The 53801-nt window shown below is 45.8% G+C and overlaps 2 protein-coding genes across 2 annotated transcripts; one reads left to right on the forward strand and one right to left on the reverse strand.

Annotated features, from left to right (window-relative positions):
- Nucleotides 1-14081: 14081 nt before the first annotated feature.
- Nucleotides 14082-43006, reverse strand: CIDEA (cell death inducing DFFA like effector a). Its single transcript, XM_029064346.2, has 5 exons — nt 42889-43006; nt 32318-32462; nt 31073-31219; nt 22509-22690; nt 14082-14589 (listed from the first exon to the last, which is right to left on the reverse strand). Exons 1-5 carry the CDS (start codon nt 42924-42926, stop codon nt 14460-14462), a joined length of 642 nt encoding a protein of 213 aa, XP_028920179.1. The 5' UTR covers nt 42927-43006; the 3' UTR covers nt 14082-14459.
- Nucleotides 42925-44145, forward strand: LOC114812197 (extensin-like). The gene is made up of 2 exons (XM_029065986.1): nt 42925-43351; nt 43730-44145. The coding sequence occupies exons 1-2, from the start codon at nt 42925-42927 to the stop codon at nt 44143-44145; spliced, it is 843 nt and encodes a 280-aa protein (XP_028921819.1).
- Nucleotides 44146-53801: the final 9656 nt, after the last annotated feature.

Below are 53801 nucleotides of genomic sequence, written 5' to 3' on the forward strand. Positions count from 1 at the left end.
CCTAGGTCTGCATTGTCAAATTTCTTTTACAGAAGGTGGGAAAAGGCTAGAGACATCCCGTAGAGAAACCCTTTCTACACAACATCCTGAGCTGCGGACATTTTGGAACCATCTTGGTCTGCACACGGTAAGTGCTCAATAAATACATCTGACGGAATGTGAGGGTCTCAAACTCTGTTGGGATTAGGGGTGAGGGGACTTGGAGGAGGATGGTGAGGATGGGAAAGAGAGAGGGAGGATGTGGCTTGCCATTCACACGTTGAAACCCTGAAAACTATCCCTGTTCTCTTAAAACATACTTTAGTTGGTGTTTCAACTCCCCGTATTACTTATTGACTCTAAGTAAATACTTGTTTTATCTGTTTCAGTGGTGCTTGAGCCCTTTTGGGGGCTGCGGTGGTAAAGGAAGGTAAGAGAGGATTCTTTTGGACCTGAAAATGCTCTGCTCTGGACTGAGCCTTGGATGCCTTCTGCTTTTAGTTTAAAGACCAACCTGAATCAGTGGCTGATTCAATCAAGCACTGAAAAGTCTTGTCTGTTTGAGGGGCTGTCCTACTGCCATCCTTCTGGGAGTCTTCCCCAGCAGGCCAGGAGCCTTCAGAGTTGACCTTCTCCTGTCAGAACTGTGGGGCCCAAGATTAGCTGGAGCCCCAGAAGTTCTCCCCCGCCCCCAAATAGTCTATTGCTGTTTATTTTAGACTTAGCCTGTGGGCCCCGTATGGAACAGAGACTCTGCCTGACCTGATTATTTTGTATCTTCTCCAGTGCTTAGTACAGTGCCTGGCATCTAGTAAGTCCTTGACAAATAACACAGTTTTTATTATTATCCCTTCCCATGTTGTTCCAAGAGGATCCAGGATCTAAGAGTAACAGGCTGGAGATCTTGGCCATCCCTCCTGTTTTAAGATCTGCAGAAGCCCTCGCCTCCAGAGCAAATAGTGAGTACATCTCCACATCAATCAATCAATCAATCCATCAACAATCAATGGGATATTTTGAGCACTTACTCTGTGCCGAGTACTGTACTAAGTGGTTGGGAGCGTCATGATAATAATGCTCATTGTGGTTTTTATTAAGCACTATGTGCTCAGCACTCTTCCAAACACTGGGGAAGGTACAAGATAATCAGGACAGACACAATCCCTGACCCATATGGGGCACAAATTCTAAAGGGAAGGGAAAACAGGTATTTTATTCCCATTTTACAGATGAGGAAACTGAGGTCCAGAGAAGTTAAGTGACTTGCCCAAGTCACACAGCTGGGTTTAAGGTCTAGATCCTCTGCCATGCTGCTTCCCATCATGAAGGAAAAGTACTTTCCAGCCATGAAGATGTGGCTAGTAGAGTGTAGTCAAATAATAATAATTATGATGGTATTTAAGTGCTTACTATGTGCCAAGCACTGTTCTAAGCACTGGGGTAGACACAAGGTACTCAAGTTGTTCCACATGGGATTCACAGTCTTAATCCCCATTTTCCAGATGAGGTAACTGAGGCACAGAGAAGATAAGTGACTTGCCCAAAGTCACAGAGCTAAGTGGCGGAGCCGGGATTAGAACCCACATCCTCTGACTCCCAAGCCTGTGCTCTTTCCATTAAGCCATGCTGCTCTAATGATCATAGTCCCTCTAGACTGTAAGTTCTTTAAATGTCACTGTTTACTGTATTGTACTTTCCCAAGGGCTTAGATGGTAGCTCTGCTCACAGCAAGCAGGCAATAAATATGAATGTTTGAATGAATGAATGAATGAATGAATGAATGAATGAATGAATGAATGGAGTAGCAGCAACCAAGGAAGGAGGATTAGGCTGTGAGTGGCCATCAAAGGGTTTGCTTCTTTCTTGTTCTGACATCCTGGGCTGAAGGATGATTGGTTCCCTCAGGCGGTCCTTCTCAGTCATGAGATCTCATTATAATTTGCTTCTCTTTTTTTTTTTAAAAAAAAAAGAACTGCCTGGAAGCACTCTTACATGCTGGGGCATTCTGCACCAGTTGGGGCCAGGCTCTGAAGCAGACGGGCAGGCATGATTCTGGGGATGACTAGGTGCTTAGAAATCACGTGGGTCAAGGAGCTGGGGGACTCAGGCTATGCCAGTCAGATGACTGGGCTGTGATGATTGCTTTTCACCCTGCCCCTTAAACTTCATAAAGTCACTCCTTTGATGACTCAGTCAGCCGATCGTGTTTATTGAGCGCTAACTGTATGCAGAGCACTGAGCAGAGAGAACAATAGAACAATGTAACAGACATATTCCCTGCCCCCCGTGAACTTACAGTCTAGAGAGACTATGGTTATTATTTGATTTTCACTGAATGCTCATTCTACCCTATTCAAATAGTATAAAAATTAGGCCCAGTCCCCTCATTCTATCCTGCCTAGATTACCGCATCAGCCTCCTTGCTGACCTCAAGTTCCCTGTCTCTCCTCACTCCAGTCCATACTTCATGCAGCTGACCGGATCAACTTTCTACAAAAACGTTTAGGGCGTGTCACCACCCTCACTCCTCAAAAATCTCCATTGGTTGCCCATCCACCTCCGAATCAGACAAAAATTCCTTACCATTGGCTTTAAAGCAGTCCCATCACCTTGCCTCCTCCTACCTCACCTCGCTTCTCTCCTTCTACAACCCAACCTGCGTACTTCACTCCTCTAGTGCTAACCTTCTCACTGTGCCTCAATCTCTCCTGTCTTGCAACTGACCCTGGCCCCTATCCTGCCTATGGCCTGGAATGCCCTCCCTCCTCAAACCTGACAATTACTCTCTTCCCCTTCAAAGCCTTACAGAAGGCACATCTCCTCCAAGAGGCCTTTCCAGACTAATCTCCATTTTTCCTTCTCTCCCACTGCCTTCTGTGTTGCCCTGACTTGCTCCCTTTGCTCTCCCCCTGACCCCAACAGCCCCACAGAACTCATGAATATATCTGTAATCTTATTTAATTGTATTGATGTCTGTCTCTCCCCCTCTAGACTGTGAGCTTGTTGTGGGCAAAGAATGTCATTGTTTATTGTTGTATTGTACTTTCCCAAGCGCTTAGTACAGTGTTCTGCACACAGTAAGCGCTTAATAAATATGATTGAATGAAAGAATGAATGCCCTCAAGGAACTTCCGTTCCCAAAAAGCCATAACCATTCTCCCTTCCACCTAATGATAATAATAATAATAGTACTTGTTAAATGCTTACTATGTGCCAAGCACTGTTCTAAGCACTGGGATAGATACAAGTTAATCAGGTTGAACAAAGCCCCTGTCCCACATGGGGCTGACACTCTTAAACCCCATTTTACAGGTGAGGTAACTGAGGCCCAGAGAAGTGAAGTGACTTGTCCGAGGTCACACAGGAGACATGTGGCAGAGCCGGGATTAGAACCCAGGTTCTTCTGACTCTCAGGCCCGTGTTCTTTCCACTAGGCCACATTGCTATTAAGAAGACTGGAATCCTCTGGTACTCTTATCCTTAGCTTCTCCCAGTGGTCCAGGACGCCTGGCAGCAGAGAGTTTCTTCAGAGCCTGCTACTTCTTTCCAATTCCTCTCACACCCAGGACCCTCCTCCCATTGGCCCTTGGCGGGGGTCTCCAGGGAAGTACCTTACCATGGTTTTTCTAGGTGGGACTCACTCCTGGTCTGATATAATAATAATAATGTTGGTATTTGTTAAGCACTTACTAGGTGCCGAGCACTGTTCTAAGCGCTGGGGTTGATACAGGGTCATCAGGTTGTCCCACGTGAGGCTCACAGTCTTCATCCCCATTTTACAGATGAGAGAACTGAGGCACCGAGAAGTGAAGTGACTTGCCCAAAGTCACACAGGTGACAGGTGGCGGAGCTGGGAGTAGAACTCATGACCTCCGACTCCTAAAACCGTGCTCTTCCGACTGAGCCACGCTATCTGGTTGGCCCTAGCCTCACTGAATGGGTGAGGCCCACACATGCACGCTCTGATTCGCAAACATGGCTTTCCTTATGGACTGCTCGGATTATGGGCTACAAGTCCCAGCAGCCTCTAGGCACTTCTGGGAAAGTCCAATTCTTCCCCAGCGTGGAGTGACATCCCAGCTGCCATGCTTATTTCAGGTTGCAGTCACACCAGCCCACGGGGCCCTGAAACAGCAAGGCCCAAGTCCAACCCACCTTTTAACAATTCGGACCCCATGCAGGACTCCAAATTCTACCGCAAGGACTATCGGTCAATGTGTGTAGAGAGTGCCGAAGCCTCCGAGATGGTGTTAGCCAAATTTTTCAGGAGAGAAAAGTTCTCCCAGTTTTGTTTCGTGATGGCAAAAATCGCTCCTGTTTAGTGACATATATCCCAGATAAAAATATGAATATGTTCAAACACAAGCTGCTGTAGGGTGTACTCTGGCTAGGCAACTAATGGAAGATTAAGCCCGCAGCGTAAATGAACTTCTGGCCCACGCTAAGCAGATCATAAGAGTTTTGAGTAGCATATTCAGCTGTTTCAAGCCTCTGCCCCCCTCAGCGTTCGTAGTGTCTGGGGAGAGGAGGGAAGTGGGATTTGTTGGCGGGGGGTGGGGACTTCTTTAGAAGCTTTCAGAAACCAAGCCATTAGGAGCAACTGAAGAACACCAACTGCCTTTTTAAAAGCTACCAGATTAGAACCAACTATTACTCTCCTATCTGCCCAGGTACCTCTGACATTCAACCCACTGAAGTCAGTCAGTTAATATGGATCAAATGCAAGCACAAGTGAAGGAATATAAATTCGTATCAGGGCCAGTCCTGAGAGAGGCAGATGTTGGCCTACAAAGCAGTTTAGTCTTCTTCCACAGAAGCGGCCAAAATCCTTTCCAGCATTTCCAGTGACCTCTTTGCTTGACTTCATTTTGGGGATCTTATTCCGAAAGGAATTTGAGAAGGAGGTGGAGAACAAGAAAAACATTAGGCAGAGAGGCTCAGTGATGATTAAAGACCTGGAAAATAAGACCAGAGGAAAAGCTAAAGACTGGCGGCTGCCTTTAAACTAGTCTTTGAATGTTCCCGCTGATCAGCTGTTTCCTTCCTCCACTAAAGCCGGAACAAGAGGGAATGTTCTTAACCTGCAAAGTGAGGGATGTAGGTTAGACAATGAGAGTGATTGAATAATGGAATTAGTTTCAGAGGGAGGAATTTTGTTCCTTCCATGGAGATCTTTAAAAGCCAAATAGAGTCTCAACTGCAAGGGCTGGTTTAGGAATAATCACAAAGCCTGGAGGTCACGAGCTGGATTGATGACCTCTCTGGATCCCTTTTTCTGCTTCTTGCTCTGAGATTCTGGGTAATGTGAGTCAGTGACGCCTCACGCTGTCCTTTCAGGTTGGCCGGGGGCTCTGCCTCTATACAGGGGAGGAAGTGAAGGCTGAGAGAGATGCAGGGCTTTGCCTGAAACCTTGAAGTGACTCAGCGGTAGTCAGAGGATGAGGGATATCTGTTTCTGCAAAACTCACATGCCCCTTCAAACTGTCCCCGCCTCCTCTTAGAAATGCAAAGAATTCTGATCAGATCTGTTGGAAATGTCTGATTGGAATGTACTGAATTCTTATTTTATGTAGCCAGCCAATTTCCTTAGCGGAGGAAAAATTCTTATCAGAAATACAGGTTGCAATATGGTTTATTTTGCATTGAAATGAATCATGGATTGGATTTTCAACCTTACCCTTAAACACTGAAGCACTGTTCTTGGATAGAACAAGCAAGCCCTTCACCAAAAAAAGCAAACACTCCATGAGAGCAAATCCTGAAAGTACTACTGTATTGCAAGGTCAGCTTTAGGATGGGAACACTGTGGTGCATCATAGTCCCTCCCAAATGATGCCAGAGCATAGGCCTTTGGGGATTGAAAGCTAGTGCTCTTCTACAAGAAAAATCCAGAAGGCAAGGATAGGAAGTACAGCAGTTGTGTAATCCTTACCAAAACAAATCGTTACCAAAACCACCAATCTTAGTGCCTTTTAGGGATTAACTGCAGATTTGGAGTAAGTACCCTTTCTAAAGGGTAAGAATGACACAAAGATGGGGCAGTGAGATGTCTCTGGATTTGCTTGCTGGTTTGTTGGCAAGCAGTCTTTCCTCACAAGATTTTTTGCCAATACTACCAACTCAGAGCGGTTTGCGGAGACCAAAGCGAGGGCCCGAAACTCTCTCTGACTTTTCTCAACTGCTTGGCTGATGAATCCGTGGTAGCCAGATTCTCGGCCATTTCCTTGATTTCTCTGCTGGCTCTCGATTCAGAGTTTCTTCGATCCTGGATTCCTTATTTCTTCATGTGAATACTGGACTTCTTCAGTCAGTAAACCCCTCTCCCCTAATCTTCTCCACACTATGAGATGGTTCTAACAATTTTTCCTACTACTGGCCTTTCATTCTTCAGTGAGTCAATCAAGGGTATTTATTGAGCACTTACTGTGTGTACAGCACTGCATTAAACATGTGAGAGAGAACGATACAACAGAGTTGGTAGACATGATCCCTGCCCACAAGAGCTTTCAATCTAGCAGAGTTCTTCAACTTGTCAGGTTTGTCCTGGGCCTGACTAGATTAAATTTTTTTTTTAATAGTATTTGTTAAGGGCTTGCTATGTGCCAGGCACTGTACTAAGCACTGGGTTAGATCCGAGATCATCAGGTTGGACACAGTCCTTATGCCACACGGGACTCACAGCTTTAATCTCCATTTTACAGATGAGGTAACTGAGGTCCAGAGGAGTGAAGTGACTTGCCCGAGGTCACAGAGCAGACCTGTGGCAGAGTCTGGATTAGAACTCGGGTCCTCTGACTCCCAGATCGGTGCTCTTTCCACAAGGCCACAATAAGAGTTACCAGGGTTCTGATGGACTCAGGACTAGATCCAAAGTCAGGAAACTTGGAGGTTTGAGTTCTGGCTCTGTTCCGAGACCATCCGGCTGGGTGCGGAAAACTGCCGCTGCCATCAAGGGTCAGCGTCAGATGTCAATCATAGGGGGATGTGGCACCATGATGGGTCCATCGTTTAACCCCTTCGATTTGGGATTGGAAGAACTGATAAGGACACCCAGCCAAATCTGTAACCCGACCAAACACCGCTGATTCCATTTGCACCCCTATCACGGACCTGTTGTAGATACTAAAAAAACTATGTTTTAAAATGATTGGAACAAGGAATTCCTAACACCCGGGCACAGATAAAGTAGGCTAATCTTCCTGTGCTCCTTCTTATGAGACAAACTTGCAAGTATCCTCCAAAATGTTATTCCAACTGCTATCTCTTTCGGCCAAGAGTGCCTGCACTTCAAGTTTAATAGAACCACAGGATTAGAAATCACTCATCGAAACTTTGAGATGTGGAACACTTACAAAAGAGAAAAACGTACTTTAACCCAACTTTAAAAAGTTTCCTCTATCCTCAAGGAGTGGATTTTAGATTATTTTCTCCTTTGTCTCTTCCAGAGTTTTTAAACATTTACATGGTCGGGGGGTAGGGGTGAGGTCGGATTACGCTCTCTCCTCTGATCGTTGCCTTTTACCTTCTATCTTTCCTGAAGTATCCGCTCATAACACAGCACCTATTGAGTGGGCATTCACATGTGTTCTAAACATCTGAGGTTGCTGCTTCCAAGGCATCCTGACAAATGATTATCTCAAGTTTCAGGGCCAGAGAACAGCCTTGCTCCTCCCACTCATCTGCTTTTAGCACAAAGAGCGCTGCTACAGCAGAAGTGGCAAGTCAGAGGCTCCCGACCTATTTTTATATGACCATCTGAATTGCAGTTTGGGGCACGGTGGCCATTGCGGGTGGAATGCCATGCCGGATGGATTATCCTTCAGCAGCTGAGGATCGCCCTCTCTTCGGCTTCTGGAACTCTTCCCAACCCTAGGAGATTTGGGGTGAGGATGGCAAAAATCAAATATGAGCTGGCTTTGTGATGTCCTCTCCTCTCTGAGCCTTTGAGAAGTGTTGGGGCTTGCTGACCACCATCCCTGATACTGCGAGCATGGTGCGTTCTGGGCCGCCATGAGCACTAAGATCAGGAGAGGTCAGAGTGGCGTCCATTCGGAGCTCATCCCACCACTGGCCTACTCTGAATCACCTCTTTTGCAGGCCGCGTGCTAAACACTGTAGCCAGCTCTTTGAAAGATGCGGGATTAAGGCTGCCTGCCGTCAGACAACAGACTGCACTGCTGTGAAACAGAAAAGAAATAATTTGTAGACGCACATACTTTGCTTTTATACAAATACATTGCGTGGCACGGTTCCCTTCCAAAGTGACCAGCGTCTGGTCCAAAACTCCTCACTTTCTCCAGCTCGAGGCCTGACCTAGTGCCCAAAGATCTCAGATTCCACTGTGCCCAATACAGTACCTAATGAATGCAATCCTTTCATTCAGTTAGCACGAAGAGAGGCATGAAGTTATGTATTCTTTCTCGGCCGCAAACGAAGCTGGTGGGTGAAAAGAATTTTAAAAGCGCTTAACACAAAGTCCTATTTTCTGTAGAAAAAGGATTTGCATAACTTTCTTCCATTCAGAGAAACAAAGTGAAATAAGCTAGTCAGAAACCGATTTAACAGACCACAGCGATGACAATCGTATTGCCATCTTGGATTTACAGAGCACCTTCCATCTTCCCCGTAAAGGATTCGAAGTTTAAATTTTAATAAGCTGTGGTGGCTTACACGTTACAGTCAAATGTTAACAAATCTAGTCTGCCCATTTTCATGGGACACTGATCCAGAGAAAATGGACAAAATCAAGGCTGGTGAGATTTTGCTTGGCCATATGAAACAATTTGACTGTCGAAGTGATAAAATACTAGATCAGGCATATAGGGAGGTTCTGGAGTTTCTATCAAACAGTCATCTTCCCTGGATGGTTTAGGACAAGTTTTCAAGTGAACTGATATTAGTTGATCTGTTTCAAAGGTAGTTTGTATCCTTTCATCTTTCACATGGTACAATTCAGAGAAAATACTTCCAGAGATTCTTTTGCATTTTTGGCCACTCAAAGGTAAAGAAACCTGTTTATGTGCGTATGCCCAATGTAACTTTTAAATGACTCTATATGTGTGGGTAAATATAGCAACCAAGTGGGTCAATTGTGATTCGTTGCTTCAATATCAACCCACAAACCCCACAATGATTTTATATATAAGTTGCTTTGACTATGAGCTCCAAGTTTGGAAATATATTCTTGGTGTGCATCAGGCTTCTAAATTTTAGGGCTTTCTTTTTTAGGTGAAAACCCTACTTATTTTAATCAGTGATATTTATTGAGTGCTTACTGTGGGCAGAACACTGTACAGTGAAATAAAGTTGGCAGATTTGATCCCTGTCTACTAGGAGTTTATGGTCTATATTGTTATTTTGTATTATTCAATGTGAACTGTATATTTAACATTTACATATATATACACATACATATATATGTATCTTCTCCCACTTAGACTATATGCATAATGTGGGACAGAGATTGTGTCTGAATGCTTCACCTTATATTTTAGAAAAAGTAAGCATGATACTTAGATAAGAAAGACCTTTAACTGAGTACGTCTTGCCTGAGACTCCAGAGAAGAGAGAGGGATTCAATGTACCAAAGGAGACGACTAAGATGGCAGCCGGGAAGGTAGAAGAGAGAGCCCCAGGGTCAGTGAAGGAAAGTTCTGAGGGTCTGGAAAGTCTGTCAACTAGCAGGGAAAACAGCTGGAGAGAAACAAAAAACAAAGTGAACAGATGGTCATCTTAGGTTCCCCACAAATTCTTTGTGGGATGAGCTAGTATTCAATGAAAAAAGCTGACGAGACTGAGTGAAGAAGTTCACTTAACTTTTAATTTTCCCCATTTTATTCACTCCCCACTTGATTCCTCAACCCCCGACTCGCCAATATGGAAAAAGTGACCTTTGGTTTGGGAGCCCCCCAAACCAATGGCCCTTTTCTTAGGAAAAACAAACAACAATACAAATATATCAGCCTTGATTCAAAGATAAGCGGCTTGAAAACTCAGTTAGATGAGCATTTGTTTGTCTTTGGAGTTGGTGGCATTCTCAGCAGGGATAGGGCCGGGCCTGAACAGCTCTATTTTGCCTGCAGAATGAGAGCAGAGGCTGAGTCAACAGGATCAAGCACTTCAGTGAAAATTCCTTTTTTGGAAACTAGGCAGGCTGACTTTCCAGGAGCGCTGAATTGTTGGAAAGTGACGCAACTGTACAACAAGCAAGAAGCCAAAGCACGACAGAGGCCAAAGAAGAAACTCTTGGAATCAAGAGACCTAAAGAATCCCAAAGGCAATAGGAGGCTTTTGTATTCTTAACTGTCTGAGCTAAAAAATCAAACAGATGGACAACATTTCCCTTTAGCAACAAGATGATTTTCCCTTCACTTTTATGGATAAGCACAGAGTAAAATTGCAGGGAGGAAAGAGAGCAGAGGAAGAGAAAGAAAGTTGCCATCCTTAGGACTTATGATGTGCTGAACACTGCAAATGAACCTATGCATTCTTCTTATTCACTTATTTATTCCTCCATCCATCTTTGTTTTACAAGAGAAACTGCATAGTCCAGTTTTATCTTTATCTTTTCTCCAGTTGTGCCTGGATGTCTTCCCCCTTAGATTCAATAGTATTTATTGAGCGCTTACTATGTGCTCTGTACTCTGTGTGCTCTTAGCACTGTACTAAGCACTTGGAATGAACAAGTCGGCAACAGATAGAGACAGTCCCTGCCGTTTGACAGGCTTACGGTCTAATTGGGGGAGACGGACAGACGAGAACGATGGCGATAAATAGAGTCAAGGGGAAGAACATCTCGTAAAAACAATGGCAACTAAATAGAATCAAGGCGCTGTACAATTCATTAACAAAATAAATAGGGTAATGGAAATATATACAGTTGAGCGGACGAGTACAGTGCTGTGGGGATGGGAAGGGAGAGGTGGAGGAGCAGAGGGAAAGGGAGAAAAGAGGGTTTAGCTGCGGAGAGGTAAAGGGGGGTGGTGGTAGAGGGAGTAGAGGGAGAAGAGGAGCTCAGTCTGGGAAGGCCTCTTGGAGGAGGTGAGTTTTAAGTAGGGTTTTGAAGAGGGGAAGAGAATCAGTTTGGCGGAGGTGAGGAGGGAGGGCGTTCCGGGACCGCGGGAGGACGTGGCCCGGGGCTCGACGGCGGGATAGGCGAGACCGAGGGACGGTGAGGAGGTGGGCGGCGGAGGAGCGGAGCGTGAGGGGTGGGCGGTAGAAAGAGAGAAGGGAGGAGAGGTAGGAAGGGGCAAGGTGATGGAGAGCCTCGAAGCCTAGAGTGAGGAGTTTTTGTTTGGAGCGGAGGTCGATAGGCAACCACTGGAGTTAAGAAGGGGAGTGACATGCCCAGATCGTTTCTGCAGGAAGATGAGCCGGGCAGCGGAGTGAAGAATAGACTGGAGCGGGGCGAGAGAGAGGAAGGGAGGTCAGAGAGAAGGCCAACACAGTAGTCTAGCCGGGATATAACGAGAGCCCGTAGCGGTAAGGTAGCCGTTTGGGTGGAGAGGAAAGGGCGGATCTTGGCGATATTGTAAAGGTGACACCGGCAGGTCTCGGTAATGGATAGGATGTGTGGGGTGAACGAGAGAGACGAGTCAAGGATGACACCGAGATTGCGGGCCCGAGAGACGGGAAGGATGGTCGTGCCATCCACGGTGATAGAGAAGTCTGGGAGAGGACCGGGTTTGGGAGGGAAGATGAGGAGCTCAGTCTCGCTCATGTTGAGTTTTAGGTGGCGGGCCGACATTCAGGTGGAGACGTCCCGGAGGCGGGAGGAGATGCGAGCCCGAAGGGAGGGGGAGAGGACAGGGGCGGAGATGTAGATCTGCGTGTCATCTGCGTAGAGATGGTAGTCGAAGCCGTGAGAGCGAATGAGTTCACCAAGGGAGTGAGTGTAAATGGAGAACAGAAGAGGGCGGAGAACTGACCCTTGAGGAACTCCAACAGTTAAAGGATGGGAGGGGGAGAAGGCACCAGCGAAGGAGACCGAGAATGACCGGCCAGAGAGGTAAGAGGAGAACCAGGAGAGGACGGAGTCTGTGAAGCCAAGGTGAGATAAGGTATGGAGGAGGAGGGGATGGTCGACAGTGTCAAAGGCAGCAGAGAGGTCAAGGAGGATTAGAATGTATACCTAATAGATTGTAGGTCCCTTCAAGGCAGGCAATCCTTTATTTTACCTCCATTGTGCTTTTCAGAGCTTAGTATGGTACTCAGCATGGTAGACTCTCAAATGCTATAGAATGATCAGCATTACTTTTAAGCTGCTGTGGCAGATTCATATTCTCTCTCTCCACCCTTTAGATCATTATGTAAGGGGGAAGGAGAGATACTCAGAGAGAGATACAGAGACAGAGAGAGGCACCTCCTTCATTCAGTCATATTTACTGAGCACTTACTGTATGCAAAGCACTGTACTAAGCACTTGGGAGAGTACAACAGTAATAATAATTGTGGTATTTAAGTGCTTACTAAGTGCCAGGCACTGTACTAAGCGTTGGGGGTGGTTATGAGCAAATCAGGCTGGACACAGTCCCTGTCCCACGTGGGGCTCACAATCTCAATCCCCATCTTACCGATGAGGGAACCGAGGCACAGAGAAGTGAAGTGACTTGTCCAAGGTCATACAACAGACCAATGGTGGAGTTGGGATTAGAACCCATGACCTTCTGATTCTCAGGCACATTCCCTGCCCATAATGAGTTTACATACACACACACACGGTAGTGTCTTTTTCAAATATAGACGATTTCCAATAATTCTTTCTGACCCTTAAATACCTGATCAGGGGAGTTTTTGAGGGGTTTATATTCAACCACCCTCTCCGATACACCAAAACAAAGAGCCCAGCTAGTGGTGAAAGTCAGGACTTCGAGCTATAGGCTTGATATCCTTCACTGAACATTAAACTGGCTCTCTCCAACCCTGCTGAATTGGAAAGATTCATCAGATCGGTTTTTAACCCAACCTCATTTTAAGAACAAGTGTGGATACGAGTCATTAGAGGAAGAAAATGAAACAAAAACTGACCATCTTTGGAAATCTTTATTTTTCAGACTTCCTTAGCAGTGGTTACGGTTTCAGTCAGCGTGGCTCAGTGCAAGGAGCACAGGCTTGGGAGTCAGAGGTCATGGGTTTGAATACCAGCTCTGCCACTTGTCAGCTGTGTAACTTTGGGCAAGTCACAACTTCTCTGGGCCTCAGTTACCTCATCTGTAAAATGGGAATTAAGACTGTGAGCCTCACGTGGGACAACCTGATTACCCTGCAAATCTACCCCAGCGTTTAGAACAGTGCTGTGTACATAGTAAGTGCTTAACAAATACCGACATTATTATTATATTTTTATTACCCTATTTATTTTGTTAATGAGGTGTACATCCCCTTGATTCTATTTATCGTGATTATGTTGTCTTGTTTTTGTCCATCTGTCTCCCCCTATTAGACTGTAAGCCCATCATTGGGTAGGGATTGTCTCTATCTGTTGCCAAATTGTACATTCCAAGTGCTTAGTACAGTGCTCTGTACATAGTAAGCGCTCAATAAATACTATTGAATGAATGACCTGAGAATGGGTTTTCAAAGTCAGTTTTTTATAGGTGAATAGAACATAAGCTGTGGCAACAGGAGAGAAAAAAATTTAACAGGTGGATTGGGTGAGCTCATGAATGAGAGAACAATTAATAGGCTATTTGAAGGAAATAAAAGATTAGGGATATTAGCAATAAGATCAGGGATATTGAGGCAGGGCATCAAGGATAGCACTCATCACAATATTTGCCATGTAGCTTGTCGCCATGATAAATAAAAGTGAGCGTTGGATATTTTGGAGGATGAAGTTAGTACAATATGCTGGACTTTTTATTTTAATTTCCGTATGTTCATCCTCTTTCACCCTAAGGAAAAGGACAGCAGTTGACCCTTAAAATTTGAAGCAAACAAAGAACTCCTTGGAAAGATTTCATGGCATCAAAATAAAAGACTTTTTAAAACTTTTTTTTTACAAATTTACACAGTTTTCTAGCCGTGCCATCGACAATTCGGATTCATGTGGAAACTAAGGCCGGAGAGAGTCATGAGGGTTTACCAAAAATGCAAGAAGAATGTAATTTTTTTTGAAATAGTTTATTCGTGCCTATTTCAGTGTGTGAGGAATCAACCCAGTCTAATATGTTCAGTGTGCTGCACCACAGGGTTCATCTGCTTTTTGGTTTCCATGGCTCGAAAGTGGTATGTCAAATGTATTTTTTCTTTCACTACAGAAGACTTCTAAACGTCACCCCTGTTGTAGGCATAACCCTCAAAAAATACCCACACACCTGCACAAGAGCACAAAATTACCTGGAAATGACCTGTATAAGAACAAAAGCAACCCACTAAAAAAAAAAAAAAAAAAGTTAAACATTTGGACAGAAGAGAGGTCTACCAGATTCCTCTCACCTAATGTTAAAATATCCACTTCTGTTGTCTACATCCTCCACCCTTTAGTGTTTGTTCTTTAAGAAGAGACGATCATCCTCGCTTTCACCCAGCACGTGCAGCACATAAGACCCAGTGTAGATCAGGAATTGTCCAGTTGCTTGAGCCATGTAGGACAGGAACCGAAGCAGTCGCCTAGAACAGATTGGGAACAGCAACAAAGTAGTTAAGAGATGGATAACCCACCTATATTTTATACTTCAGGACAATTTTCCTGTCCACTTGAGTGAAGGGAGGTGCCAAAGTTATATTTCAACCTTAATTTATATTGGTTGCACTTTGACAAATTCATTTTCCAAACTCCAATTCTGGTTGCACACCTAAATCAACTATATTTATTGAGTGCATACTATGTGAAGAGCTCGGGAGTGTATAACATGACCTACTTGGTAGACATGTTTCCTGCCCACAAGGAACCTATGGTCTAGAGGGGAAGACAGACATTAAAATTATGGATATATATGTGAGTGCTGTGGAGCCTAATCAATATTAACTGGACTACCCACCCAAAATATATTATACTTGAGAATATAAATTGGAGAAAGGATTAAACCCTTGAAGGAAGGGTCATAGTATTCAAGATAATAGTAACCCCACAAGGAGGCTGCTTTGCTTATCTTCCCGGCTCTGCCTCTTGTCTGCTGTGTGACCTTGGGCAAGTCACTTAATTACTGCATTCTGCACACAGTAAGTGCTCAATAAATACGATTGAATGAATGAATGAACTTCTCTGCACCTCAATTTTCTCATCTATAATATGGAGATTAAGACTGTGAGCCTCATGTGGACCAAGGAGTGTGTCCAACCTGATTATCTTCTGTCTACCCCAGCATTTAGTACAGTGCCGGCACCTAGTAAACACTTAACAGAGACTAGGAAAAATATATATGAGAAGAAGAAGAAGAGTATGTTTGGATCATGCTGGCTATGTTGACTCACAGAGATTTGCTAGAGGTGAACTTTGAGGGGAGACTGTAATCCATCAGTTGACAACACCCCATCCTCCCTGTTTCTGAAGCCCATGACCTTGGTATTATCCTTTTTTTAATGGTATTTGTAAAGCACTGTTCTAAGCACTGGGGTAGAATATGTCAGCAGGTTGTCCCACGTGGGACTCACTGTCCTAATCCCCATTTTACAGGTGAGGTAACTGAGGCACAGAGAAGGTAAGTGACTTGCCCAAAATCACAAGGCTGACAAGTGGCGGAGTGGGATTAGAATTTACGACTTCAGACTCCCAAACCTGTGTTCTTTCCACTAAGCCACGCTGCTTCTCACGAAACTGAGATAAAGAGAAGTTAGTGACTTGACCAATCACAGAGCTGGCAAGTGGTAAAACTGGGATTAGAACCAAGGTCTCCTGTACCAGACCCACGCATAGTACAGTGTTTTACACAAAGCAAGCACTCAATACATATGACTGAATGAATCGTAAATCTCCAATGGTTACCCATTCCCCACTGGAGCAAGCAGAAACTCTTTGACTACTGGATTTACAACACTCCTTCAGTTCTTTCTTTCCACATCCCAGCTGGTCTCATCTCTCTGGGCCTTGTTTGCCTCTTCTTCCTCTGACTCACTAGCTCATGCTCTTCTTCCAGCCTGAAATCCCTTCTCCCTTCAAATCCACTACGCCACAGTTCTCGCCACTTTCAAAGCCCAGTCAAACTTGCCTCGCAATTAGGCGCTCACCTTAGAGTGGAACACATTATTATTACTATTATTATTTTTATGGTATTTGTTAAGCACTTATTATGTGCCAGGCACTGTACTAAACACTGGAGTAGGTACAAGTTAATCAGGTTGGACACAGTCCCTGTTCCACATGGGGCTCACAGTCTTAATCACCATTTTACAGATGAGGGAACTGAGGCACAGAAAAGTGAAGTGACTTGCCCAGTGACACCCAGCAGATGAGTGGTAGAGCTGGGATTAGAACCCGGGTCCTTCTGACTCCCAAGCCCATGCTCTATCCAGTAGGCTATGTGGCTTCTGTATTATTCTGCATTACTGGATTTATTATGTGCTTACTATCTGTCAAGCACTGTTCCAAGCGCTTGGGTAGATGCAAGTTAATCAGGTTGGACACAGTCCCCGCCCAAAATGGGGCTCACAGTCTAAGCAGAGGGAGAACAGGTATTGAATCCCCATTTTACACTTGAGGAAACTGAGGCACTTAACAGGTTAAGTGACTCGCCTCAGATCACAAAACAGGCGAGTGGCAGAGCTGATATTAGAACTCAGGTCCCTCTCACTCCCAGGCCCATGCTCTTTCCACTCCGCCATGCTGCTTCTATACAGCTCGTCTATCGTCATATCCATTTTTACATCCTCTTTGCTTCAAATCTATATTTACTTTGTGTCTGCCTCCTTTGCTTGATGGTAAACTCCAGGAGGATAGGAATTGTGTTTAACTATTATTCTTGCCCAGTACAGTGCTCTGAATATAGTAGGTACTCAATAAGTGATTTGATTTTCTGGGTGGAACAGGAGAGGAGATTTTTCCACATATATTCATTCAATCATATTTATTGAGTGCTTACTTTGTGTAAAACACTGTACTAAGCACTTGGGAGAGTACAATGTAACAATAAACAGACACATTTCCTGCCCATGATGACCTTACAGTCTAGACGAAGAGATGATCATGGATTCTATTCTTGGCTCCGCCACTTGTCTGCTCTGTGACCTTGGGCAAGTCACTTCACTTCTCTGGGCTTCAATTACCTCATCTGTAAAATGGGGATTGAGATGGTGAGCCCCACATGGGACAGGGACTGTGTCCAACCTGATCAGCTTGTAACCACCCCAGTGCTTAGTAGAGTGCCTGGCACATAGTAAGTGTTTAACAAATACCACAATTATTATTGTTATATAGAAGAGCTTGAAAGCCAGGTTTATCTATTTCTAATACTCCCTGCTAGGAGTATTATTTCTGTTCACAAATCAATCAACCGATTGCTTTTATTCAGTGCTTACTTCTGGAAGAGTACTGTTCTAAATAGTTGCGAGAGTACAATATAATAAGAGTTCAGTAGATATGTTCCGTACCCACAACAATCTTACAATCTAAGGGAGAGTCAAACATTAATATAAAGAAATTACAGATATGTAAATTAGTGCTGTGGGGCTGAGGGAGGACGAATCAAGGGGGCAAACCCAAGTGCAAAGGCGACCCGAAGGGAGTGGGAGAAGAGGAAACGAGGGCTTAGTCAAGGAAGGCCTCTTGGAGGAGAGGTGCTTTAAATAAGTCTTTGAGGATGGGGAGGGTGATCTTTCGTTGACTACGAAGAGGGAAGGAGTTCCAGACCAGAGGCAGGAAATGGGAAGGAGATTGGCGGTAGGAGAGACGGGATCGAGGTACACAGAGTAGGTTGACAGAGGAACCAAGTGGGTGGGCTGGGTTATAGTAGAAAATCAGGGAGGTAAGGTAGAAGGGAACAAGGTGACTGAGTGCTTTCAAGCCTTAGGGTAAGGAATTTGTTTCTGCAGAGTTGGATGAAAAAACACTGAAGTTTTTGAGGAGTGGAGAAACACTGACTGAACAGTTCTGTAGAAAAAATGATCTGGGCAGCAGACTGAAGTGTGGATTGGAGTGGGGAGAGACAGGAGGCAGGGAGGTCAGCAAGGCGACTGATGCAGTAATCAAGGTGGGTTAGGATAAGCGCTTGGATTAATAATAACAACAACAATAATGGTATTTGTTAAGTGCTTACTATGTGCAAAGCACTGTTCTAAGCACTGGGGGGGGGGGGAATAAGGTGATCAGGTTGTCCCACCTGGGGCTCACAATCTTAATCCCCATTTTACAGATGAGGGAACTGAGGCCCAGAGAAGTCAAGTGACTTGCCCAAAGTCACACAGCTGACAAGCGGCTGAGCCGGCATTAGAACCCATGACTTCTGACTTCCAAGCCTGTGCTCTTTCCACTGTGCCACGCTGCTTCTTGATTAACGTGGTAATGGTGTGGATGGAGAGGAAAGGATGACTTCAAGCGATGTTGTGAGGGTTGAACCAACAGGATTTTGTGACAGACTGAAAATGTGCATTGAGTGAAAGCGATGATTCAAGGCCAACACCAAGGTTACAGGTCAAACAACAGTGTCATTGGCAAATGCTCTTGGTTCAGGTTAAGGGGGAGGCCCCCTGTTTTTTCACTCCAAAAAGCCCTGCTTATTATCATTAAAAGCACCATTATGCTGATTCTAATTTTTTAAAAGCTTTTCCTCTATTTGGCTAGAGTTAATAATAATACTTGAGGTATTTGTTAGGCAGAAGCAGCAGCATGTAGAAGCAGCATGATGTAGTATCACTAACATAATTAGTGGCCTTACCCCATTAGAGAGACAAGATACCTCAGGGGCCCAGGGACTGTGTATTTAACTCCAGGATTCTGGTCCTCCTTCCCATTTAAGGAAATTTAACGAGATGGAACGAAATCTAGTATTTTACTGAACTACTGTTGTATCGATCAAATCAATGTTATTGCATGTTTACTCTTTGCAGACCACTGCATTAAACAGTTGGGAGAATTAAGTGGTGTTAGTATATACGATCCCTGCTCTCAAGGATCTTACTGGCTAATGGGGAAGACAGACACTATAATTAAAGATAGGGGAATGTAACAACATGTTCATAAGCACTGAGGGGAGGGAAGGACTGGGTGAATATTTAAGTGCTTAGGAGGGTGAAGATTCTCGTGTATAGGTGATCAGAGAGAGTAATAATCCTTCAATGGGTAGAAGTGGTGTGGCCTAGTAGAAAGAGCATGGGCTTGCGAGTCAGATGACCTGGGTTCTAATCAATGATATTTATTGAGCATTCGCTATGAGCAGAGCACCGTACTAAGCATATAGTAATAATAATAATAATGGCATTTCTTAAGCAATACCATGAGCAAAGCACTGTTCTAAGTGCACCTGGGAGAGTACGCTGCAACAGAATTAGCAGAAGCGTTCCCTACCCATAATGAGTTTACAGCCTAATCCTACTGAGAGCTCACCTCCTCCAAGAGCCCTTCCCAGACTGAGCTTCCCCTTTTCCCTCTGCTCCCTCTGCTGCCTCTCTGCCCCCCTCTTCACTTCTCCTCAGCTAAGCCCCTTGTCCCCCCTTTCCCTCTGCTCCTCCCCTCTCCCTTCCCTCCTCTCAGCACTTTGCTCATTTGTATATATTTTTATTACCCTATTTATTTTGTTAATGAGGTGTACATCCCCTTGATTCTATTTATTGCTATTGTTTTTGTCCATCTGTCTCCCCCGATTAAACTGTAAGCCCGTCAATGGGCAGGGATGGTCTCTATCTGTTGCCAAATTGTATATTCCAAGCGCTTAGTACAGTACTCTGCACATAGTAAGCGCTATAAATACTATTGAATGAATGCATGAATAATCCCAGCTCTGCCATGTGCCTGCTGTGGGTCCTTGGACAAGTCACTTAACCTCAGTGCTTAGAACACTGCTTGGCACATAGTAAGCGCTTAACAAATACCATCATTAACTTCTCTGCATTTTGGGGACTTCATCTGTAGATGGGGATTCAATACCTGTTCTCCTTCCTTCTTAGATTGTGAGCCTTATTTGTCTGATGTGATTATCTTGTCTTCTCCCCAGTGCCTGACACATAGTAATCACTTAACAAAAACCACAATTATTATTTAATATTATCGGGTAGAAAAAACTCTTTCACAAGCACGATTTCCTACCCTCATCCAGTCCCAAAGCCAATAGAGCTTCTGAAGAAGTAGTCTCACCTGCTCTGCCCTCCTGCAACGAATACCAAAAACCCTAAATTACCAAGTAAAGAGTAGCCTTGTGTGACTGCAAATGGTGATCTTGGCTTCATCTATGTAAAAGCTCTCCTCTGTGGTTGAGGGGGCCTCAGGAAGAGGCATGACCCTCCCTATGCCAGGTGCAGTTTTCTTAGGGGCCTTAGCTCACAACAGCTGCACAATACAGACAACTGCACTTGGGCAACGCTTTTAGCAGCGGTGGAGATTTAGGAAATACTTGTTCAGGCAGGGAGGGTCATTCGATCCCTCAGTTGATGAGAACTAGTCAGAAGAAATCCCCGAATAACTGCCGGCAAAGATTTTCTTGAAAGATAGATTGCAGCAAAATGTTAGCTGTCATTTTCTGAGGCCTTCAAGTCAGCAGCTTTCTTTGACTGACCCACTTGAGCCTTCTAGAGCAGAGCAGGAAGACACTGATGCCTCAGCCATTTGGAATAGTAATAATAATAATGCTGATGGTTTCTGTTAAGCATTTACTATGTGCCAGGCACTGCTGTGGTGGATACGAGCAAATCGAGTTGGACATGGTCCCTGTCCCATGTGGGGCTCACAGTCTCAATCCCCCTTTTACAGATGAGGTAACTGAGGCAGAGAAAAGTGATTTGCCCAAGCTCACATAGCAGACAAACGGTGGAGCTGGGATTGTAATCCCCCAGAGAAGTCTGCACTGCCTTTTTTTCTGGGCACTCAGGCCTTCATTAGTTATGAAGAAGCACCTCTTTCTCCCCACCAAACCACTCATTTGAATGACTAGTGGTTGTAGAAACACTACACAGAATGGTGAGTCCTTTCAGACAGGAACAGGGTCTTCATCGTGGTAATGTCACTAGTAATCGTCGTGTTTATTGAGCACCTATGAATCCAATGCACTGAACTAAGCACAGGACACCTTCCTTGCTCACAAGGACGGAGGGGAAGCAGTGGCTCTTCTAGGGCCATAGGTCATTCCGTGTGCTTGGAAGAGGTCTTGTTGCTCTCCTCTCCCTGCTTTCCTACTCCTCACTGACACTACACAAGTCACCCCTGTCATCCCTAGCCAAACCTCAAATCAGTAGCCCAAGGATATCTTCTGTTACCTTTCAGAAAGTATTCTTTCTGATCTAAAGACAAGTTCCCAGTAAAGTCTGCTGTGTCCCATCTTAGGCTATAATAATAATAATGTTGGTATTTGTTAAGCACTTACTACGTGCAAAGCACTGCTCTAAGCGCTGGGGTAGATACAGGGTAATTAGGTTGTCCCACATGGGGCTCACAGTCTTCATCCCCATTTTACAGATGAGGTAACAGACACAGAGAAGTTGTGACTTGCCCACAGTCACACAGCTAACAAGTGGCAGAGCGGGGATTCGAACCCATGACTTCTGACTCCAAAGCCTGTGCTCTTTCCACTGAGCCACGCTGCTTGTCTATAACAGACATGTCTATAACAGACAGGCATCGAGGGCAGATCTGCTAGCGTTATCACATCGCTTGAATTTAAGGGTAAATGCAATAATATGAGGCTATTCAACTTGTGGGTGATTGTTCGCTACAACATCAAGGAACAAGGGGTCAGCGGTTCATTCCTTTGAATCATACCCCACCCTGGGAACTACAGAAAGAATAGGGTCAGAGAGCAAGGAAGAAGCAGCGTGGCTCAGTGGAAAGAGCCCGGGCCGGGCACTCAGAGGTCATGGGTTCAAATCCCGGCTCCGCTATTTGTCAGCTGTATGACTTTGGGCAAATCACTTCACTTCTCTGTGCCTCAGTTCCCTCAACTGGAAAATGGGGATGGAGACTGTGACCCCCATATGGGACCACTCGATGACCTTGTAATCCTCCCCAGTGCTTAGAACAGTGCTTTGCATATAGTAAGCGCTTAACAAATGCCATCATTATTATTATTACAATTCCATTAGGAGGGAAACAATTCAGATGCCAAAAGCCTTGGGACTTTGGAGGTTTGAAGATCCCAACCCGTGGCTTAGTGGAAAGAGCACAGGCTTGGGAGTCAGAAGACATGGGTTCTAATCCTGGCTCCGCCATTTGTCAGCTGTGTGACCTTGGGCAAGTCACTTACCTTCTCTGTGCCTCAGTTACCTCATCTGGAAAATGGGGATTAACATTGTGAGCCCCATTTGGGACAACCTGATTAGCTTGCATCTGCCCCAGAGCTTAGAACAGTGCTTGACACATAGTAAGCGCTTAACAAATACCATAAGTATTATTATTATCAACGCTTTGTATGAATAGAAGCATCGATACAGATTAAGTGAAGACAACTTACCTCAGCAGAGTCTTTGCTCCTGCACACTTGATGTCGTAGGAGACGGAATACATCTCATAGATAGTGGCTTTCACATTTAAGCACCCAATGAAGTCCTTGGGATTCAACTTGTACAAGTCAAATGTGACTTTAGCTATTCCCGCCTTCTTCTGCCGTTTTATGGTTGAGATGGAGTTTGTGCCCTAAAGTGGAAGGCAAAATTTCAGGAAAGTTTTTTACATATTGGGTTCAAGTTCTCCCTCTTATGTAGACTGTCAGCCCCGTGTGGGACAGGGGCTGAGTCCAACCTGATTAACTCCTATCTATCCCAGTGCGTAGAACACTTAGTAAGTGCTCAACAAATACCATAATTTCAGCATCCGTCTTAAGTCAATTTTACTGTCACTGAAACCTGAAGCTATTTGCACTCCAACTAATGAAAGGCTTGAATCTGTAAAACAATTACATGTGCAGAATAACCACCTCTTTCCAGATTGGACCTGGATTCTAATCACGGCTCCGCCACTTGTCGGCTATGTGACCTAGGGTAAGTCACTTAACTTCTCTGTGCCTCAGTTACCTCATCTATGAAATGGGGATAAAGACTTTGAGCCCCATGTGTGAGGTGGACTGTGTCTAACCTTATTAGTTTGTGTCTATCCCAGTGCTTAGTACAGTGCCTGGCACGTACTGCTTTAGATACCATTTTTTAAAAATCATGTTTAAATAGCTATTCTATTGCCTATTGCTTAGGATCATGGTTATGCTGCCAGGACCATCTGACCGGATGAAACGGACAACTCGAAGCAGAGTGGTGAGGTCTTGCCTAGAAATAACATGGACTACAGAGTAAAATGATCATAATAATAATGCTATTTGGTAAGTGCTTACCATGTGCCAGGCACTATACTAAGCACTGGGGTGGATACAAGCAAATCGGGTTGGACACAGTCCCTGTCCCACATGGGGCTCACAGTCTCAACCCCCATTTTACATGCCCTGAGTCCCAGGCCCAGGCTCCATCCATAATTCCATGCTGATGAGAGACCAGGAGATGAAAGGTGCCACGTATCACTGCATCTGACAGTTAGTTCATTAACATTCTGCACTTTATATTCACTGACTCCACAGCACTTGATAATTAGAGGCATCACTGAGAGGTATAGTTAGCACAGTTTCCATTTTAGATGAGCAGCCAGGCAGAGAATAGCAAATCAATCAGTGGTATTTAATGAGGGCTTACTGTGTGCATACGCTTGGGAAGTGGGGTTACAATTGGGTCGGAGACACAATCCCAGCCCACAAGGAGTTTACAGTCACAAGGGGGAGACAGACAATAAAATAAATCACTGTTAGCAGCTGACCTGGGATTAGAACTCACAACCTCTGAGCATCTGTAAATATTTAAAGCATCTGATCACTTGTCCCCTCCTACTTATGTTCTCTGATTTCCTACTACAACCCAGCGTGCATGCTTCACTCTAACGTCTACCTACTCCCCGTACCTTGATCTTCTCTATCTCACCGCTGATCCCTTGCCCAGGTCCTGCCTCTGGCTTGGAATGCCCACCCTCTTCATATCTGATCACTCTCCCTACCTCCAAAGGCTTTTTGAGGGCACATTTCCTCCAAGAGGCCTTCCCCAACTAGGCCCTCATTTCTGCTTTACCCTTGCATTTGGATTTGTAACCCCACCCCTCCCTCAGCATTTATGTACTTACCTGTAATCCATTTATATCAATGTCTGTCTACCCCTCTAGACTGTAAGCTCATTGTGGGCAGGGAACATGTCTCCCCACTCTGTTATAGTGTACTCTCCCAAGCGTTTGGTACAGTTTTCTGCACACTGTATGTGCTCAATAAATACAACTGATTGACTATAGCCAAGAACTCATTTTTCCCCCAGTGAGGCACTCTGGGCTGACATAAGCAACAGCTTGGACCAGCACTTATGTACCATCACCCACAACCCTTCACTTTGTTTGCACAGATCAAAACTTCTAAGGCGAGAGAGCGAGAGAGAGAGAAAGCAGTGTGGCTCAGTGGAAAGAGCCCGTGCTTGGGAGTCAGAGGTCATGGGTTCGAATCCCAGCTCTGCCACTTGTCAGCTGGGTGACTGTGGGTGAGTCACAACCTCTCAGTGCTTCAGTTACCTCATCTGTAAAATGGAGATTAAGACTGGGACCCTCACGTGGGACAACCTGATTACCCTGTATCTACCCCAGCACTTAGAACAGTGCTCTGCACATAGTAAGCGCTTAACAAATACCAACATTAATTAATTAAAGTTCTGGAAATGAGGTTTGCTTCCAGAATGGAACCAGAATGAGGTAAAATGCCTCAAGAGCATTGATTTGTTCGATCTAGAAACTGAAGGTGAGGGGATCTGTACAACTGGTTTGGTGGTGGCAAAGGGGCGTTTGTGGAGAGAACTGTTTAAGAGGAAAATTCCCCATAACTAACCTCAGTTCCAAACAAGTCTCAGTATCAGCACCAATGCCATGGTTAAGGAGAGTGCATTGTTTCAGGTCCTACCACAGGGCCCATGACTGACAGACAATGACTCTCCCCAGCTTCAAAGCCCAGCTGAAGGCACATCTTCCCCAAGAGGCCTTCCCCGACTCCCATTCTCTTCTGGGTCAACCTGACTTGCTCCCTTTATTCCTTCAATCATATTTATCGAGCGCTTATTCATCGCCCTTCCCAGAATCACATCACTTATGTATGTATTTGCGATTTATATTAATGCGTCTCCCTCTCTAGACTGTAAGCTCATTGTGGGCAGGAAATGTTCATTCAATAGTATTTATTTATTTGAATGTGTTTATTGTTATACTGTACTTTCCCAAGTGCTTAGTACAGTGCTGTGCATACAGTAAGCGCTTGATAAATACAATTGACTGACTGTCAGTCTGCCTAGTTTGGCCTGGCCAAAACTTAAAACAGGTTGGCAACTGGGTGAGGGGGTGAGTACAGCTGCCTCCTGGGGGGATTCTCAGGCCAATTAAGAGGTGATCACATGACCAGAGATGTGTGTCTATATGATGCAAACAAATGATATGGAGCTAGTCCCAAATTACACTTTTTCCACCAACCTTCTCCAATCTCCCTTTTCTCCCTTTCCTGGGGGATAAGCTTAAAAAGAGAAAGGAGCAAGTTCGCTTGGGGCTATCAAACGTGAGCACTTGGGAAGTTTTTTTGGAAACTAGTGCTGGTTTTGCTCAGAGCCATAGTATGTTTTTTGCCTCTCTCTTCCTCAGCATCTTCAGAAAAATGCTTTCCTTAACTCACTGACAGGACTAACTGAATGGAGCAGGCATTTTCTGTAGAAGTTTTTTAGCTGGTGTTTGCTCTTTAAGCTGCTTGGCTCAGCGGAAAGTGCACGGGCTTAGGAGTCAGAGGTCATGGGTTCTAATCCCGGCTCCGCCACCTGTCAGCTGTGTGACTTTGGGCAAGTCACAATTTCTCGGTGCCTCAGTTACCTCATCTGTAAAATGGGGATTAAGACTGTGAGACTCATGTGGTACAACCTGATTACCCTGTATCTACCCCAGTGCTTAGAACAGTGCTCAGCACATAGTAAGTGCTTAACAAATACCAACATTATTAATAATAACAATAATTATGGTCTTTGTTAAGCACTTACTATGTGCCAAGCATTCATTCAATCGTATTTACTGAGCGCTTACTGTGTGCAGAGCACTGTCCTAAGCACTTGGAATGTAAAATTTGGAATGCACTTTTCTACGTGCTGGGGTAGATACAAGGTAATCAGGTTGCCCCACGTGAGGCTCACACTCTTAATCCCCATTTTACAGATGAGGTAACTGAGGCACAGAGAAGTTAAGTGGCTCGCCCAACATCACACAGCAGATAAGTGGCGGAGCCGGGATTAGAACCCACATCCTCTGATCCCAAGCCACGCTGCTTCTCTAAGGGAACTTTATTCACCTAGCCCCCTACCTCACCTCACCTCCCTTTTCTCCTTCTACAGCCCACCCCGTACACTCCGCTCCCCTGCCGCTCACCTCCTCATGGTCCCCCGTTCGCCCCCGTCCTGCCGTCAACCCCTGGTCCACGTCCTACCTCCGTCCTGGAATGCCCTCCCTCCTCACATCTGCCAAACTAACTCTCTTCTCCTCTTCAAAACCCTACAGAGAGCTCACCTCCTCCAGGAGGCCTTCCCAGACTGAGCCCTCCCTTTCCCTCTGCCCTTCCTTCCCTCCTCATTCGCCCACTCTGCTCTTCCCCCTTCCCCTCCCCCAGCACTTGTGGATATTTGTATATATTATTTATTGCTCTATTTATTTTGTTAATGATGTGTATATATCTATGATTCTATTTATCTTGATGATAGTGACGCCAGACTACTTGTTTTGTTGTCTGTCTCCCCCGTTTAGACTGTGAGCCCGTTGTTGGGCAGGGAATGTCTCTATCTGTTCCCTAACTTTACATTCCAAATGCTTAGTACAGAGCTCTGCATGAATTCTGCATGAATGAATGAATGAATGAATGAATTCAATCGCATTTAAAATACGTACTCTAAAATAAACTTGTAGAGTATCTGTGTAAAAACAGGGCTGGCCCTCATGTGGTCAGAGATTTTAGGTCAGAGAAGCAGCGTGGCTCAGTGGAAAGAGCCCAGGCTCGGGAGTCAGAGGTCATGGATTCTAATCCCGGCTCTGCCGTCACTTAACTTCTCTGTGCCTCGGTTATCTCATCTGTAAAATAGGGATGGAGACTGTGAGTCCCACGTGGGACAACCTGATCACCTTGTATCTCCCCCAGCGCTTAGAACAGTGCTTTGCACATAGTAAGCGCTTAAATACCAACGGTGTTATCATTATTATTATTATTAGGCTGCCATTAGGATAATTCTGTGAAAGGGCATTTTGGGGTGTTGTGGCAAAGGGCTGGCTTTCCCCTCCGCTAGGCCCTTTTGTTGCTAGAGAGAGACACCCAGTGGACAGCAAGCGGAGTCTCTTAAATTCAGTCTGTTTTGAAGTACAGACTGCAGTTCATTCATCCATTCAAGCGTATTTATTGAGCGCTTACAGTACGCAGAGCCTGATTCTATTTATTTGCCATTGTTTTCATGAGATGTTCTTCCCCTTGACTCTATTTATTGCCATTGTTCTTGTCTGCCTGTCTCCCCCGATTAGACTGTAAGCCCATCAAAGGGCAGGGACTGAATCTGTTGCCTATTTAATAATGTTGGTATTTGTTAAGCGCTTACTATGTGCCGAGCACTGTTCTAAGCGCTGGGGTAGACATAGGGGAATCAGGTTGTCCCACGTGGGGCTCACAGTCTTAATCCCCATTTTACAGATGAGGGAACTGAGGCACAGAGAAGTTAAGTGACTTGCCCACAGTCACACAGCCGACAAGTGGCAGAGCTGGGATTCGAACTCATGAGCCCTGACTCCAAAGCCCGTGCTCTTTCCACTGAGCCACGCTGCTATTTGTACATTCCAAGTGCTTAGTACAGTAATAATAATAATAATGTTGGTATTTGTTAAGCGCTTACTATGTGCAGAGCACTGTTCTAAGCGCTGGGGTAGACATAGGGGAATTAGGTTGTCCCACATGGGGCTTACAGTCTTAATCCCCATTTTACAGATGAGGTAACTGAGGCCCAGAGAAGTTAAGTGACTTGCCCACAGTCACACAGCTGACAAGTGGCAGAGCTGGGATTCGAACTCATGACCTCTGACTCCAAAGCCCATGCTCTTTCCACTGAGCCACGCTGCTTCTCACTATGTGCTCTGCACATAGTTAGCGCTCAATAAATACTATTGAACGAAGCGCTGGGGAAGCGGTTCTGCAGAGAGCTTCTCTGGGGAAGCTTCGGTCCCTCCACGCCGTCTGCCCTCCCGCTCTCACATCTACCACGTGGGTCCTGGTTCCCGGCATCCAAACTTCCATCTCTACTTGCTCTTGAGGCGATACCAGGTTAGAGAAATATTGACTCGTTTGGATCTGACTTATATAAGGTCAGAGAAGCAGTGTGGCTCAGGGGAAAGAGCCTGGACTTGGGAGTCAGAGGTCATGGGTTCAAATCCCAGCTCTGTCACTTGTCAGCTGTGTGACTGCAGGCAAGTCACTTCACTTCTCTGTGCCTCGGTTACCTCATCTGTAAAATGGGGATTAAGACTGTGAGCCTCACGTGGGACAACGTGATTACCCTGGATCTAGCCCAGCACTTAGAACAGTGCTCTGTACATAGTAAGTGCTTAACAAATACCAACATTATTACTATTATTATTATTGAATGACAAGTAAATGCCATGAATAAATTGGACAGGATCCAACATATAAGGAGAATGACATGTTCAATCCATGTTTCCCCATTCACAAACGTCCAGTGGTTGCCCGTCCACCGCAAATGGAAATTCCTTACTGTTGGCTTTAAACAATCACCTTGCCCCCTCCATTTTATTTCCCTGATTTTCTACTACACCCCAGCCCACACACTTCGCTCCTCTAATGTCAACACACTCACTATACCTCCATCTCCTGTATCTCACATCGACCTCTCACCCACAACCTGCCTCTGACCTGGAACGTCCTCCCTCTTCATATCTGACAACCACTCTTCCCACCTTCAGAACCTGATTAAAAACACACCTCCAAGAGGCCTTCCCTGACCAAACCTTCATTTCCTCTTCTCCCAATCCCCTCTGTGTCACCCTTGAACTTGGATTTGCAACCTTTACTGTCCCCTCCCTCAGCCCCACAGCACTTAGGTACATACCCATAGTTTATTTAATGTCCATCTCTCCCTCTAGATTGTAAGCTCATTGTGGGCAGGGAACGTGTCTACAGCGTGGCTCAGTGGAAAGAGCCCTGGCTCAGGAGTCAGAGGTCATGGGTTCTAATCCCGGCTCCGCCGCCTGTCAGCTTTGTGACTTTGGGCAAGTCACTTAACTTCTCTGTGCTTCAGTGACCTCATCTGAAAAATGGGGATTAAGACTGTGAGCCCCACGTGATAACCTGACCACCTTGTATCCCCCCAGCGCTTAGAACAGTGCTTCGCACATAGTAAGTGCTTAACAGATGCCATTATTATTACCAATTGTGTTATACTGTACTCTTATAAGCACTTAGCACATAGCACCCTAAGTACTCAATAAATACAACTGCATGTGGAAAGTCACTTAACCCCTTTACCTCAGTTCCTTGTAACTTCCCCACACCCCTTATAAAACCTTACAAGCGTAATCACTATTCTTTAAATAAAATAATTTCCCCCCTTAGACTGTGGCCCGCCAAAGGGACAGGGACCATGTCTAATTCCTACCTGCAAATTCTTGTCCACCTATTAGTTCATCAAGTGCCTAATAAATACTATTACAACTACCAGTGTGTGCTTGATAAGCTAAGTGACTTGCCCAAAGTCACAAAGCTGACAAGCGGTGGAGAACCCATGACCTCTGACTACATAAAACAAATACAGGAAGTAAGCATGCTTACAGAGTGCGTAAATATGGGGTTGGTGAGGACAAGGGTGTTAAATGTAAATAGTCATAACAGTGTCAGTTAAGAAGTGAAGTCTGTTAAGAGAAGCAGCGGGGCTCAGTGGAAAGAGCCCGGGCTTGGGAGTCAGAGGCCGTGGGTTCTAATCCCAACTCTGCCACTTGTCAGCTGTGTGACTTTGGGCAAGTCACTTCAGTGTGCTTCAGTCACCTCATCTGTAATATGGGGATGAAGCCTGTGAGCCCCAGGTGGGACAACCTGATTACCTTGTACCCAACCAAGCATTTAGAACAGTGCTAGGCACATAGCAAGCACTTAACAAATGCCATTATTACTATTAAGTGCAAAACACTCCATAACTAGATTTGTTACAAGATAAGCAGGGCAGATAGAGTTCCCACCCCACATCGAACAATCATATCTACTGGGCACTTACTATATGCAGAACACTCTACTAAGCGCTTGGGAGAGTACACTGTAACAGAGCTTGAAGACAAGAAGCAGCGTGGCTCAGTGGAAAGAGCCCGGGCTTGGGAGTCAGAGGTCATGGGTTCTAATCCCGGCTCCGCCGCTTGCCAGCCATGTGACTGTGGGCAAGTCACTTCAGTTACCTCAGTTACCTGATCTGTAAAATGTGGATGAAAACTGTGAGCCCCATGTGGGACAACCTGATCACCTTGTATCCCCCAGTGCTTAGAACAGTGCTTGGCACATAGTAAGCGCTTAACAAATACCAATATTATTATTATTTTCCCTGCCCGAGACGAACTTACAGTCTAGAGGGGGAGACAGATATTGATATAAATTCTGGATATGTACATAAGTGCTTTGGGCCTGAAGGAGGGGTGAATAAAGGATGGAAATCCAAGTGCAAGGGTGACGCAGATGGGAATGGAAGAAAAGGAAATAAGGGCTAAGTCAGGGAAGGCCTCTTGGAGATGTGCTTTCAATAAAACTTTGATGATGGGGAGAGTGATGATCTGTCAAATACAGTGAGGGAGGGCGTTCCAGACCAGAGGCAGGATATGGGTGAGAGGTTGGTAGCGAAAGAGTCCCACATGGGACTCAGTCTAAGAAAGAAGGAGAACTGGCATTATGGTTTTGCTTACTGGGGTCCATTTCTGTCCTTTTTCCAAGATCATGAAATGTGTATTATCTCTCAGGGTCTGAAAGAATTCTTCCGTATCCACCACTGTGCCATCTTCCTCCAGCACCACAGTAATCAGTCCAGTAGTTATTGCTAAGGCATCCAGAGTCTACATCGAGAATAAATAAATTAGACACAAGGAAACAAAAATCATGAGTTAGCAATACAAAGCTCATTTTGGCAGTTACAAGGTTAGGCTTAAAAGGAGTCATTAGCCTAGTATGTCTTTACAGATTAAGTCTGTTAATTTTTCCACAAGATTAAAAATTTTTATTCCAAGGAGAATTACATTTTATATGTCAGTCCAGTATATTATTATTTTCAACTCACTTTAAGACACATAAAGGAGATTTCCTCTCTTTCCCCTGACTTGCTCTAGAGCAAGGGCAAGCATCATGGCTGAGTAGATAGAGCATGAACCTGGGCGTCAAGAGGACCTGGGTTCTAATCCCAGCTCTGTCACTTGTCTGCTGTGTGACCCGGGGTAAGTCATTTAACTTCTCTGCACCTCAGTTAGCTCATAAAGAAAATGGGGCTAGAAACTGTGAGCCCTATGTGGGACAGGGACTGTATCCAACCTGATTAGCTTCTATCTACCCCAGAGTTTAGTGCTTTGACAAGTAGTAAGTGCTTAACAAATACCATCATCATTATTATTATTATTACAGAGTTAATGTATGTTATTGCTTTCTGCTGTTCTCATTTGTTAGCTACAATTTACCAGGTTATGAGTCTGTGGGTGGGGATCGAGCTGGGGGTAGGATCATGGGATGCTGGAGGAGATAAGAGTCTCTAGTGCTGATTCTGGAAGCCTGGAGCTGGGAAGCTCTGAACAGCAACTTGGGACAAATCTGGGATGAGATTTTTCTGTCTTTTACATCCAGATGGATGGCTTAATAATAATAATAATGTTGGTATTTGGTAAGCACTTACTATGTGCTGAGCACTGTTCTAAGCACTGGGTAGATACAGGGTAATCAGATTGTCCCACGTGAGGTTCACAGTCTTAATCCCCATTTTCCAGATGAAGTAACTGAGGCATCGAGAGGTGAAGTGACTTGCCCAAAGTCACACAGGTGACAGGTGGTGGAGCCGGGATTAGAACCCATGACCTCTGACTCCTAAACCCGTGCCCTTTCCACTGAGCCCAGTTTTTTGCTTTGCCCAGCAGTGGGAGGTGAGGGGAGTGGGAGGGAATGGTCCATACCTTGCTAATGAGCTCCTTCAGGCTGCCTGCAGTCACCCCTCGACGGCTGCTCCTGTCATGGTTGGAGACACGGAAAGGATGCGGCGGATTCATGAGGGGAGTGAACAGCACTTTCTTGGTCTGGGATCCCATGAAGGTCAGAGGCCTGAAAACAGAAAGTAGCAAGTGAAGATTACCCAAAGCAAATGTCAGGCAAGAATCAATCAATCAATTGTATTTGTTGAGTGCTGTGTAGACAGCACTGTACTAAATGCTTGGGAGAGTACAATAAAGCAGAAGTGGTAAACACATTCCCTGCCCACACTGAGTAATAATGGTGGTATTTGTTAAGTGCTTACTATGTGCAAGGCACTGTTCTAAGCGCTGGGGGGATACAAGGTGAACAGGTTGTCCCACGTGGGGCTCAGTTTTTAATCCCCATTTTACAGATGAGGTAACTGAGGCACAGAGAAGTTACTTGCCCAAAGTCACACAGCTGGCGGAAGCAGCATGGCCTAGAGGGCAGAGCATGGGCCTAGTAGTCAGAAGGACCTGGGTTCTAATTCTGGCTCTGCCACTAATCAGCAAATCACTTCTCTGTGCCTCAGTTACCTCATCTGTAAAATGGAGATTAAGACTATGGGCCCCATGTGGGATGGGGACTGTCTTCAACCTGATTTGCTTGTATCTACCCCAGTGCTTAGAACAGTGCTTGATCCATAGTAAGCACTTAAATACCATTATTATTGAGTTTACACTCTAGAGGGGAGATTGACATTGATATAAACTATAGATAGATGTGTACGTAAGTGCAGTGGGGCTGAGGGAGGGGTGACTAAAGGGTGGAAATCCAAGTGCAAGGGTGATGCAGAAGGAAGTGGGAGAAGAGGAAACGAGGGCTTAGTTGGGGAAGGCCTCTTGGAGACGTGTTTTTAATAAGGCTTCGAAGGTGGGAAGAGTGATCGTCTGATGGCTGGGGAAGGGGAGGGCATTCCGGAGGGAAGGAGGATTGACGGTGAGAGAGTTCATTCATTCATTCATTCAATAGTATTTATTGAGCGCTTACTATGTGCAGAGCACTGTACTAAGCGCTTGGGATGAACAAGTCGGCAACAAATAGAGACAGTCCCTGCCGTTTGACGGGCTTACAGTCTAATCGGGGGAGACGGACAGACAAGAACAATGGCACTAAACAGCGTCAAGGGGAAGAACATCTCATAAAAACAATGGCAACTAAATAGAATCAAGGCGATGTACAATTCATTAACAAAATAAATAGGGTAATGAAAATATATACAGTTGAGCGGACGGGTACAGTGCTGTGGGGATGGGAAGGGAGAGGTGGAGGAGCAGAGGGAAAAGGGGAAAATGAGGCTTTAGCTGCGGAGAGGTAAAGGGGGGATGGCAGAGGGAGTAGAGGGGGAAGAGGAGCTCAGTCTGGGAAGGCCTCTTGGAGGAGGTGATTTTTAAGTAAGGTTTTGAAGAGGGAAAGAGAATCAGTTTGGCGGAGGTGAGGAGGGAGGGCGTTCCAGGACCGCGGGAGGACGTGACCCAGGGGTCGACGGCGGGATAGGCGAGACCGAGGGACGGCGAGGAGGTGGGCGGCAGAGGAGCGGAGCGTGCGGGGTGGGCGGTAGAAAGAGAGAAGGGAGGAGAGGTAGGAAGGGGCAAGGTGATGGAGAGCCTTGAAGCCTAGAGTGAGGAGTTTTTGTTTGGAGCGGAGGTCGATAGGCAACCGAGTTGAGATCGAGGTACACTGAATAGGTTGAGTGAAGTAGCGGGGCAGGGTTGTAGTAGGAAATCAAGGAGGTAAGATAATGGAGGGCAAGGTGACTGAGTGCTTTAAATTCATTGAGTCATATTTATTAAGTGCTTACCATGTACTAAGTGCTTGGGAAAGTACAATGGAGCAATAAAGAGTGACAATCCCTGCCCACAAGGAGCTCACAGTCACATCTATGATAAGGAGTTTGATGCAGAGGTGGATGGGCAGCCACTGGAGGCTCCTGAGGAGAGGGGAAAACGTGGACTGAATGGTTTTGTAGAAAAATGATCGGGGCAGAATCACAACTTACGTGAAGGACCTTGTACATCAATAGGAGAATCTGGGCCCCACTATCACAGCAACAAAATCGATTGCAATCAAAACGGTTTGCATGGATTACTTTCGTACTTTCTGAATAGGTAGGTGGTCTTATAAAATACAAGTGGACAGACATTCATGTGAATATATATAGGGCTAGAATTTATGTAACGGGCTATTTTTTTTTCAAAAAAAGAAAAATAGGGAAAAAGACAAGCTAACCAATGCAGAGTTTATCCTGATGATTCCAGGAAAGAGATATAACTTGGATAAAAGACAACAGAAACCCACACCAGACCCACAGCACTTATATAAATGACCTTAAATTTTACTATTTTCCTATCTGTAATTTATTTTATCATCTGTCTCCCCACCATAGACTGTAAATTCCTTATGGGCAAGGATCACGTCTACCAACTCTACAATCTTGTAATTTCTCAACAACCCAGTACAGTATTCTGCACACAGTGAGGGCTTAATAGAGGCCATTAGTAGACTGAAGCCTGCAAGAATTACCATTTTAGGACAGTGGTAGGACTCCTCTAGATCAAACTTAGCAATATCATTTAAAGCTCCATTCCTTGTGTTTTGCAGGGGAAGTTGGGCTCACTTTTAATTACAGTTCTGATCCTTAACATCTACCAGTGAAACAGAAGCAGTGTGGTCTAGAGGATAGAGCACCGGCCTGGAAGTCGGAAGGACTTGGGCTCTAATCTAAGCTCTGCCATTTGCCTGCTGTGTGAGCTTGAGCAAGTCACTCAACTTCTCCGTGCCTCAATCTGTAAAATGGGGATTAAAACCGGGAGTCTCTTGTGGGACATGGACTGTGTCCAATCTGATTAACTTGTATCTACCCCAGCGCCGACTACAGTACCTGGTACACAGTAAGCATTTAACAAATTCCATGTTTAAAAAAACAAAACAAAAGCCTTTGGTCCTCCAGAAGGATGAGATTCACACTCATGCAACAGTTCCCAACAGGGTAATCATTCTACTCTGATGAAGGTGGAGCCTTGACATTTCACATTTTGACATTTCACAACTAAGAACCTGCATGAAGGAATTGAATATTAGTGCTAGGGATTTGTGCAGGACAACTCACACACTCTCTTCACTGCTATTTGCTAAGGCAGGGAGTGTGACAAACCAGGGATGCAGCATATCTTGACGACTAAGCAGTGTGTGTAAGAGCTGGCTACTTATCCCACTTACTAGTATTAAAGCTCAGAGTTGACAGTTGAAGGAGGCAGCATAAGGAATGAGAGATTAATTAGAATTATCTGAGAAACATATGCTTCCTCTTACAAAGAAGGTAAACCTGGAGTCTTAAAGGTTAGGAAACACTGCTCTACAGATTTTAGAATGGCCTGCCTATGGAAAGGGATGATTCTCATCATTTAATAAGGTTTTATGATTGTTGGGTTTGGGGTGGAAGGGGGAAGAGGAAAAGACAGGATATAGGACAAGAAACAGTCTTGTACACCCAGTTCTCTCCTATCACAGGGGTTACATTTTTGAAGAACCCTGTGGCTAAAACCTTGGGCTAACAGGGAAAGAGAAGAAAGCCACATTATAGAAACCATTAATCGAATGGATATTAATGGGTTAGAGGGTAGATGGCTGAAGATTAATCAATCGACGCTACTGATTGAGCACGTGGAAGAGTGTTTGGAAGAGTAACACACAACTATCGGTAGGCACATTCCCTGCCCGCAAGGAGCTCACAGTTTAGAAGGGGAGACGGATGGTAATTATAAATAAATGTAAGTTCTCTCGGGGTGAATATCAAGTATTCAAAGGGTACAGATCTAAGTGCAGGTAATGCAGAAGGGAGAAGGAGTAGGGGAAAACAGGTTTTAGTTGGGAAAGGCCTCTTGGAAGAGATGTAATTTTAATACGGCTTCAAAGGTGAGGAGAGTAGTGGTCTGTTGTATATGGAGGGGGAGGGAATTCCAGGCCAGAGGGAGGATGTGGGCAAGGGGTCAGCAGCAAAATTACCATGACTAACTTTTTAGATAAAAATTTCTATATTACCATCTCCTCCACTTGTCTGCTGTGTACTCTTGGGCAAGCCGCTTAACTTCTCTGTACCTCTGTTACCTCATCTGGAAAATGAGGACTGACTCTGTGAGCCCCATGTGGGACAGAGACCTTGTTCAACCTGATTGCCTTGTATCTGCCCCAGTGCTTAGAATAAGCGCTTACTATATGCCAAGCACTGTTCTAAGCACTGAGGTAGGTACAAGGTAATCAGGTCAGACACAGTCCCTGTCCCATATGGGGCTCACAATTTAAATCCCCATTTTATAGATGAGGTAACTGAGGCTCAGAGAAGTTAAGTGACTTGCTCAAGGTCACAAGGCAGACATGTGGTAGAACAGGGATTAGAACCCATGTCCTCTGACTTCCAGACCTGTGCTTTTTCCACTAGACCATGCTGCTTCTCATCTAGGAAGAATGGGTGATTGGGTACACTACCAATTTTCCAGTTGGTATTTGGAAAGTACTGCTACTACTACTAATAATAATTGTGGTATTTGTTAAATGCTTACTATGTGCCAAGCACTGTACTAAGCGCTGGGGTGGATTCAGGCAAATCAGGTTGGACACAGTCCCTGTCCCACGTGGGGCTCCCAGTCTCAATCCCCATTTTACAGATAAGGTAACCGAGGCACAGAGAAGTGAGGTGACTTGCCTAAGGCCACACAGCAGAGAAGTGGCAGAGCCAGGATTAATAATAATAATAGTAATAATAATAATAATGTTGGTATTTGTTAAGCGCTTACTATGTGCAGAGCACTGTTCTAAGCACTGGGGTAGATACAGGGTAAGCAGGTTATCCCCATGACCTCTTCCTGGACACTAAAAGGTGGAGAACTAGTTGTAAACTATCCCTTGTAAGAGAGTCTAAAAAGCCTAGGCATCTACGATGTGATGTGAAACAATTTTCTTTCCATATGTTAAGACATATTGCCTCTGGGTTGGAAGGCTAATTTTAATAGATCAATTAACAAATATCATAAAAAAGTCTACTTATGTGTAGAGCACCGTACTAAGTACAATAGATTTGGAAGAAATGATCCCTGTCCTCAGGAACTTAAATTTCAGTCTCTTTTCACTTAAGATGAACTTCTTCAGAGGAAATTTGAGTCAGTGTGCAAAATAATTTCTGGCTTTCTGATCCATCTAAAAAAGCTTCAGTTTTAAAGCTAAGCCACAAGCAGCAATCTGGTATTAATAAATTCTACCTTTAGCGATTCAAACTCCGGCTGAGCATGGTACTTTAAGTCTAGGAAATTTTGCCATTACATTAAGCCTTATATGCTAAATCCTTATAATTAACAAGGCATTGCCCTTAAAATGACCCATCTTTCTTTTAGGATTACAAACAGTCACAAATTAGGCGGTTTCCTTTAGCCTTGGTTTTGCACTTTAATAGTCAGTCAAGGATATTTAGTGAGTGCTTACTATGTGCAGGGTACTATAGTAACTGCTTTGAAGAGAACAAGTCGGTTGATGGGCAAGATCAATCTATGGCATTTACTGTCCAGAGAACACTGCACTAAGCTCTTGGGAGATTACCGCAACAGAGTACAGGATACGAGAAGCTTCCCTGGACTCAAGGAACAAGTATAAATAGTTTTCCCCAACTAAAGAGCCATGATTTTCCACTTAGAACGATTCTGTCTTCTCAAAAATGACGTAAACTTGACTTTCAATTCAATAGTATTTATTGAGCGCTTACTATGTGCAGAGCACTGTACTAAGCGCTTGGAATGAACAAGTCGGCAACAGATAGAGACAGTCCCTGCCGTTTGACGGGCTTACAGTCTAATCGGGGGAGATGGACAGACAAGAACAATGGCAATAAATAGAGTCAGGGGGAAGAATATCTCCTAAAAACAATGGCAACTAAATAGAATCAAGGCGATGTACATTTCATTAACAAAATTAACAAAATAAATAGGGTAATGAAGATATATACAGTTGAGCAGACGAGTACAGTGCTGAGGGGATGGGAAGGGAGAGGGGGAGGAGCAGAGGGAAATGGGGGGAAAAGAGGGTTAAGCTGCGGAGAGGTGAAGGGGGGGTGGTAGAGGGAGTAGAGGGAGAAGGGGAGCTCAGTCTGGGAAGGCCTCTTGGAGGAGGTGAGTTTTAAGTAGGGTTTTGAAGAGGGGAAGAGAATGAGTTTGGCGGAGGTGAGGAGGGAGGGCGTTCCAGGACCGTGGAGGACGTGGCCCGGGGGGTCGACGGCGGGATAGGCGAGACCAAGGGACGGCGAGGAGGTGGGCGGCGGAGGAGCGGAGCGTGCGGGGTGGGCAGTAGAAAGAGAGAAGCGAGGAGAGGTAGGACGGGGCAAGGTGATGGAGAGCCTTGAAGCCTAGAGTGAGGAGTTTTTGTTTGGAGCGGAGGACTTCACTATGGAATCACTGAGAATGTTGGTATTTGGTGTTACTCTTCAAAAGGAATGTGATAGATGGTTAATTTTGGTAAATAGGCATTTCATTCATTCCTTCAATAGTATTTATTGAGCACTTACTATGTGCAGAGCACTGTACTAAGTGCTTGGAATGGACAAATCGGTAACAGATAGAGACAATCCCTGCCCTTTGATGGGCTCACAGTCTAATCGGGGGAGATAGACAAGAACAATAGCAATAAATAGAATCAGGGGGATGAACATCTCATTAAAACAATAGCAAATAAATAGAATCAAGGTGATGTACATCTCATTAACAAAATAAAAAGGGTAATGAAAATATATACAGTTGAGCGGACGAGTACAGTGCTGAGGGGATGGGAAGGGAGAGGGGGAGGAGCAGTGGTGGTTATTAGTACCCATTATGGGGTGGGGGTGGACTTGTAGCAGACAGCATTGTAAATCTGAAGTGAACCTGGGCTCTAATCCTGGTTCAGCCCCTTGTCTGCTGTATGACCTTGGGCAAGTCACTTAACCTCTCTATGCCTCAGTTACCCCATCTGTAAAATGGGTTTAAGACTGAGTCCCACATGGAGGAAGGATTGTGTCCAACCTGATCATCTTGTATCTATTCCAGTACTATCCCCTCCTCAGGATCACACCTGGAAAGTTTCCAGGACTCTACCAGTCTCAACTACGGAAGGGAGAGTGGAGCGGAGGCCTATCCATTCCATTCCTAGCTTGGACAGTGGCCAGCGAGTGGAAGGCAATCTGCTTCAACTCAAAACTCACCCATGCTGGGCAGCAGCGGCACGGGAGAGAGTCGAGGGAGGAGACTCAAGTTGACCGCGCGGAAGGAGGCAACAGTAAACAACTTGCTGATTTTTACCAAGAGAACTCAATGAATGCACTAGAGAATGACTTCAGATGGGGGGGGCGGGCGTTCTGGGAGGGATGCGTCCGTGGTGTCGCTATGGGTCGGAGACGACTCGACGGCATAAGACAAGACAAGATCCCAGTACTTAGTACAGTGGAGGACACAGAGTAAGTGCTTAACAAATACCATAAAAAAGTGGTTTTGGTGCATCTGAAGGAGGTCTTGGATATCACTAAAAACATTTCTGCTAGAGACATAGTTATGAATATCTTAAAGTTAAGGCCCTTATCACTTTTGTCATAACAAGATAAAAAGACTAAACCAAAAGAGGCGGCCAGAGACAGAAGAGACGGCGGAAGGTTGTTATGTCACGTTTCCACAGCCTAACAGGAGGAGGGCTTTGGATAAATACAGCACACTTCTGGCCTTTCACATCTGCTTCCCGCACAGCCCTTGGTTAGTCTGTCATTACCCTTGGATGCCGGAAGACTGACCAACAAAGGCAAGTTTGAAATCAATCGGATTTATTGAGCGCTTACTGGGTGCAAAGCACTGTCCGGCTCACACGATCACCCTTATTTCCACATCCACAACTTCGGGGTGGCACCAGCTGGCTTACTGGAACTAAGGCAAGAGTCACTGGCCCGGAGACAACCTGGCCCTCCCCAGAGCAGGGAGAGGCTAGGCTGGGCTGGGGCAGGGTGGAGGAGGCCTTCTCTGCCTCCCTTGAACCAAGACTGTCCCCTAGTAGCAGTACTTATTAAGCACTTACTATATCCAAAGCACTCTACTAAGCACCAAATCCTGCAACCCCCTTCCCTTCCATATCCGACAGACCATGACCCTCCCCACCTTCAAAGCCTTATTACAATCCCATCTCCAGGAGCCCCTCCCTGCTGAAGCTCTCAAAGAAGAGTGCTTGGCACATAGTAAGCGCTTAACAAATAGCATCATTATTATTTCCCCTACTTTCCTGTCTCTGTGCTCCTTGTACGCTTTATACCGGAATTATTGGGAAGCCAGCATGACCTAGTGGCAAGAACCCGGGTTGAGGAGTCAGAGGACGTGGGTTCTAATCCCACCTCCTCCACTTGTCTGCTGTGTGACCTTGGGCAAGCCACTTGACTTCTCCGTGCCCCAGTTCCCTCCTCTGGAAAATGGGGATTAGGACTGTGAGCCCTATGTAGGACGGGGACTGTGTTCGACCTGAATGACTTGTATCTGAGTGTATAGATCCAAGTGCTTAGTACAGAGCTCTGCACACAGTAAGTGCTCAATAAATACGATTGAATGACTACAACTCATCCATAAAATGGAGATTATAAGACTGTGAGCTCTATGTGGGATGGGGACAGTGTCCAACCTGAATCACTTGTATCTAAATATATAGATCTCATCTATAAAATGGGGATTAAATGGTGAATGTCCTCCCTCCTCACATCCGTCAAACAATAATAATGTTGGTATTTGTTAAGCGCTTACTACGTGCAGAGCACTGTTCTAAGAGCTGGGGTAGATTTATAGGGTAATCAGGTTGTCCCACGTGAGGCTCACAGTCTTTATTCCCATTTTACAGATGAGGTAACTGAGGCACAGAGAAGTTAAGTGACTTGCCCACGGTCACACAGCTGACAAGTGGCAGAGCCGGGATCACACTTCCCCCCTTCAAAGCCCTACTGAGAGCTCACCTCCTCCAAGAGGCCTTTCCAGACTGACCCCCCTTTTCCTCTGCTCCTCCTCCCCATCACCCCAACTCCCTTCCTGTGCTCTATCCCCCTCCCAATAGCACTTGTGTATAAAGTACATAGTTATTAGTCTATTGATCTTATTAATGATGTGTATATACCTATAATTCTATTTATTTATATTGATGTCTGTCTCCCCGCTTCTAGACTGAGTCCGTTGTGGGCAGGGATTGTCTATCTGTTGCTGAATTGTACTCTCCAAGCGCTTAGTACAGTGCTGTGCACACTAAGCGCACAATAAATACGATTGAATGAATGATTTAAGACTGTGAGCCCCACGTGAGACAACCTGATGGCCCTGTATCTCCCCCAGTGCCTAGAACAGTGCTTGGCACATGGTAAGCGCCTTACAAGAAGCAGCGTGGCTCAGTGGCAAAAGTCCGGGGCTTGGGAGTCAGAGGTCGTAGGTTCTAATCCCTGCTCCGCCACCTGTCAACTGTTTGACTTTGGGCGAGTCACTGAACTTCTCTGGGCCTCAGTTCCATTATCTGGAAAATGGGGATGAAGACTGTGAACCCCACGTGGAACAACCTGATCACCATGTATTCCCCCGGAGTGCTTAGAACAGTGCTTTGCACAGAGAAAGCACTTAGAGAAGCGGCGTGGCTCAGTGGAAAGAGCCTGGGCTTGGGAGTCAGAGGTCATGGGTTCTAATTCCGGCTCCGCCACTTGTCAGCTAGGTGACTGTAGGCAAGTCACCTCACTTCTCTGGGCCTCAGTGACCTCATCTGTAAAATGGGGATTAAGACTGTGAGCCTCACGTGGGACAACCTGATTACCCTGTATCTACCCCAGCGCTCTGCACATAGTGCTCTGCACATAGTAAGCGCTTAACAAATACCAACATTATTATTAACAAATACCATTATTCTTCTTCTCTGGGCCTCAGTGACCCCTGTAAAATGAGGATTTAAGACTGTGAGCCCCATGTGGGACGGCCTGATAATGTCATATCTCACCCTGGGGCTCGGCACACAGGAAGGGCTTAACAAATGCCATATTATTAAATAGGGTAAAAAAAACAAGCAATTATAAATTAAAGGTTGGATTTGCCACCTCTCCCCAATTCCCGCTCCTGGCAGAGGTTGTGTAGATAGATCTCCGTAATGGAAAGGGGGCGGGGGCCGGGGGGGAGCGCGTCGCTGCCACCCCGCCGGCAGGGGGCGTCCCCAGCACCCGGCAGGGAGCGCAGCGCTGCCATCCCGCCAGCAGGGGGCGACCCCGGCCCCGGCGGGGAGCGCGTCTCTTCCATCCTGCCAGCGGGGGGCGCCCACTCGGCCCCGGCGGGGAGCGCAGAGCTGCCACCCCGCCGGCAGGGGGCGCCCCCCCCCGGCGGGGAGCGCGTCTCTTCCACCCCGCCAGAAGGGGGCGCCCCCCGGCCCCGGGGGGGAGCTCGTCGCTGCCACCCCGCCGGCAGGGGGCGCGCCCCGTCCCCGCTGAGGGGCGGTGGGGCCGCCGCCGACTGACCTGATGAGGGCTCCCGCGCAGTCCAGGGCGACCTCCATGCTGTGCGGGCCCCCGCGCCCCCACCGGCTGACGATCCGCCCCGACTGCTCACCTCCCGTCCCCCTGCCCCCGCAGACGAGCCTTCTTATAGGGCCGCCGGACCGGGATCCGCCCCCCCCCAAGCCCGCCCCGTCCTCCCCCGGGCACGGCCCCGGGCAGGCCCACGTGCCCCCGGACTGCCCCGCCCCCAGACCTGCCCCGCCTAGGCCCCAAGCACGTCCTGCCCCAGGACACGCCCCCCAACCCACCGCCCGAGACACATACACCCCCTCCCCCAACTCGCATGGGACACGCCCCATCGCCCCCTGGATGCCCCGCCCCCACACACGTCACGCCCCATTACGTCACGCCCCAAACACACGCTCCCCAAAACGTCACGCCGCCGAACACGTCACGCCCCCGAACACGAGCCACGAGAAGCAGCGTGGCTCATTGGAAAGAGGCCGGGTTTGGGTGTCTGCGGTCGTGGGTTCTAATCCCGCCTCCGCCACTTGTCTGCTGTGTGACCTTGGGCAAGTCACTTTACTTCTCTGTGCCTCAGTTCCCTCCTCTGGAAAATGGGGATGAAGACTGGGAGCCTCACATGGGACAGCCTGATTACCTCGGATCCACCCCAGCGCTTAGGACAGTGCTTTGCACCTAGTAAGCGCTTAACAAATACCAACATTATTATTATTATCCGCCCCCAAACGCGTCACGTCGCCCCAACTGGCATCGGCCACGCCCCATCGCCCCCTGGATGCCCCGCCCCTAACCACGTCACGCCCCCATACGTCACGCCCCAGGACACGCTTCCCCGTAGACGTCACTCCCCCGGTCACGCCCCCAGACACGTCACGCCCACTCGGACCCGCCCCCCAGCGCGTCACGCCCCTTCAGACACGCCCCCAAACACGTCACGCCCTCAGGACACGCCCCTCGGGACGCCCCGCCCAGGACACGCCCCCTCTCGACACGTCACGTCGCGTGACACGCCCCCTGAACGCACTGCCCAGGACACGCCCCCAAATGCGTCACACGTCCAAACACGTCACACCCCAGGACACGCCCCAAATACGTCACGATCCCGGACCCGCCCCCGAAAACGTCACGCCCCTCCATACGTCACGCCCCCAATACGTCACGCCCGGACACGCCCCCAGTTATGTCACGCCCCCGAAAACGTCACGCCCCCAAATACGTCACGCCCCTGGACACGCCCCTGTTCCCTCCCCCTAGTTCCCCCCTCCACCCCCCCGCCCTGTCCTTGTCCTTCCCCTGAGCCTCATTCATTCATTCATTCATTCATTCATTCATTCATTCATTCATTCATTCATTCATTCATTCATTCGTACTTATTGAGCGCTTACTCTGCGCAGTGCAATGCACTAAGCGCTTATAACCACTGTGGTATTTCTTCAGCACTTCCTATGTGCCCGGCACTGTACTAAGCACTGGAGTGGATACAGGCAAAGCAGGGTGGACACTGACCCTGTCCCCCAGGGGGCTCACGGTCTTCATTCCCATTTTCCAGATGAGGCCCAGAGAAGTGAAGTGACTTAACCGAGGTCACACAGCGGACAAGCAGCGTGGCTCAGTGGCAAGAGCCCGGGCTTGGGAGTCAGAGGTCCTGGGTTCGAATCCCGGCTCGGTCACTTGTCAGCTGTGGGACTGTGGGCAAGTCACTTCACTTCTCGGTGCCTCAGTGACCTCATCTGGAAAATGGGGATGAAGACTGTGAGCCCCACGTGGGACAACCTGATTCCCCTGTGTCTACCCCAGTGTTTAGAACAGTGCTCGGCACATAGTAAGCGCTTAACAAATACCAACATTATTAACATTATTACAAGTGGAGGAGCTGGGATTAGAACCCAGGTCCTTCATTCGTGCATTCATTCAGTGGTATTTATTGAGCGCTTACTATGTGCCGAGCACTGTACTGAGCGCTTGGCATGTGCAATTCGGCACAGAAAGAGACAATCCCTGCCCAAGGACGGGCTCACAGTCTAAACGGGGGAGACAGACAACAAAACAAAACACAAGTAGTCTGGCCTCAAAATCATCAAGATAAATAGAATCATAGGTATATACACAGACTCCCAGGCCCATGTGCTATCTGCTAGACCACACTGATGTCTCCTCAAGCTGCTGCTTCCTTTCTTAATAATAATAATAGCAATTATTATTATTAATGTTTTTGTTAAATGCTTACTACATGCCAAGCACTGTTCTAAGCTCTGGGGGAGATACAAGTCATTCAGACTGGACACGGTCCCTTATCCCAGATGGGGCTCACAGCGTGGCTCGGTGGAAAGAGCAAAGGCTTGGGAGTCACAGGACGTGTGTTCTAATTTTGCCTCTGCCTCTCGTCTGCTGTATGACCTTGGGCCAGCCAATTTGCTTCTCTGTGCTGCAGTGACCTCATCTGTAAAATGGGGATTAAGACTGTGAACCACATGTGGGACCCCATGTGTATCTACCCCAGCACTTGGCACACAGTAATTGCTTAACAAACACCATAATAATAATTATTATTAATCCCCATTTTACAGATGAGGGAACTGAGGCTCACAGAAAATAAGTAATAATAATAATGTTGGTATTTGTTAAGCGCTTACTATGTGCCGAGCACTGTTCTAAGCGCTGGGGTAGACACAGGGGAATCGGGTTGTCCCACGTGGGGCTCACAGTCTTAATCCCCATTTTACAGATGAGGTAACTGAGGCACCGAGAAGTTAAGTGACTTGCCCACAGTCACACAGCTGACCAGTGACCGAGCCGGGATTTGAACCCATGACCTCTGACTCCAAAGCCCGTGCTCTTTACCCAAGGTCACGCAGCACACAAGTGGCAGAGCCAGGATTAGAACCCATGACCTTCTGACTCCCAGGCCTATGCTCTAGCCACTAAGCCCCACTGCTCCTCCTTACATCCCTCCCCTTTTTGTGTTCATCAATCAATCAATAGTATTTATTGGGTACTTACTGTGTGCAGAGCTCTCTACTGAGGGCTTGGGAGAGTATCAATCAGTGTCATTTATTGAGTGCTTACTGTGTGCAGAGCACTGTACTAAGCACTTGGGAGAGTACAATGTAAGAGAGTTAGTAGACACGTTCCCTGACCACAATGTGGGGGAAACTCAACTTTGTCCCCACAGCCTAATAACTGTGGGAGCCTGAAAAACCACATATTTAGGAAATGGTATTTGCCAGACATTGTACTAAGCCCTGGGGTTGATACAAGCTAATCAGGTTGGACCTGATCTATGTTGGTATTTGTTTAGCACTTACTATATGCAGAGCACTGTTCTAAGCGCTGGGGTAGATACAGGGTCATCAGATTGTCCCACGTGAGGCTCACAGTCAATCCCCATTTTACAGATGAGATAACTGAGGCACAGAGAAGTGAAGTGACTTTCCCACAGTCACACAGCTGCCAAGTGGCAGATCTGGGAGTCGAACCCATGACCTCTGACTCCAAAGCCCAGGCTCTTTCCACTGAGCCACGCTGCTTCTCAATGGGGCTCACAGTAGTAATCCCCATTTTATTGATGAGGTAACTGAGACACAGAGATGTTAAGGGACTTGCCCAAGGTTACACAACAGGCAGGTGGCAGACCTGGGATTAGAACCCAGTTCCTTCTGACTCCTGGACCCATTCTTTTTCCACTAGGCCATGGTGCTTTTTTTCTAGGCAGTCCCTACAAACCCTCCTTACTCATTCAAAGGTTTAGAATCACTTCATTATTTAATTCTCACAACACCTGGTGTTTTTCTACTTTTTTTCTCAGGCTCTAATTCATTTTGCTAATCCGAGGAAATCAAAGACTGCTAGCAACATCCTTGTCCTCGACCTTCCGATAAGAGGGAAGAGATACCACACTGTAGAGAAGCAGCGTGGCTCAGTGGAAAGAGCACGGGCTTTGGAGTCAGCGGTCATGAGTTCAAATCCCAGCTCTGCCACTTGTCAGCTGTGTGACTGTGGGCAAGTCACTTAACTTTTCTGTGCCTCAGTTACCTCATCTGTAAAATGGGGATTAAGACTGTGAGCCCCACGTGGGACAACCTGATTCCCCTGTGTCTACCCCAGTGCTTAGAACAGTGCTCTGCACAAAGTAAGCACTTAACAAATACCAGCATTATTATTATTATTATTATTATTACCTCGGTGACAGAGCCAGCACAAAGAAGTCCAGCAGGATTTGCCCATTTCCAGCCACAGGGCCTTGGATTTGTGACCTTTGGACACTTAATATTCACTCCACCCACAACCCCTAAGGTACATCTCTTTAAATTACATATCATAAATTATTTATTTGTATTAATGTCTGTCTCTCCTTCTAAACTGAAATATCCTTATAGGCAGGGAATGTGTCCATTAATTCTATTATACTGTACTCGCCTAAGGAGTTAGTACAGCGCTCTGTGCCTAGTAGGCTCTCAATTAATTGATTGATTGATAAGGAACTCCATCTTGGAATATTCACATAAAGTGTTATACTATCTTTACTACAGAGACAGGAACCTGAGGCAGAGAATTTGAATAGCTTGGCCAAACTGTTCCCAGGATCTTGAATTAAAAGCTTCATTCTCTTTCTGTTCTCTCGGCTTCACTTTGTGACCAAATAACCACAGAATGACGGTCTCATTTCAAGTGTAATTAATCAGTGGTATTTATTGAATGCTTGAGAAGCAGCATGGCTCAGTGGAAAGAGCATGGGCTTGGGAGTCAGAGGTCATGGGTTCAAATTCTGACTCTGTCACTTGGCAGCTGTGTGACTGTGGGCAAGTCACTTCTCGGTGACTCAGTTCCCTCATCTGTAAAATGGGGATTAAGACTGTGAGCCTCACTTGGGACAACTTGATTACCCTGAATCTACCCCAGCGCTTAGAACAGTGCCCAGCACATAGTAAGCACTTAACAAATACCAACATTATTATTGCCGCATGGCCTAATGAAAAGAGCATGGGCTCGGGAGCCAGAGGAGCTGTGTTCTAATCCCGGCTCTATCTTTTTCCTGTTGTGTGAGCTCACTGAACCTCAGTTTCTTCGTCTATAAAATAGGGACTTGTTACCTATTCTTCCTCCCCCTTAGACTGTGAACTCCATGGGGGTCAGGGATTATGTCCAACCTGCTTACCTGGTACCTACCACAGTGTGTAGTGCAGTACTAGGTACATAGCAGGTGCTTAACAAACACCACCATTATAGTTTCTGTGCGCAAAGAACTGTACTAAATGCTTGTGAGAGTACAATACAGTTGGCAGATCCCATCCCTACCCTCAAAAATTTTACAGTCTGATGGGAGGGAAAACGCTTTTGTAGGAATTGTTCATGAGGACTCAAAACCAGTGTGCACTCCCAAGTAATCCTTTAGTTTTCTCCCTCCTCCTCCTATTTACTTTAATTATCACATTGCTGAATATTATCAAGTTTCTCTTTTCCTGCTTTGCCACTGTAAGAGGTGCGGAGCAGTGTGGCTCAGTGGAAAAAGCACGGGCTTTGGAGTCAGAGGTCATGAGTTTGAATCCCAGCTCTGCCACTTAGCTGTGTGACTGTGGGCAAGTCACTTCACTTCTCTGTGCCTCAGTTACCTCATCTGTAAAATGGGGATTAAGACTGTGAGCCCCACGTGGGACAACCTGATTCCCCTATGTCTACCCCAGCGCTTAGAACAGTGCTCTGCACATAGTAAGCGCTTAACAAATACCAACATTATTATTATTATTATTACCTGGGCTTTGGAAAATGAAGCAAAAATAAACTCCTTCCTCATCTAGGATATTAAAAACAAAGAACCAATTTTGTGCCTCAGCATTCCTCTGCCTTGTTAACAGATTAATTAGCAGGAAAGCCAAGGAGGTAAAACAGTATTTTCTTGCCATGTTTTCATGTGGAATTGCTGGATTTCCATTGCATTGTTGATTTTGAACAAAATAAATTTGCTAGCCCAGCAATGTTTCCGGGGTGACCTGCAAAAATAGTAATGAGTGGGAAGGTGAAGATCGGGGAAGAAAAGAAAAAACAATCCATTCATCAATCAATCGATATTAATTATTGAGCATCTAGTCAAAACTCACCTGTGCTGGGCAGCAGTGGCATGAGACAGAGTTGGTGGCAGAGACTCAAGTTGACTGCACGGAAGGAGGCAACGGTAAACGACTTCTGTATTTTTACCAAGGAAACCCTATGGATACACTATAAGAATGATTGTAGATGGAGGTGGGGTGTTCTGGTAGTGTCCATGGTGTCGCTATGGGACGGAGATGACTCGATGGCATAAGACAAGACAAGTATATGAAGAGCACTGTATTAAGTGTTTGGGGATTGCAATAGAATTAGTACACATGGTCCCTGCCTTCAAAAAGTTCTTTTTTAATGGAATTTGTTAAGCACTTGCTATATGCCAGAAACTGTACTAAACAATGGGGTAGGCACAAGTTAATCTGGTTGGATACAGTCCTTGTCCCACATGGGGCTCAGTCTTAATTCTTATTTTACAGATGAGGTAACTGAGGATCAGAGAAGTCAAGCGACTTGCCCGAGGTCACACAGCAGACAAGTAGCAGAGCCGAGATTAGAACCCAAGTCCTTCTGAGTTCTGAGAGTTTGGGAGATTGCAATAGAATTAGTACATATGGTCCCCGCCTTCACGGAATCTTTAGGAAGAAGAACATATTCAAATCTCAGGTATTTTCTGACCAGTATTAATAAGAATTATTATTAAAGAGGGCTGTACATATTTTCTCACCTAGTGTCACCTAATTTCCCCCACTTCAAAGTCTTATTGAAGGCACTTCTCCTCCAGGAAATCTTCCCCGACTAAGCCTTCCTCTCCTCTTCTCCCACTCCCTTCTGTGCAGCTCACACTTGCTCCTTCATTCATCCTCTCTTCCTTCCCCACAGAACATATATATCTGTCATTTACTTATTTATTTATATTAATGTCTCTCTCCCCCACTAGACTGTGAGCTTGTTGTGGGCAGCAAATGTGCTTGATGTTATACTGTATTCATTCCTTCAATCGTATTTATTGAGCACTTACTGTGTGCAGAGCACCATGGGCTTGGAAAGTACAATTTGGCAACAGATAGAGACAATCCCTATCCAACAACGGGCTCACAGTCTAGAAGCGGGGAGGCAGACAACAAAACAAAACAAGTAGACAGGCATCAGTAGCATCAAAATAGATAAATAATAATGTTGATATTTGTTAAGCACTTACTATGTGCTGAGCACCGTTCTAAGCACTGGGGGAGATACAGGGTAATCAGGTTGTCCCACGTGAGGCTCACAGTCTTAATCCCCATTTTACAGATGAGGTCACTGAGGCACAGAGAGGTTAAGTGACTTGCCCATAGTCACACAGCTGACAAGTGGCAGAGCTGGGATTCGAACCCATGACCTCTGACTCCCAAGCCCGGGCTCTTTCCACTGAGCCACGCTGCTTCTATAGATATATACATATCATTAATAAAATGAATAGAATAATAAATACATACAAATATACACAAGTGCTGTGAGGCGGGGAAGGGGGTAGAGCAGAGAGAGGGAGAGAGAGCGACGGGGAGGGGAGGAGGAGCATTGTCCTCTCCCAAGCGTTTAGTACAGTGATTTGCAAACAGTAAGCACTCAATAAATACAATTATTATTAATAATAACAGTGTCACCTTTCTTAACCACTGAGGAAAGTGGGCATTATCTCCAATTCACAGTGACAGGAGTCTCTGGGCATCTTTGACCCATAGTGATAGCATTCCACCAGTAAGTACCCTAACACTGGTGCACCCCTGACACGGAGCCTGTTGCCTACAAAAAGGCCTCACCAGGCTCATGAGACGCTCCCCAAATCCTAACAAAACCACAACCACTCTTCTCCCACCGCGCACCGCCCAGAGCTGCAGGGCAGTCCAAAAGAAGCTCTGAACAGGCGTGGGAAGGAGGGGGTGCGTGCACAGATGCAACGTGGGGAGGGAGTGAATTTTGCCTTGGAGGGGTCACAATGGCACTGGACCTTCTGTTGCTTTAATCTGGCTCTGAACCTAACTTTAAATCACACTGTCTATAAGTTATACGTGTGTGGTCACTGTAGAGTTCATAACGAATATTTACTAGGGCGACACAACATCTTACTCTTTTTTATAGGTTTAAGTTGAAGATACTGAGGCAAATACAATGCAGGAAAAATTAAATTTTCAAGGAAGATTGTATCAAAATGATTTTGATGATTTGAATATTTTGTTGGCTGAGATACCAAAATTACTGGGTGGTTGCGGAATTGAGAGTCACTAGGTTAAAGTAACAAATGAGAGTAAACAACTCTCCTGTCCACTTTATAAGATTTACTTTACTTTGAAGACTTTCTTCAAGAAGGTGCCTACAAAATGTTCTTTTTTAGTGTTAACTAAGATGAGGTAGAGGGATGTAATGATTTCTGGGGAGAGAAGTGAATTCATAATTTATCTCTAGAGAACTTGTTAATGTACTCAATAGATTTCCTAAGTAGATTATTAGGCAGGAGTACAAATACTACAGTGGAATTCCCTCTGGTTCTATTAAACAATTTACAGATCTCCTTCCTGAGAGAGAGTAATCATTTTAACTTTGATTTAAACGAACTTCCAAATCTTTAATGCAGCTTTGTCTTCAGGGGTTGGAAATTCACACGAGTCAGAGTTTAAAGTCATTAATTTAGCTCTGGAAATGTTTAACTCAAGACTCAGGGGCCTTTTTTTTTTCTGGCAAAAGCTTATCTAGCTCATCAAACAAATTTTAAAAATATCTAAATTCTAAAAATGTGGGAGAGAGAGTGGAAGCTAGGTCTTAGTCTGATTCTGAGCCTGATTGGTTGACCTAAGCACAACTGACAGGAATTCTCAGCTAATCAATCTGTACGCATGACCCTTTCCCAGTTTTATTCCCATTCCTTTGCAAGCCTGTCCATCAGAAATTTCATAAGAATTTGGTCTAACAATAAATTTAACATCCATGGCCTCATGTAACTTTGTCCCAAATACTTGAAACTTTACACGTACCACGATTTATCACTGCATGTCCATTTTAAAACATATTAGCGCATGTTAATATTCTAGTTGAAGAAGTGGGAATCTAGTCTGGTCTTTACTGCTTTTCATTTCCCCTATAAGCATTTTTATATGATCATTTTTACAAGAATGTGAGAGTGGGACTGGGCAGTAGCAGAAGCAATAATAATTGTATTTGTTAAGTGTTTAGTATATGCCAGGCACTGTACTAAGCACTGGCTGGATATAAATAAATGGGGTTGGACACATTCCCTGTCCCACGTGGGCTCACAGTCTCAATCCCCACTTTACAGATGAGGTAACTGAGGCATAGAAAAGTGAAGTGAGTTGCCCAACGTCACACAGCAGACAAGTGGCAGAGTGGGGATTAGAACCCACGACCTTCTGACTCCCAGGCCCGTGGTGTATCCACTACGTCATGCTGCTTCTGTAGGGTTTGTGGGACAGGGGCCCATGGGGCTGTAATCTCCTTGAGGGAGGGAATCATGCCTACCAGTTCTATTGGACTCTCCCTAGCTCTTAGCATAGTAATCTGTACAAAGTAAGTGCTCAATAAATACCACCAATTATTTGACTGGGGATTTCCCTTTTCCCTATGTATCTTTGCTCTATGAGTGTTGCCTTAGTAACTTTTCCCCACGGATAGAGTTGGCAAAGCGGAGTTGGTGTAAAAAGCAGAGGGTTCAATCAATCAATCAATCATATTTATGGAGAGCATACTGTGTGCAGAGCACTGTACTAAGCTCTTGGGAGAGTGAAATATAGTCAATCTTATTTATTGGGCACTTACTGTGTGCAGAGCACTCTACAAAGTCCTTGGCAGAGTACAGTATAACAATATAGCAGACACATTCTCTGCCCACAGTAAGCTTACTATCTAGAGCGGGAGACAGATATTAATAGAAATATATGAATTATGGATAGGTACATATCCTCTCACTCAGATCCTTAGTCTTTTTTCAGGGTCACACCTGGAGAGTTTCCAGTACTCGACTATGGGGTGGGAAAACCACGCAGAGGCATATGCACTTCATTCCTAACTTGTGCAGTGGCCAGCAAGTGGAAGACAACCTGCTACAAGTCAAAACTCACCTGTGCTGGGCAGCAGCAACATAGGAGAGAGTCGAGTTTATTGTGTGGAAGGAGGCAATGGTAAACCACTTTTCCCAAGAAAACTCCATGGATACACTACCAGAACGACTGCAGATGGAGGTGGGGGGTTCTGGGAGAGATCTGTCCATGGCGTCGCTATGGGTCAGAGACGATCCGACAGCATAAGACAAGAGAAGACATAATAATTATGGTATTTGTTAAGAACTTACTATGTGTCAAGCACTGTCCTAAGCGCTGATCCTCTCCTCCCCACTGGAGCTACAATTTATTGAGGCTGCAGCCTCCTGACCCTGATAGGAGTTCTGGTGCATCTGAAGAGGGTCTGCAGAGAGGCGCAGCATGGTCTTCTCACCATCCACTGAGGGCGTGGGGAGCTGAGCCAGCCCGACGATAGTTCCGTCCCTGGGCAGAGGCTGGTTCAGCCTCATTCCAGGAAGCTAGGGCCAGGCATTGACAGAGTCAGAATAATAACACTGACGGGATTTGTTAAGCGCTTACTATGTGTCAAACACTGTTCCAAGCTCAGGGATAGGGCAGAGTGTTGGTGCACACCCGATGTTCCCTGAAGCCTGCTTCCCGAGGCTGGTCTCCTAGGCAGCAGCAGATCCAGTAGTCAATCCTATGCAACCAGGCTAATGTCTGCTTGGAGAATTTTGAGTTGTAAGGGGTTGGGGTCCCTCTCAGTGCCTAAAGCAATATTCAGATAATATCCCGGTTAAATTTTTTGATGCTACCCCA

The sequence above is a fragment of the Ornithorhynchus anatinus genome, chromosome 5, assembly GCF_004115215.2.
Source record: "Ornithorhynchus anatinus isolate Pmale09 chromosome 5, mOrnAna1.pri.v4, whole genome shotgun sequence".
Classification (NCBI taxonomy): Eukaryota; Metazoa; Chordata; class Mammalia; order Monotremata; family Ornithorhynchidae; genus Ornithorhynchus; species Ornithorhynchus anatinus.

Coding starts and splice junctions, on each gene's coding strand:
- LOC114812197 (XM_029065986.1), top strand. CDS start 42,925: ATGCTGTGCGGGCCCCCGCGCCCCCACCGGCTGACGATCCGCCCCGAC. Junction 43,352..43,729: donor CACGAGCCACGAGAAGCAGC/GTGGCTCATTGG, acceptor GCTTCCCCGTAG/ACGTCACTCCCCCGGTCACG.
- CIDEA (XM_029064346.2), bottom strand. CDS start 42,926: ATGGAGGTCGCCCTGGACTGCGCGGGAGCCCTCATCAG. Junction 22,691..31,072: donor AAGGACAGAAATGGACCCCA/GTAAGCAAAACC, acceptor CTTCCACTTTAG/GGCACAAACTCCATCTCAAC. Junction 14,590..22,508: donor GGAGCAAAGACTCTGCTGAG/GTAAGTTGTCTT, acceptor AATCTGTTCTAG/GCGACTGCTTCGGTTCCTGT.